Raw genomic sequence first — 67,281 nt, 5'->3', positions numbered from 1 at the left:
AAGTGTCGCGTCTCTCTCGGAGAGTACCTGGTCTTAGATGACTTGAAGGCATTGGTTAGTGGCTTGTGATCTGTAAAGATCACAAACGATCGTCCTTCCAGGAAGAATCTGAAGTGCTTGATGGTAAGGCAAGCCGCGAGGAGTTCACGGCCGAAGGCACTATATCGTTGCTCGGTTGGTGTAAGTTTCTTGGAGAAGAAACCGAGCGGAAGCCACTCGTTGTTGATGCGTTGTTGCAGCACCCCTCCTACTGCGTATCCAGAAGCATCAACCATCACGCTCGTTGGGGCGTCGTGCTCTGGATGGACTAAGAGGGTAGCAGAAGCGAGACGTTTTTTGATGGTAGTGAAAGCGTTGCCTGTAGCGTCGGACCAGTCAACAGGGGCTGTTGTACACTTCGTAGTTTGAAGGAGCGCTTCTAGGGGAAGTAATATTACCGCGCAACCTGGAGTGAACCGCCTGTAGTAATTCACCAGGCCCAGAAAACGGCGGAGCTGGCGGAGCGATTCTGGACGTGGGAAATCGGTGATCGCTTTCACCTTGTCGGGAAGAGGTCGGATTCCATTGGAGTCTACCACGTGGCCCAGGAACTCCAAGGACGGGACGCCGAACGCACATTTTTCTGCGTTAATGATCAGGCCATGTTCAGCGAAACGCTCGAATAGGTCGAGTTTCGACAATATGGTACATCCATTCAGGTTGGTAGTGAAGTCCTGAATGTTGGGGATAGGGTAACGGTCGGGGACTGTAGTCACGTTCAAGCTGCGATAGTCGCCGCAGGGCCGCCAGTCACCTGATTTCTTCGGGACTAGGTGCAGTGCAGAGGACCAACTACTCGAGGATGGGCAAGAATGCCGATCTCAACCATGTGTTGGAACTCTTGCTGAGCGACGCGAAGCTTTTCGGGAGCTAGCCGACGAGACCTCGCGTGTGTAGGTTGACCGCTGGTGATGATGCGGTGGACGACATCATGCCTGACCGGTTTGTTCCAGTCGGGAGCTGCCGTTAACTATGGGAATTCGCTCAGCAAGTCCCCGTAGGGCGACTGTATTGGTTGGCAAAGTGTGAAAGCAAACGGCTGGAGTGTGGAGGTTTTGCCGGTGGTGAAAAGGCCTGTGGTGGAGTCATGAATCTTCTTTTGGGCCATGTCTACTAGGAGAGAGAAGTGGGACAAGAAATCCGCTCCTAGAATAGCGTGACTGACCTTGGCTACAAGAAAAATCCAACGAAACGTCCTTCGCAAGCCAAGGTTGATCAAGATTGACCTTTTCCTGTAGACGGGGATGTTGGAGCTGTTGACCGCTTGCAGGTGGCAGATAGGAGAAAGTATACAGTCAAAAGAATTTGCGGGTAGCACACTCACTTCAGCTCCTGTGTCGACCAGGAACTTCAGTCCACTGGTAGCGTCCGTAATGCAGAACAGGCGACCTTGCTTAATGGGGGGAGCGCTCGTCGCCACTAGCGATCGCTCGTCTTGTTTTCCGACCAGCTGCAAGGCCTGGTGCAGCGTTCCGCAGCAGCTCCAAAGCGTTGGTGATACCAGCAGTGCTGCTGCTCTTGCCGCTGTTGGTTATGCCTGGCTGGTGGTTCGCCTGTGGTGAGGGAGAACGACAGCGGGAGCTACTGGACGGTGAGGATCGCCTAGGGCTGCGAGGTCGTGAAAGGCTCAGTGTGCTTGTGACAAGCTCCTGTAGTTGTTGCACGTCTTCTCGCAGCGCTGCGATTTCATCCCGAGTAACCGCGGCCGCTATGGGTGTGCGAGTCGCTAGAGCGGCGGGCTCGGGGCGCTGTACTGATGAGACGGTAGATGTTGACGGGTGTTGGCTGGCAACCTTCATGATCTTATCGCCGAGGAGAGCCAAGGCAGGCAAGGACAAGTCGGATGCAGTCGCTAGGATCATTTGTACCGACGGTAGAAGTCTCTGCAAGAACAGCTCTTTCAAGAACTGGCTGTCAAACGTCGCGGCACGGTCGCCGAGAAGCGCCTGCATCTGACGCAGAAGATGCGATGGGCGACGGTCGCCCAGTTCTTCTGCTGAGACTAACTGCTGCAGGCGTTTGCGTTCCGAAAGCATTGTGCGTTCTAAAATGGCAGTCTTGAGCGCATCGTACGGGTTCGTCGCAGGCGGTCGTGTGAGGATGTCGTAGACCTCCAGCGCCACTTCGCACAGCAGCGAAGCCTGGACATGGCTGAACCGTACCTTTCGGGATATTATGTTGGCCAGTCGGAAGCTTCCCTCGACTTGAAGAAACCAGACTTCTGGGTGCTGTGCCCAGAATGGAGGCAGGCGAACAGCGTAGGCGGCGACGGTCGCAGCGGAGGTTGCAGGAAGCCCAGCATCAGCTCGGGGAACGTCTTGACGCTCCATGCTGGGACGTCCGGGTCACCAATGTAGAGAAAGACAGACGAAAAGCGACTACGTCTGACGTGTCTGACGCATTCCAAAATCGAACTCATCTCTTGTTTTATTTGCACGTGATCATCTTATTTTCTCAGTGGCTATCGCCACAATTCAAAGAGAAACGTTGACCGATATGTTAAGGTTATCTTCAGCGGTTGTTTAAGGTGTATCCACACGACGGACCAAATTGCTGTTTTGGTCCGCGGGCCGCGCATCACGTGATCTTACGTCACCGCTTTTCGAGGTCCGCCGGCGGTCCGCGGCCCGCGCTTGTGAGAAATGCCAAGCCAGTTTTCTCGCCCGGACCTTGGCGGCGGACCGCGGCGTTTTTAGTATAATTGAAGTGCTAAGTCTGGCAACAAGCTGACTTTTGTTTGGATTGGAATCCAAATCCAAAGTCGTGTTCTTTTGGCGCCAACTGTTGAAGACGAAGACGACAAACCTTTTGTTGTGCGACGATGGCGGCATGGTGCAACGATGCAACTTTTTACTTCATTGCGCTCGTGGAGCGATTTCCCGCTCTGTGGGACAATAGATGCATGCCCTTTCCGGTTCACTTAAGTCCTCCTCGTCTTCAATAGTCAACGCCAAAGCCACCGCGGCCAAAAGTCTCTTTCGTTCAACCTCCATCTTGGCTCCTTACAAATAGCCTCAAAGCAGCTCGTTGCACGCGTTTGGCGGAGCTGTGAGGTCGAGGGTTAGACCGGCCCGTTCACTCTGTCGTCTGCTCTTTTGGTCCGCCGTGTGGATGCTCATTGCAGCCGGGCGGCCCGCGGGCCGCGCATCACGTGATCTATCGGTCCGCGGCCCGGTCCGTCGTGTGGATACACCTTTATCGGACGTAAGGTAGTGAGAAATGTTTATATCCCTAGCACATTTAATAATTTACCGGATTAATTTACAATCTAGTATGATTAAAAGAGGTAAAAAAAAACATTTGTTCCATATACAAATATATATCTTTTTTTTTTCTTTTCTTTGCAGTCTCACAGCGTTGTCTTTCTGTGTCGTGATTTCAGGCATCCAGAAACGTTGAGTGCATATAATATAATATGGTTCCAAAATGCCCTGTAAGCGAAACAAACTGCGAGCAATATATGCTAAAAGTTGAGCCCCTTACTACGCCGACGATGCTTAAAATCGTAGCTTTCATTTCAGCATTCCAAGTCTTCAACATCGTCATTGTAAGGGGTTCTGTTTCTTTCCTTCAACATCGTCCGAATTGTAAGAGGTTCTGTTTTTGTCCTGAGGTATTTCTATGTTCTTGATTTGTGCGTGACATTATATTACCATAACAATGGTTTTGCTGCTGAACACTGGGCTCCTCGATCTATACTAGTCTATACAAAGAGCAGCGCGTCTTTGTGCAGCGCGGGTACAGCGCGGGTCGAACACCAGAATCAAAGCAGAGCAGGCGTTTTGTGGCTATGCAGTTAAAGGTACGGGGCGTGTGCAATAACGCTGAATAAAGCTGCGCACGCGCATTAATCCTCCCGTTGAAAATGCCACAGAAAGTGGAGCACAGGTGTACAAGTGGCGCAGCACGGCTGAATATGTCTTGCAATGAAAGTACGCAAATACATGTCATTATGCGTATTTGAACGCCTCATGTCTTCCGTGATCACGTCCGGGTCACCAGATGATGACATCGCATTACCGCTGCATCACAAAGTAGTCATACGCGACCGCACGCCGCGAGAATATTTATACAGGCTATGCAGATGGCATCGGGCACGGGCAAGATCTCTGCGTTCTACAGCACGAGCTTTCACTCTATGTGCAACTTTCTGCGGCAATGCAGTTAAAGGTGTGGTCGCCCTTGCGCTAGTGGAACTTGGGCACCGATCAAGGTTGGCACCAAACATCTATGACCATTTGCTAGATCGCGCATCCTCCCTTGGTCGCTGTAGCGCAAGTGCGGCATTCCAACGTTCAGAATCGGGCATCTTGGGCCTGTGTAAATCTGCCTGGAGAAGAGCTGCCGAGGCTGGGCGGCTGCGTGTTGAAAGACATTTCGTCGTTTACCCTGAGACTGGGGGGGTTTTTTGAAGAGCAGAAGAAACAGAAAAAACAGACAGGTCTCAAACTCAGCTACATGTTTATTTCAAAAACTTCCTCTTATATAGTTCGTTTTCGTCGTCAACAACCAATCACATACGACTTGTCCTTTGCACCGTGACTTTACAGGTTCCACTATATCACAAAAGAAGCGGACACTCCCGACGTTTCCAAGTGAAAAGGTTCTAGCAGAAGATATGCCTCACAAAGCCCCAAGCAACTCTTTTGTGTCCTCACAATAAACAGGACAACAGCCAACAACATCCCACTCAAAACTGGTCACCTCCAAAATTGTAGAAAACAGACAATACACACCGGTACACACCACAGACAATACACACCAACGAAGCCTTTCAGAATGACTAACTAAAAAAAAAAAAAAAAAAAAAAAGCACTTAAAATTGTAAAAATTGCTTGCAGCGGTTCCCTATTTGCATGGAAGGTTGACTAATGCAATTTCCCAACGATCTAATCCTAATTGTTTCTCTTACCACCCTTTTAACATCGTTCCTTTCCTTAACAACTACATCCGTTCCAGACCAATCCGTTGTGCAGTTTCTACACTCCTCCAGATGCTTAGCCAACGCCGAATTTGCTGCATTATTTTTAACATTCCTTTTGTGTTCTGTTAAACGATCGTTTAAACACCGAGAGGTTTGGCCTACATACTTAAAACCACACGCCAAAGGAACCTCATACACCACGCCTACGCTACACGGCACCGACTTTTCCCTATGCGCCTTCTGACAGCCCCTCTGAGCCGTTTCAAAAGGTGTCAATCTATCTAACCTAAAATCCGTGCTGAATACGACATCCACGCCATATTTTTTTGCACATGCTCTAAGATTGTGGGACACCTCGTGAAAATACGGAACCACAGCGTACCTATTCCTGATTTCTTGCGTCTTCCCCTTTTTCTCCCTGCACTGTAGGGCAATCTGCCTTTTGATGTACTCTTCCCCATATCCTGCCATTACCAGTCTTTCCCACTGGTTTTTTAGTGCCTCCGGTCCGAAATGCATGCATGATCTCACCAAAGCATTACTAATCAAAGATCTGACTACCCCGGCTTTTACATTTTTCGAGTGACAGCTATTCTTTGACAGAACCGGTTTTGGGTTTTCCTTCCCATACTCCCAACAAAGACCTCGTTCCAAATGCAAACGCAGGTCGAGAAATTGCAGGACCTCGCCCCTTGGCCTCTCTAACGTGAATCTCAACTCTGGCGCCGCTGACCTCACTACTTGTTCTAAAACTTGGTCCAATCCTTCCTGAACAGAGCAAACTAAGATATCATCCACAAATCTTTTCACAAAACACTTTGGAGACAACTCCTCTACCTTGTCATACACTTGCTGGTCCACCATGTTTAAGTAAATTTCCGCTAACAAAGGCGCTACAGACGAACCTATACAAACTCCCTCTTTTTGCACAAAATTGCGACCTTCGTATTCCAATACCGTTGACTGTAAATAAAGGTCTAGCACCGAAAGAAAACTATCCACCGCTATTCCTGTTCCTGATTGAAACTTAATAAGGTTCCCTTCCAAGGCGATCCTCACTCTATTCATTAGTCTGCTTTTCTCTAAAGAGTAATATAGGTCCTTGATGTCCATGGAGAATACCGCGCACTTCCTTCCGTGAAACTTTTCCATTACTTCAATCAACTCACTAGAGTTCTTTAAGGCAATTGACTTCTCCAAATTAGCTAACTTCAAACCCCGCTGTAAGAAGCATGAGACCACCTTCTGCCACGTCCCATTCTCGTTAACAACGGTACGAAGGGGCATTTCAATCTTGTGATCCTTCAAAAAGAACTTAAGGGTGAGCGTTGACCGCAACGGTTTCAAAACGCTTTTCGCTACCTCTTCCATGCTTTCCTCCTGAAAAACCTTGCAAATGCTTTTCCTCAGCTTCCCGATATTGCCCTTCATTCATTAAACAATGATCCCAACGCTTCCTCTGACTTCTTCTGAAAGGCCTGTACAGGCAGAACTGCAAACCTTCCTGTTTTATCTGTCTGCAACAGTTTTAACGAACTCCTTTCTAATTCTTGTTTCACCGCTCTCACATCCTTGAAATTCCTCCTATCGATGGGATACGCGTTTCCCATTAATTTTTCCATGCGCCCTACAGCATCTTCGACAAACGCAAACTTCTCCTCACTATCCACAACCCTGGCGATTGACTGTATGTCAGAAAACACGTCGAGTCTAGATGGCTTAACGTTTACACAGTACTTCGGACCTCTACCCAAGAACTCCTCCAATTTCTTTGACACCACTACATTTTCCGGGTTAATTATACAATGCTGTTGTTTACAATTTCCCGTCCCCTGTACACACTTATTTACCTCTGCCCCCCGAGAGTTCCACAACTTGAAACTGTCCAAAACATGCCTCCTTTTGACATACCACGTACGGTCGAAATGTGTCCTCATGACGGCGCTCCAAAGATGGTAGTCTCCATGCCTCCTGAAGTTCTTTCCGAGAAGAAGATTCCAGAGTCTGTCACAGGCGCTGCAGATGTCTTGAACCCGTTGACCTGTTCCAGACCTGTAGGCTTTGATGACCTTCTTCTTGTCCTTCCACGGTATCCCGGAGGCGGCCAGTTGTTTGAAGAATAGCGGGTCCACATACTTTTTCCGCTTTTTCCGCAGACGTTTTTTCTGTTTCTTCTGCTCTTCAAAAAAAACCCCCAGTCTCAGGGTAAACGACGAAATGGTTGACTTCCACCAGCTGGCCTGTACTTTGACTCTTTTCTCGTTGAAAGACATGTTGTTTGCTCGTTCCTTGTGATTCGCCCAAGGTGTTTTTTTTTAAAACCCCGTGTAAACGGTCGTAGCTGCCTTTGACAACCAGTGGAAATTTTAGAGCGCAGCTCTTAGGGGCCCGTTTCCGGCTTGAGCGGCGTCGCCGTCGCCGTCGCCGTCGGCGTCGCCGTCGCCGTCGCCGTCGGCGTAACCGCGCGGTGCATCATGGGAAATGTCCCATAATGCACCGCGCGAGCCCCCCACCGGGGTCACGTGACCTCGTGGGGGGCACGTGACCCCCCCGAGGTCACGTGACCCTCCGAAGTCACGTGACTCCCCGGAGGTCACGTGACCTCTCAAGGTCACGTGACCCCCGAGGTCACGTGACTCCTTGAGGTCACGTGACCCCCGCCGACGTCGCGTGACCTCCCGATGACGTCATCGTCACTGATGACGTCACCGGCATCCACATCGTCATCGTCATCATCACTGATGACGTCATCATCACTGATGACGTCACCGGCATCCACATCGTCATCGTCATCATCACTGATGACGTCACCGGCATCCACATCGTCATCGTCATCATCACTGATGACGTCACCGGCATCCGCATCGTCATCGTCATCATCACTGATGACGTCATCAGTGACGTCACTGACGTCGTCACTGGCATCCACATCATCATCGTCATCATCACTGATGACGTCACCGGCATCCACATCGTCATCGTCATCATCACTGATGACGTCACCGGCATCCACATCGTCATCATCATCATCACTGATGACGTCACCGGCATCCACATCGTCATCATCACTGATGACGTCACCGGCATCCGCATCGCCATCGTCATCATCTCTGATCACGTTACCGACATCCGCATCGTCATCGTCATCATCACTGATGACGTCATTAGTGATGACGTCATCAGTGACGTCACTGATGCCGTCACCGGCATCCGCATCGTCATCGTCATCATCACTGACGACGTCATCAGCGACGTCACTTATGACGTCACCGACATTCGCATCGTCATCATCACTGGTGAAGTCATCAGTGACGTCACTAATGACGTCATCGGTACCCGCATCGTCATCGTCACTGATGACGTCATCAGTGACGTCAGTGATGACACCATCGGCATTGGGGGTCACGTGACCCCCCAAGGTCACGTGACCCCCCCCCCTGGTTAGTTTAACCCCCCCCCCCCAGTGCCCTTCCCTCCTCTTCCTCAAGAGCTGCGCTCTAATTCGGCGTTACAGGGAGTTGTAAGCGGCTTCCACTTTTTTACGACAACGCCGGACCGCAGGAGAACTCGCGGTCAGGTGGCGTGATCAAAGCAGATGCCTCGGCACGACGAAGAGCTGCGTCTTTGTGCCTTCGAACGCTTGGATACAGATCAAGAATCGATGCCGTGTTAACCCTTCGGAATAAATTCGCGAATGCAACGTGTGTAAATCTGTATGTACCTCTGTAGCAGCGTTTTACTTTACTTCAATGACTGTATTCGTAACTCTGGCACTCGCGGGTCAAAAACAAGTTCGATTAAGTGGTCTTCGAAAACCTACCTCTCGTCCAGCGCTGCTCCACTGCGTTGTTTTATCTGTGTTGCGTTGCGACGTGAGTAATTCGGATGCATTCGGGCAGATTACGATTATATCTATGGTTGATAGTGCATAATGGCAGCCACCGATATTGTTTTTTTGTTTTTTTTGTTTTTTTACTAATAACAACTATTGATTAGTGATAGCAACTCGCCAGAACAGTTGGACGATCCAGAACTCCGCGACCGTTATCTATGCAACATGCAGCAAAGTCAGGTACGCGAGACACAACTTCAAACTTTTCCCGGAGGTTAAACACATCCACTCGGCGTCGATTTTTGATCGGAATCCAAGCGTGCGAAGGCACAGAGACGCAGCACTTAGGAGTGCCAAGGCATGCCTGTGTTTTGATCACGCCCCCTGATCCCAACACTTGTGTTAGACGAATTGTGCCTTTTTCCTGCGGTGCTGCGCTTTCGTGAATAGTTTCGCGGGTTCTCGAAGGCAGCTACAACCGTCAACACCGCGTTAAAAAAAAAAATAAAAGGTCGACTGATGATGGACGACCAGAAAACGTGCCTTTCGGGACGCAGCCGCCCAGTCACTTGCAACGCTTCACCCGGTTGATTTACGCAGGTCCAAGATGGCTGATTTGAACCTTCCGGTGGCCGTATTCGACAAGCAGCGAAGCGTGAACCAGAAAGTTGTCACAGAGATCAGTGGTTGTCACTCTGTCATAAACAGTGGCTCTAGTTGTCACCGATCAAAGCTGTGCACGCGCACTCTTCACTTCTTTCAACGTTGACTTCTTTGGAAATGACATTCTGCGGCCACTATTTTGCAGAAGAAGAAGTGGCGAGGGCGAGCGAGGCGTTCCATTGGGGTTCCATTGGCGAGCTGGAGCGTGTTTTGTGGCTACACCGAACACTCTTTACTTACCGATCAGAACGACTGCAGCACTGATTTTATCGGCGTGTCAGCTGTCACCAAAAAGGACGTCGTGTTCCTGCGAGGCCTATACAGTCCTTGCCAAAGATATAGACGGTGAGTATAGCGCCACTTTGAGTGGGTATACCGTACAGCACTGGATATGGCCGGAACGGGGCCTGCTGGCAACGAAGGGAATGGGAACCTGACATAATGTATACCACTGTCTAAATTCGTGGTTCAGGGGAAAGTGAATTGCACCTTGGAAATTCCGAGTGAGAGCTGACTGTCCCGAAGAGCTCTCGCGACTGCGCCAGGAATTCTCTCCCTCCGTTTACACGTATATAAACTGATGGAAATAAGTAAATTAGAGCGGGCACACTTCTAGTTGAAAGATTAGTGGGTATAGGCAAAGGCAGGCTAGCCTTTCTCTCTACCCACTAATCCTTCCAATCTGAGCCGGGCACCCTGACGTCCTCGCTCATATTATCTCATCCTCTCTTTCAATGTTTATTCGTGTATTTTTGTTTCTAACTCTCAAACCGCACTTTAAAAACAAATTATGTTTTAGGACAGTCACATCAAACAATTTCATAGCGCGCTGCTTTTCAGTTTTGTCCTGCGCTTTTAGCTTTGTTCTGTCCTTCGCCGCCATTTTGGAGCACCTTTGTATTTTTCCTGCGTTGGTGTGCTATTAGCATTGTGTAGTAAATAAAAATGTCAGCGCCCTAAAAATAACATTTAGGCGATCTAGTTCATTCTGTCGCACTTGTTTATTGGATGTATAGACTTCCAGCTGAGGTGGTATGAATTGAGTACTCTGCCGTTCAAATACCCGCTGGTGATCAAGACACCCAATACGTGGTCCGCAAACCCACAATATACCCGTGCGTATTTTTTGTTATTTTTTATGTGTACAGACAAAACTAATTCGATGTGTGAAAATAGTGTGCTATGATTGCCATCTAAAAGGTAAAACGATGAAGATGTAATTGAGCTAGCGAACCGTTACATTGCAAGGGCCCCCGATGGAGAAAAATACATGTAGAGACTAGTATAAAAATGGATACACATCATAATCTATATTCTCGCGAAACAGTGCACTTCACCTGTTTGTACTTTACATGGTATTTTCAGAACCTCCATTTGACCAGTCTGACGTTGCATTTTTTCATAACCGACACTGAGGTACCAATGTGCTCACTTTTCTACCTTCACATCTAGTTGTTTCCCTCTTTTTCTCAAGGGACGGGTAACAATTGCCCAAAATCATCTTTTAATTTACTTGACAAGAATTTGTTTCTTAATTGTATTATTGTAGCCACAGTACTGTAGGTGCTGGACTAGGGTGCTACTACTGGGCGTTGATTAAACGTTTAATCGCAATACTTTAATCGATTAATTAATCTATATAAAAGGTCCAAATTATATATATATATATGTTTCTTTTTTTTTAAGCTTTACAGGTTTGTTTTGAAAAATTTGTGAAAGCTACACTTATGCGGTTTGTGCGGGTCAGTTATACGGCCATGGGGACCCAGAATAGAGGGCTAATCGTCATGATCAGTCGGCTAATTCAGTAAAGTTTGTTATTTAACTTTTTAATTATTAAAAATAGTCATATGTTTCCAATTAGAAACTTGCTGAGCGTCGTCAAAAACCACTAAATCAGTAATTTTCAGAAAGATTTCGAGCGCGTGAGAAGCGTAGTAGTGCACTAAAGTTACCGCTCGTGGAGCAGGTACCTGCTCGTTTGTTACCTCTGTTGATAATCTGGTAAACGATGCAATATACTACTCTGATTATGAATAAATCTCGGTCTGTAGTTAAGAAGAGTTCAGACACTCACACTCACAGATACTTACTGCTGCTGCACGAGGCAAAGAGGTTCGTTGATACTCTCCGGCAAGAGCGATCTTCTTTGATTGTTCACAATAGTCTGTGCTGCGCTAAACGGAGACTCGAACGGCGTTGAAGTTGCCGGGACACGTGTAACCTTCTGCACTTGTCTGGAGTTACAGATCTCGCCCCTACAGTTTACATTATTCTACATGTTGACCTAAAGTTTGCCCTTCATACACGAGTACTCGTCCAAGTCTGCGTGGTGAAAGTGTTCAATTTTTTTCTTTCTTTCGGTTTGTAAAAAGTTTACGGATTAACCGGTTAAAACTTGTGATTAAAGCCTTAATCGGTTAATCGGTAGGTTAATCGATGATTGACCAGCCCTACTAAGTACCAGTGACGCGTTATTTGTAATGTGTTACATACAAGTATAGATCCTGTGTGTTTCTCTGATTCCGTCTCGTCTATTTGGCGCTGTTACCTCTTGATTTCCGTTTCCCCGTGTACGAAGACGTCACTGCGGCGGGCTTCTTTTCAACGGAGTCCCCGTCCGTTCTCCCAGGGCCGTGCCCATGCAAAACAATCAGCAGTGGAACGAAACAGGCGGGCAGCGCTGGAACCGCGGCGGGGAAGAGCACCTCCAGTTCGAAGAGGAGGAGGCTCTGCTCAGCGGCTGGCACGAACTCATCATCTGGCTCATCGACTTCTTGCTCGCCGAACCGAGAGACGCGAGTGAGCCTGTGCGGAGAAATACACCTAAGCACTTGTTATGAGTTGTGAATGCGAAAGCATGAATGTCGTTGTTCTGCTCCCTTAGTTCGCCTGCGGTGTACTGGCGTAAACGGCCATGTTTCGCTACTGCCGAGGTTGCGGCCGCCGACGATATACAGGGTGATGATTCAAGGAGACGCCAGGCTCTTTAAATCGACCGCAAAATTCGGCTTCTTAACCTATCGCGCTACGACTTTGTGCAGCGTTTCCCACAGATGGTGCTTTTTTTTTTTTGTAAAGTTTGCAAAGAGCGAGCTTACCTGATGAAAAAGTAAAGAAAAAAAAAAGGCTTAGCTCCTATGGAAGCGCAGCGACGCCACCGGTCTTCAAACAACACAGCGCCGTTTCGCACGGGAGACAAGAGATGGCGCAACGAACGCCGCCAACGAACGAGCATACGGCGTCGAGAGCCGGCGTATTTAGCAGACGATCTTTTCGACTCAAAAGCGGTGCGCGTTCCGCAGGCGGCGGCAGTCGCAGAAACAAAAACAGGCGCGGTAACAACAAGGAACTGCAGTTCCTTGTCCGCTAAAGACCCTGGCTCTCGGCGTCGTATGCTCGTTCGTTGGCGGCAGTTGGCGTCGCGACCACTTGCGCCATCTCTTGCTTCCCGTGCGAAACGGCGCCGTGTTGTTTGCAGACTGGTGGCGTCGCTGCGTTTCCATAGGAGCTAAGCCTTTTTCTTTCTTTACTTTTCCCTCGGGTAAGTTCGCTCTTTGCAAATTTTACAAAACAAATGCAGTATCTGTGGGAAACGCTGCACAAAGTCGTAGCGCGATAGGTTAACAAACCGAATTTTGCGGTCGATTTAAAGAGCCTGGCGTCTCCTTGAATCACCCTGTAGATATATACCTCAGGCGCCGCCATGTCCCTCGGCGCCGAGAGGAGCAGAAACGCCTGACACGAGAGCGGCGGCCGAAAGCGCGGCATCCTCGGTGCCGAGAAGAACAAAAACAACCTTTATTTTGCAAGTAACGAACAACGTTTTTCGCTGCTTTTTTTTTTTTTTTTTTCGGTAACGCCTACAACATTGCAGAAAATGTAATATTGTGTAGTCCCGTTCGTTCAAACACAGGAAAGTTTCGCCAGCAAGGCTGATATATAAACTAGTTAACAACAAAAAAAAAGACAATAACCCAATAATAATAATAATAGCGACTACGTGACCAGCAAGCAAGAGTACAACCTTTTTTCATAACGTCGCTTTGAATAAACTCGGCTTATTGCCCGCCGTAATTCACGACGATGACCTAAATTAACGTCTTGTTCCTGCAAACGTTACCCAAATTGTTTTTACATAAAAATTGAAAGTTTATACTTGGAATCTGACAAAACAGACGTTTTTGTCATCATGGAAGAAGACCTCTTCGGCGTTAAGGTGGGAGCTGTCCTAGATAAGAAATTTGTCTTGCTCAAAAAAAGAACTTCGGGGTCTCTGAGATCCAAGGTTAAAGGGATACTGAACCAAAGAATTTAGTGCCCGTAATAAGTGGCGCACGTTCTTTCCACGAGCCAGCAGCCGCCGGTGTGCGCGAGCACACGCAACGAAAATGACGTCAAAGACCTCCATTCGCGCTTAAGAGGACAGTGAAATGCATGGCATTCGGGCCAAAGGAGAATAAAGCCAGGATCTTCATCTCTACAAGTGAAAGCTACGTGCTTGTTAGACCAATTAATCGCTTACCTTTTACGCCAGACACCACTGTGTAGATGAAAAACTTGTCTTTATTCTCCTTTGGCCCGAAGCCCGTACATTTCACTGTCATCTCAACCGCGAATGGAGGCCTTTGACGTCATTTTTGTTGCGTGTGCTCGCGCACATCAGCGGCTGCTGGCTCGTGGAAAGAACGTGCGCCACTTATTATGGACACTAAATTCCTTGGTTCAGTATCCCTTTAAAGACCTGTGCACGAACCTTGACCTGCCAGCCTTGAGGAACGCGATAGCCGCCCCCTCAAAACAGTACCTGACTGTCTTTTTCTACGCAAAAACTCACAAGCCCGATGTTCCGCTCCGTAGCATCATATCAGAACACGGCTGTTGGCAGAAGCGCCTGGCATCCTTCCTACTTAAGCACCTAACCTCTCTCAATCTCCCTCAACCCTTCCGCATCACCAACTCCTCTGGCCTGATCTCACACCTCACCCCTCTCCACGATTCGCCTGTCCCCCTCGATCTGTTTTCGTTAGATATTGAAGATATGTATTACAATATAGATGTCAATTACCTGCTCGAGTCTGTGAGCAACGCCATAGATGAGCACGGCATGTGCAAGTTTCAAAACGCGTCGGGAGTCTCCGTTAAAGGGTTCCTTTCTCTGCTCGACCTTTACCTCCGCTCGACGCTCGTTGAGTACGAAGGAAAAATTTACATCAAGAAGGCAAACGTCTGCATCCGGTCTTGCCTGGCGCCCATTCTTAGTGAAATCTTCCTAATGTATGTGGATCGGGCTATAAAGGCAAACTGGAGTCGACGGCGCCCGGGTACCAGGTATTCAGGTACGTAGATGATTATCTTGTGCTGCACCCAGGAACAGACCAAACCTGAGACCATTAATGGTCTTTGAGAATTCTCAAAGCCTTCACATCAAGCCCCGCCGGCCTCACGTTCAAAAGAGAGGACCCGGTAGGAGGTACCCTTCAATTTTTAGAACTACAACTTAGTCTCCGACCCGGGGTGTTGTGCTGGGAATTCAAACAAAGATCAGAAAAACCAGTTCTCCCCTTCACCAGCGCCCACTCAAAAACAGACAAGCTAGGCCTGGTTAAGTCCCTCCTGAAGACTGCGCAATCTAGGTCCTGCCCTCATCTAGGCACAAACAGCGTTATCCTCCTAATAGATAGATTGCGGAAAGCCGGATATCTAGAAGTCCTTCTGACAAATACTCTAAAGAGGCTTGTTACCTCCTCCCAACACACCTCCCTCTACACCCTGACGCCGCTGAAAACAATTCGCCGTCATTCCGTACACGCACAGCACTTCACATCGCCTCAAGGCGCTCGCCTCACGTTTCGACGTAGGAGTCGTCTTCAAGTGCAAATTCAAACTGAAGTAGATGTGCCGTCAGGTCAATAATCCTTCCCCTCCAAATCCCTGTCCCAAAAAAACATGAAAAGCAGTTCGTCTCTTGCCGGAGAGAAAGAATCTATTCCATTCCTTTCTCTTGCGGGGGAGAATATATCGGGCAAACATGCCGGTGCCTAAACGACTCCCTGAGGGAGCACTTCCGAGAGATCGCCGATCCCAGCGAGGAAACGGTGCACCCGATTGCAGCACATCGCCGCACATGCAGAAGATGTGAGCCAAGGTTCAAAAAAAAAAAAAACGCGCGTGCTCGGGTGCCATTTTTAGAGATTCGGCGGGGAAGTTATCGAATCTTTTGTGATAAAAAACTCCGGAGTCAATAGAGAGTTTTAGTAGATCGTGTTTTCAGGCCACGCTATTAGTAGCGGGAGCTCGCGCTGCCACCTTGATGCATGCTGTGAAGCGCGCGCCCGCAGCAGTAGCGTGCCTTTGAAAACGATCTACTAAAACTCTCTAATGTCTCTTCCCCCTCGCTAGGCCTCTCTGATAGAGAGATAGATTATCTGAGCCAAGAGCTGTCCGGGGTGATTAGACGACCTCGGTGAGCGGCCCGACCCCAACGGGTCCACGCACCCAGCCGCCTCTCCCACCCGCCCTTCCTTCCTCTTACTTCCCCCCTCTGCCTCTGCCCTTTCCCCCTTTCCCTAAGTCTGCGCAGGGGAACGTGCGTTTGCACTCCATGGAATAAACTTTGTTGTGAGTTGAAAGAATATACTCGTCTGTGTTTCGTCCTCTCTCTGTTTTATACTTTCTGTTATCTAGTACATCTTACCAACACGCTCGTTAGGAATATAGTTTTTCATACTTGGGCAGCCCTTTGGAACGTAAAGTAGACAACTTGCAATCCCCCCTCCCTCCCCCCCCCCCCCCCCACCCACCCCTCAAACGCTTAAATTTCGACACTCCTGAACTAAGGGTTTATTATTGTGAACAGTAGTATATTAACCGGATACAACAGTGTGAAGCTATTTGTTTTATTCTCCGTTTTCAGCTTTCCTCAGGAAATTTCAAGGTGGGCTTGACATGATCGAAAGCCTGGATTTGGTAAGCTTACAATACAAAAGAATTCAAACACGATCACTTTTCAACGGGAGAATTAGCAGGTGACTGGAATTTAGTTATTCCACAGTGTATTAATAGTGCTAATATTGTTATTAGTCTTGCAATTCTTATCATCATTCCACCGCCAAGACTATACGGCATTTTTTGCGCACTGTAATAAAACATATTTTAGTGATTTATTTTTACAATCTCTTGACCTCTCCATAAAAATTGACTCGAATACACGGATTTTTTCTAGCTGTAAGCCTGTAACCATGATGAAAAAGTTATCATTTTTTAATGAAATTAAGACGTGCTAAACACTATATGACTTTGAAAAGCACCCTTGATTACTTTCTTTTTTTTATTCTTACCAATATGATTACTGGTAACACGTACCGAACCGAAATAAACCTTAGTTACCGCTAACATGATCACCGGTAATACGGATTGTGTACTATCCTCCAAACAGGTGTTGAATTGACGTTCTTGAACATACTTGTAAATTCCTGGCGTAATTTTAAAAGGTGTTTTTAGAGCGCAGCTCTTAGGGGCCCGTTTCCGGCTTGAGCGGCGTCGGCATAACCGCGAAGTCACGTGACCCCCCCCTTACCCCCCCCCCTCTCTCTTTCTCTCTCTCCCGAGGTCACGTGACCTCAAGGAGTCACTTATCCCTCAGTGCGCTTCCATCCTCCTCCTCAAGAGCTGCGCTCTAATCAAGGAATTGATTACAAGGAATTGTAAACGGCTTTCATTTTTTTCTTGTGTACCATTTAGTTACAAGCTATTAACTTCGCTGCGACTGTAATGCATTTCATTGCTCTTATTTCTTGCGTAATTGCTCTCAAGTTCATGACCGACACCACTTTTAAGATAGATAACTTATGACACAGATCAACACGGCACAACACTGATGACCGAAACACGACATTGGCTATTTCTCGAATTTTTCAGGGTATCTCACGGCTCTAATTTGTATTGATTGACATAGTGTCCAAACGAGCCCTTTCCGTAGCAGTATATAGTTTTGATTAGAGCATTTAAACGGCGAGAGAAAACATTAAAAAAAAATAATATCACCATCGCTCGTTCGTGCTACCAGTGTGTATTTGATATGAGTTATAAGGGGAAGCCACCAAGGTGGAGAAGATTTATGCAAGAATGAATTGGCTTGCACCTGAAATGGAGCACCGCTCCGCTAGCCTTAAGGGAGGTCCCGGGATCGAATCCGCGGACCAGGCGGACTTTTTCAGCGGCCACCAGTCGCGTAGACTGGTGGCCGCTGGTAGAAGCCAATTTATTCATACGTAACAGTGTGTATGTATACCGTATACATGTAGTATACTCTCCGCGACACTGTTAACGCGAACAAGACATCGTCAATTTTCGTTTTTTTTTTTTTTTTTTTTTTTTGTTATTACTATTGTTGAAGGATTCTTATCAGAACTACAATAGTGATGGAAAGTGCTCAGATGAGAGCACTTACCTGAGTGGTAGATTTTTTTTCCCCTCCGGTGCTCTTTCGAAGAAAAAGGCCGAAAAGCGCCAAAGTCGTGTTGGCGTCAACAGTGTGGCACCGTGTAGTTATTCCACGACGTCCTGTGACTCGGACTTATAGGAGTCGAAATGTGGATCAGTACTTGCAGCACGAGCCCCACCTGTTTCTCGTCAGCCTGATCTGCGTGGTGTACGCAGTCCTGGGGTTCATGGGCAGCGTGGCCTACGTGTTGGCACGGCGGTCGGACTACTGCGGAGGGGACCTCACGCAGGACCTCAACCAGAACATGCGTTGCATCCTGCAGGTCTACACACTCGTCTTCATCATGGTGCTCGCCGCCATACTGTGAGACGCTCTGCTTACTTGTCTAGTCGAGCGCCACATGCGTGGACAGCGGAACGACCGACGCATCGGAACTGAATAGACCGATCCATAGCCTCCTCTATACTCACAAAGCCTGGCAGTTCGACGACGGAGCCATAGAGTGCCTGGTCGCTGATTTGGAGCGCGAGGATCTGGTAGCACAGAGCATTAAAGAGACATTTCTCGGGAAAAATGGACGTCAGCGCACAGCTTTTGCAGCGGCGAGGACCCGAAACACACTTGTTCGCTCGGGAGAAGTGAATTTCGGCGTCTCGCCGCACCGGGGCGCCACTCACGTGGCTCTCCTCTCATCCGTTCTCTGCAGCTCCAGCTTTTCCATTTCGGCTGCCGCTTCTAGTGGCGATCTGCCAGGCTTTGTCCGTACATAGGAGACTATGACCGATCTCACCAGGTGCACGCCGAGAAACTGAAAAGACAAGAGACGCGGGTACACGCAAAGCTAGCTTGTGGGTACACGCAAAGCTAGCTAGCTGCCTTTGTCCCCACTGCGCTCGTCAAATGCGTTCGAATGGAAAAGCTAAACGCCGGACGCCGGCGTTCCACGTTGTAAAACGTTCAAACAGTGCAGTGGAAACAAAAGCTGCCATTGTCTCCAATGCACTCGACGGGCGCGTCGGAACGTTTCAGAACTTGCCATTCCCAGTTTCAGAACTTACCATTGTTTGACTCAAAAGTAATAACTGATTTTCGAAAATTTTCAATGGGAAAATGGCGGTCAACAAGGTCCACGAATACATGGAGGTGAATGGAGTCTGCTACCGAAAACGGGCATCATTTTCTCATTGAACCTTTCCGTAAATCGCATTAAAAAAACTTTGAGTTTCATAACGGCGCGATCAGAAACTTTGGCGTCTTGTCCTAATCACTGTATAGTATACATTTTGGCGAAGACTAAGCCTTCGGGGATTGCGATTTTATATTTGCAGTCAAAAAACACGATTCTTTTTTCTCCCAAACGATTATGCTTCGAGACGTGCATAGGCCAGGTAACGCAATTATGGATTTTTGATTGCCTCGATGGGACACCGAACAGACGCCGCGAATCTCGCGATCCTTAAAACTTCTACGGTGTCGTGACATAATGTTGCCTATCGGTAGTTGTGAATGGCCTCGGTCGTTTTGAAATCAACCCTGTTGTCCTGTTCACCTTTACGCCTTTAAATCAACAAGGTATCAAAGAAGAAAGGCCTTTAGCCCCCGCAAATCAGGGTCGCACGAAAATAGTGGTTCAATTTCTGGGCCATGTCTTACAAATGAACTGTCGCAGCGGCCGAAGCGCTGCCAACAGTGCTGCTCACAGACTACGCACTGTCAAGGCTCTGTTATACTCTGACGTTGAGTGCAGCGAACGCAGCGTAGCGCAGCGGAACGCAGCGTAGTGCAGCGGAACGCAGCGTAGCGCAGCGTAGCGCAGCGTAGCGCAGCGTAGCGCAGAACGTGCGCCCTTCATTGGCCGGCGAGCGGGAGCTCGATGTGTGTCACGTCAAGGTGTCACATGATGTAATGTCATGTGACATCAGCCGCAATGGCCCCGCAGGAAACACACCCAGAGTTCGGCTTCAAAACCTCCCCTAATAAATACTGTCGTCATAAAAACAATAGAAATGCTGCGACCTTTCCCTTCAAAGTTATGTGATGCATAAAATGCACTGCTTAAGAAGTAATCATTTTAATTTGTTTAGAAGATTATATACAATCCTGTATAGTATAGGCAACATTACGTCGTGTCAGGTGACGTCAAGTTTCTTACTAAATTTAGCGGGAAACTACAGCGGTTTTAAGTGACGTCAGGTTGCTTGACATCAATTTCCCCGCCAAATTTAATGCGAAACTGAATTGATGTATAGGTCAGCTGTCACGTCAGGTCACGTGACACTAATTTTCCCGCCAAATTTATCGGAGAAATTAAATTGATATGTAGGTCACGTGACGTCAGGTCGCTTGACACCAATTTTCCCGCCAAATTTAGTCGGGAAATTGAATTGGTGTATAGGTCATGTCACGTCCATTTTCCGCTAAATTTAGCGGGGAAACCACAGTGGTTTTAAGTGACGTCAGGTTACTTGACATCAATTTCCCCGCCAAATTTAGCGCGAAACTGAATTGATGTATAGGTCAGCTGTCACGTCAGGTCACGTGACACCAAGTTTCCCGCCAAATTTAGCGGGTTAATTAAATTGATATAAAGGTCACGTGACGTCGGGTAGCGTGACACCAATTTTCCCGCCAAATTTATCCGGGAAATTGAATTGGTGTATAGGTCATGTGACGTCCATTTTTCCGCTAAATTTAGAGGGGAAACTGAATTGGTCTGTAGGCTGCGTGGCGTCATGTCACGTGACATTAAACCTAGCGGGGAAACTGGATTAGTGTATTGGTCGTGTGACATCAAATTTCCCGCTATATTTTCGCGGGGAAACTGAATTCGCGTATAAGTCACGTGACATCAATTTCCCCGCTAAATTTAGCGGGAAATGCGCGGACGAACGGACGGACGGACGGACGTACAAAGCTTTTGGAATTGGGGGGCAGCATTAAAAAGCATTTTATGCTTTAGTACACCGCTGATCCCAACTGAAGTCACATCCCAACAGGGTGAACGGTCCATAACATAGAGCGTGCACGTTGCTTGTTGGGGTAGCCTTCTACCCACGAATTCTTACATCGCGTCTATCTGAAGTCAGTCGAGGCGTACCTGCAGGCTAGGAACGCTGCTTATGCTGTCCAGCCTGTTCGAGCTCGGCCAGTCGGTCGGCGTCGGAGAGCTTGGCTTCGTCACCCATCTCCAAGAAGTTGAACTCTACATCCAGAACGCTTCCCAGGTGCGGGCCTATACAAACTGACGAAGGGTTTCCAGTTTTTTTCGACACTTATGAAAACAAGTTTACTGCGCCGAACTTCTGGAAATGGTTAACACACCACGATGCAGTACGCATAGTTTATGTAGCTCTTTTATTACTGAGACTTTGTGCGTGAGTGCGATTGGGTCGATAGCTGCGCATGTAGACATCGGCTTATTATTTCCTTGCCGGAAATAAAAAGTTAAAAATAAAGACCCACTGGTCACCGTGAGTTTAAAATGCACGGCGTCTTGTTATCTCTCCGCAGCCAATGACATCGCGGTATCAGGCGAGCCCTGAATAACGAATCATAAAGCAAGATGCGCGAAGATCACGAGGACGCCCTGCATTTCTCAGACTGTCAGTGACACAACTGAACAAAATCTTCTTGTCAGGTTTCTGAAGTGCCGAATTGCAAGAAGTATAAATAAAGTCCCCTTGATTTTTGTTAACGTGCAACGTTCTTTGGCTAGGTGTTCGGTATTTCGTGAAGCCCGGATAAAAGCGTGGCCGCGAGGCTCGACACTGATTGGTTAACGGGTGGGGAAGGAGGAACGAGGGGAAGTGCTAGACGCTCATACACCACACAAAAGAGACGGTGTTCCCCGCAGACATGGGGACAGGAGAATCTGCGGCCACGCATCAAACAAGATCGAAACATGTTTCCTTCATACGTATGTATGTATGCCTTAATCCTGTCCGCAGACAGATTTTGTAAGACCAATGCGACCGTAATACAAGGAAGAAACGCGAATCAGACGGTGTCAGCAGACTGTCTTTTGTATGGTGTATTAGCAGTGGCAACGAGGCTTAAGAGCATACTTTTTCGCATGCCCAACATCCACGTGTCGCTAAAACATTTTCTTTTCCATCTCTCGAGCAGAACACCAAAAGACGAAACGGTGAATTGAAGAACCTATTGGACCAACTTCACACCGTACTTGGTCCTGATAGTACGTAGCTTTCGAAATATCCTTCCGCAATGGGCGCGTTCAGAAATCGTCCATAACTAATGGTGAATTCCACTCGTAGATCTGGAGCGCTTTCCATAATCCGCGAGGGAGGCAAAATTCCGCTCCGTGGGACCCGCTCCGAACCGACGAAGGGAAGATAAACTTGCATTTTTAGAGCGAACTCCCCCACACCCCTTCCCACCCCTTCTCCCTCCGCCGTACAAAATGGCCGCTGCTCGAACTTCACCAGCCCCACCAACGCCTCAGCCGGCTGATCTCTCCGACGACCAGTGACGACTGTCACTGCTTAGCTGCAGAAGTAACACGCGACGCAGACCGGGCGAAATTATACGTACCACGGCGCCCATGTCACAAATAACGAAGACGTCCGCGTTCGGCACCGTCACATACTTTTGGGCCGCCTCGAAGCGGCGGGGCACGGACAGCGATTGCAAGCGGTGGAGTTCAGATTTGTACTACGACTTTAATAAACACAGAGGTAACAAACCATCACTTGCGCGGTCGTTGCCTAACCACTTCTTGCTTTATTTCACGGGAAAACGCCGACGGAATGCAGTGCAAAAGGGTAAACAATCACTGGCTGCAGAATGAATAGGCCTAACCTTGCGTCTGCCTCCGGCTTTTCTGTCGTTCTTCCTCTCGCGATCGCAGAGTCAGCGCTTACGATTTGCCACGCTCCACAATCCCGGCTTTTTATTCCTGGTCTACGCGAAGTAGAAGCGTTGGAGCCGTCACAATCCAGAGTAAACAACCGACGCACCCGAACAGATCCAACTCCACGACCCACCACGACCCGACCGGCCCGCCGATCTCTCCAACCTCGCCGCGCATGCGCACCGCCGATTTAGACGGAAATCACGTGCGCCGCTCTGTCAAGTTCCGGAGAGATCTGTGAAACACCGCAGAGCAAGTTCGGCGGAGTTTGGGGCGCTCCGTGGAGCGGGCGCTGCCAGAGATCTACGAGCGGAAGATGACCAACTCGAGCCAGATCTGCGAGCGGAATATGCGCGCTCCAAATGGAGCGCTTTTGGAGCGCTCGAGATCTGCGAGCGGAATTCACCATTAGACCCCCTTCGAAAGGCTGCGCTCTGTTGGCAGCTATAGAATCCCTGCACAATGGCGGACTGAAGTTTCAACGTCAAGGCACATTTTATGCGGTTGGGTGAACTATACTTCGTTTCAGCTTCGGTCCGAGCGCGGCCGATGTTATGAGCCAAAGGGCCAATCAAACAGCGTAAAGAGCGCAACGTCATGGCGTGCTCTCTGCGCTTGATAGGACTAGCCGGCGGAGGAGCACTGCAGAGAGCACGCCATGACGTTGTGCCTCCTTCGCTGTTTGATTGGCCCTTTGGCTCATAACATCGGCCACGCTCGGACCGAAGCTGAAACGAAGTATAGAAGCTGAAAACGCACCCACAGAAAAAGGCTCTCGCTCCGCGATTGGTTCTTCGGCATTATTATCGGGCGGTGCCCCAGTCTCATTGGCCGTGACGGGATAATTAGATGCTGGAGACTCGCTACGCCCAACGTTTCTTGAGCTGTTTGTTACTGCCGTTCCATGGCCGTTTCTCGAGTAATTTCTCGCGCGGACACTTTAACGCAGGGTTCATGGACGAATACGTCGCCTTCGTGCTCCCTCGCATCAAAGTAGCGACCGAGAACTCCGCCGAACATTTGGGACTCGAGGCGAATTTCGGTAAGTGGTGCCGCTTTCGTACATATGAGGGACGCTCGAGAAGATGTAATGACGCCCAGTATTTCGATCAATTTGAGGCGGTGATTTTCCGTCGCAGCTTGTGCCTGTACTCGCTGACAGCTATAGCTTAAAGAACATATTAGGTCCCGCATCTTTCTTCGTGATTCGTTCATTGGCGTTTTTAAATGCGAATGCCACGATCGTATGTGCTGACGAACGATAATAAGAATTGATGTTCGGGATTGGCCATGCCCTTTGTTTCTTAAAGGGATACTTCAACGAAATTTGAAATATTCCCGTCGCGTTCAAAAATAGGTTGAATATGATCCACAATATCCGCAAATGACAATCGCACGTTTGTATTTTGAGCCTGGTGGCTGTATTTTTCGTTATAAACGGCCCACTCTGGCAAGCGCTCGTGACGTAGGTCGTCTCGGGACAAGCGAAGCTACGGCGAGGCTGACGTCGAGAGGATGGCCTAGTCGTTCCAGCCACCGAAGCGGCTGCTTTTGTATGGATTTCGAGTGACGGGTTAATCTTCTGTAATCTTGTAGAGGGACAATAGCGACTTCTGCGACATACTTGCAACCTCCGTCACTGGCTGTCAAGGTTCCTAGACGGGCACTACAAGCGGGGCGTTAGCGACGTCCACCAGGTTCTCTTTGCTAATCGTTTAATTCGTTTTAAAGTTCCTTTTCGTGACTTTTCGAACAAGGTATTGGTGTGTTCGATGTGATGCTGCTCCTTTGAACACATATGAACCAAAAAATGAGCGCCGAAATTTCGTTGTAGTATTCCTTTAAGCCCTCAGTGACTTCAGACCTTTCCAGCGTCTGGGCGAAAACTGCTGAGTCAGTGGACTGTGGATGTGAGCGCGGCGTCTCACGTTTCGTGAAAAAGAGCTACCGCGCACGCGTAGAACGCTTTCCACAGCCCAGCAGACAAAGATGGCGGCAGCACGCAGAATGCGATTATTCGAAAGGTCTATAGTAACTTTAGAAACAGAATCCACATAAAGTTTGCTTCATGTGGATTTTTTTTTTTTCTGGGGGGGGGGGGGGGGGGGGGGTTTTAAAATGTTTAGGTTTCTTTTTGTCAGTATTTACAATTGAAGTTATGTCTATTTCAATTTTTTTAGAGATCCAGTTTCAAGTTCAAGAGAGTTCGGTATGTGCCGACGTCACCCACCCGGTGTTATTATAGGCTCGTCGCTGTTGGCCAGGCGACGCGATGCACAGTTGCGTTTGAGTGCGTTGCAGCTGCGAGAAACCAGGGCTGGCTTGCTAAAACCGGCGTCTCAAATAAGACTGTCTTATCTGAGACGAAAAAAGCGCTGCTAAAGCTAACGTGCGAGCGGAGTGGCACGTGAAGTCGAGTCTCAAACGCGGGCGCGCCCCAGGCTTGGCAGTGCTTTCTTCGTCTAAGATAAGACCGTCTCATTCGAGGCGCTGCATCTAGCAAGCCGGCCCAGGACATCCCTGCTTCTAATGACGCGTGCCAAGCTGTTCCTTGTATTGAATTCTACGATTCATACGAAGCACAGATGTGCCGGTGGCTCGCTCTCATTTTTTCACGCAACGCAGTCAAACGCACTCAAACGCTCTCAAACGCAACGCGATCGTGTAAAGGCTGGTTCAGACAGTAGCGTTTGACTGCGTTTGACTGCGTTGCGGCAGCGAGAAACCAGGACATCCCTGCTGCTTATATCGCGTGCCAAGGTGATTCCTTGGATTGGATTCCACGCTTCATACGAAGCACAGATGTGCCGGTGACTCGCTTTCGGCTCTCGACGCAACGCAGTCAAACGCACTCAAACGCAAGTGTCTGAACCGGCCTTTATGCTTACATCGAGCATTAAGTGCCATTGTAGCGTTCGATCATACACGAGCCACGGTTGTTTACGTACGTGCGTCAGCATGTGTTCACAAGCAGTAACGGAGCGTCTGAAAGAACGTGAAATAACGAAATAAAAATGCAACTTGCACTGTCTCATCAAAACGATACGAGTGTTTTTGTTGTAACTAACTTTTTTTTTGTTCTTGTTATATTTTGTCTTAAAATGTCTGTCCACCAATGAAATTCTGCCAGCTTATCGTCCTTGAGCAACGTAAAAAACGTGCAATGACGATACACCGAAACGCGACCGATAAATATACAATTTGGCTCACCAGAGGCGCTGTTCAGAATGGAAAGCTACAGGCTTATATGTGATGCGTTATTTTATTGAACATAAGCACATTCTTCAGCTATCTCTTTTCTTTAAATTTTAGCTTAATTCTCTTCCATCATGTGGGCCTCTACTTTGGTACGGGGCTGTATCAAAAATATAAAAATAGCGAATATTCTTTGATTGTTCTTCAGATTAAAAAAAAAAAAAATTATTGGTTTCTTAACTATTCCGAGTAGAACTTTTCAGAAGCTATATTTCACGTGTCTATCCCAATTATGAGGTTTCAAGAAAATAACTTTGTCCCCGTGCAACAACCTCTTCGTGTTTTCGACATCTACCAAATCTTTGGAAATTTGGAAGGCCGTTTGGACTGAAATTGTGTAGTACCGCGATTGCGTGCATTTTATAGTGGGCTCAACACATGTACGTGGCAAAGCGTTGCCCCTGGATAACCACATCAGCTACCTAGCGGAGTTCTAACATCTAGATCTAGGGGTTTTTGATTGGTCTATTATATACTGTATTTCACTTAAATATAATAGAAGACGATGATTAATCAATCAATTCATTAACCATATTTTTTTAATTCTTGTTTTGCTTCCTAACGGCTTGCAGGCCTTCCCTTTAGAGCCTAGGCGCGTACATATACAAATCATTAAACAAGATCCATAAATTCTAATCTCTAAAGCACAGTTCTAGAAAGAAAACAAAAGAGTCGTATTTTTTCGCCCACAATGTGCGAAGAAACAAAAGCGATAGATGTAGCACGGTCGCGGAATGCGAGTGGAATGGTTCCGACACGTACCTGAGGACGGAGGTGCGACGTGGTTACTTCTCATAGCCGTCGTGGTTGGCGTCGTGGACGCCACTGACGACTGCCACCGGTGCTCGGTGATCCGTGAGGTAAGTGGGAAAGCGCGTTGGAAGTTTCTAAAGCCATCCAACATTACCACTGCCAAAGTGGGATTTCGCCAGCGCGAGGAATGTTTGAAAACAAGTCTTTCAAGCAGACAACAGGAAGCCTCTCCCTTCGTCGCGTCGTTACTGGCGGGATGCCAGTGCTCCACTCTCTTCTCTCTCCGCGCTACGCGGCCGACGGGAACGCCCGCCTTCCCGGCCTCGTGCGAAGAGAAGAAAAAAAAGATTCCCTTCCGCGCGCGCGCGGCGTCGACAGCGGACGAGGTCGACATCTCTGCAAAGCGCCCCCGTAAAGCTGTCGCCTTAAAAAAAAATAATAATAAAAATATTGTTAGCAAACCATGTTGAAAAACCTGAGACTGGGGCAGAAGTGAACATATAAGTCGAAGGAACACTCTCCTTCTCTCTGAGACGTCGTCTTGTCCTTTTCTGTTCCTTCGACTTATTTGTTCGCTTCTGCCCAGTCTCAGGTTATTCCACCTGGTTAACAATCACCAGCTCGCCTGCACCCTTACTATATTATCAATGTTAGTAAATTGTTTGTCAATAACATAGTGGATTCGCGAAACCGGCGAAAAGTCGCAATAGAGGTATGGGAAAAACTTCTAGAACTTGTGCTAACAAGGGTGACGAAGTTAATGGAAGCAAGGAACGTAGAACTGTCAATGGAACCGTGATATGTAAAAATGTAACATCTCAAGGAGAGCCTATGTCATATAAAGTACACGGTTCCAGTTTGGCCATATATTCCTAATAACAACCTCGACTAAAATACCTATCGAAGATTTAACTTATTTTCTTCTAGCCTCTTACAAATGCTATAACCGATCTTTATGAAGCTACCGCAGGTGGAGAACAAAACTTCCGAAGAACGAAGCGTTCAAGGCCCGCTCGCAAAGCCAGTCGTAAGTGCAGACGAAAGCTTCTGAACTCGATGGCTTTGCTAGCACGCAATGAACCAAAATTTAGTTGTTTTTTACACATATTTTTTTTTAGGTTCAAGAATATATGGCAAACTATTTGGCTCAAAGAATATACAGCGAGTACAACGACACATTTTTTGGTAAGCATATCGTGTGTCAGTGTAGCGTTCGTATTTCCTACATGTTGAAATAAATATTAGTGACGCCACGCCCACTTTTTGAAAGTCCGGAATTGAAACTTACTTAAAGGGGTGATATTTTTGTACTTTCTATAAATACCTGTTAGAATTAATAAGTTCTTGATATTCGTAACCCATAAAACACGCGTTTGTTTTTGTTTCGTTTTCCCCCAAGCAATGATGGTCGCGGGAAAAAAACAAAATCGAGAAAAACGAGCAGCGTTTAGCCCATCAACTGGCAGCCAGAATAAGCGACCACGTAATCTGGAGACGATTATATGCCGCTCATGTTTATCATAGCCCAGTGCTGGGGTCGCTAAGACGCGGGGCACACGCCGAGTTGAACACATGGCTGAGAGTTTGGCTTTTGCCCGTCATCCCAGTGTTTGGGCACGAGCCGCTACCCGAATGCGCATCGAGGCACTGATTGGTACACGAGCTCAAACGGAATGCTCACACAATGTTCGGGTTCACCGTATGAGCTGCATTTAAAGATCGTCACCACGGGGATCGCGAAGCTTGATGACGCATTTCTGGGGATCGCATTGTTGACCACGCCAACAATCCGAGTCCCACAACTTCGGGGTCTGAGCTTTGCGAAGGACAGGCTGAAAGAAAACGGCCGCTTTTATCCTTGAAAGAACGCGGCGACAAAAGAAGCTTCTTGGTCAGTGCCACTCAGTGGCGGTGCGTGCGAGTATACTTGAGTCCTGCTGGTGACAGTAAGCTCGTGTTAAGTAAGACCATTCCTACCCAATATCGTTGCACGGCCCCTTTCACATTTAACGGCGTTCTTTTAAACGAGATAGTTAGATTAGAAAAAAAAAATAATACGGTTTACTTGACCCGCCGTAATGAATATTGGAAGGTTCCCACATGCAGGTCAAATTATGGGCAGCAAATGCTTCGGTATTTAATTCCAAAGCTTCTAAACAACTTTGAAGAAGAAAATAGATATATAGAAAAGATATCGCCTAAAGAGTTGCGTAATATATTTTTACAAATATACGTGTTCTGTGTCTTGTTTCTGTTATCCCATTTGATAATGTATAATTTTCTGTGGTTTTCTTTTTTAGAGCGCAGCTCTTAGGCGCCCGCTTCCGGCTTGAGCGGCGTCGCCGTCGGCGCAACCAAGGTCGCCCCAAGGTCACGTGACCCCCCCCCCCCCAAAATCACCCAAGGTCACGTGACCCCTCCCAAGGTCACCCCAAGGTCGCGTGACCCCCCAGGTGACCCCCACGTGACCCCCAGGTCACGCGACCCCCCCAAGGTCACGTGAGCCCCCGAGGTCACGTGGCCCCCCCTCCCCGAGGTCACGTGACCCCCCTCCACCCCCGAAGTCACGCGACACCCCCCCCCCCCCCGAGGTCACGTGACCCCCTCCCCCCGAGGTCAGGTGACCCCCCTGAGCATATTGAAGAATGAGGGGAAGAGGAGGAGAAGGAGGAGGAAGGGTCTACCCTCCCCTCAGTTCCTTTCCCTCCTCCTCCTCAAGAGCTGCGCTCCAATCCGGCATTACAGGGAGTTGTAAACGGCTTTCACTTTTTTTTTCTTCTCATTGCACGAAAACTGTTTGTTCACTGGCTGCTGATGGGGCTGAGGGCCAGTCAAGCTTCTTGTTGAAGCTTTTTCCCTTTCGCTCCACCATTTCTTTAAATGGAAATAAAGATTATTATTATTATTATTATGATTTATAAATTCTCCCGCGGCATGTTAGGATGATGAAAGTGCTGGGAAGTGTCGCGTCTCTCTCTCTCTCTCTCTCTCTCTCTCTCTCTATTTTGGTATTTCCCTCTTTCTCTCTATTTTCTTTTTGTTTCTCTTCTTATTCATACATGGGAATCGTCTTAATAATGTTACTGGGGAGGTGTATACAGAACATTTCCTTCCTTCTGAAAACACTTCAATTTTGAATTTATCGAGTGAAACATTCCTTCTCCTATCGTTTTTGAGTGTTCCCCAATAGAAGATAACGCCATCGCAAACGAATATTCTTTCGTACGCCGTATTGTAATCGAATCACATTACGTTCAGCGTAGCAGATACTATCGTTGATTGCTGTTACTTTAACAAAATGCCGAGTTTTGTTTTGTTTTTGTTTTGTTTTTAATTCAAGAAGCCCGGAGCCTTGCCGTTTCTACGTCCACGCTCTTGTTGGATTTCACGAACGCCGTGCTAGAGGACGCCAACAAGGTAAGATAAAGCTTAGCCAAAGTGATGCGCCCGGAGGCGTGTCTAATAATCACCTTCTGAGAGCCGCCATTTTTGTCGCCTGGGCTGTGAAACACGCCTTGATAATGTGTCTTAGCTCTCTCTACGAAATATCTGACGCTTCACATGCGCCCATAGCTCAGTGACTCAGCATTTCTAGCCTTCGTTATAAGTATTAGGAAGAGGTATACTGAGTGACTCAATATATGGCTATCGTTTCCTACCCATGAAATTGTGCTATCAGCCGACAAGACGCCAAAATAAAAAGTCGCGAAGCAAGAAACATTAACGAGTGAACATAACATAAAAGTGCTAGCTACTGCATGCAATAACGTAGCCAGGATTTTTTTTTTTTTTTTTTTGGGGGGGGGGGGGGGTTAAAGTTTGCTAAACATCGATGACTCAATTCATTGTCTTTTTACTCAAATCATGATACCTATATTACCAATCAGCAGCCAATGTACTGTTGCTCACGAAGCCCATCTTGAACTATTGCTCACGATGCCCCATCTTGAAATATTGCTCACGATGCCCCATCTTGAACTATTCCTATCCTGAACTCAAACCCTCGAAACAAAGAATTAAAACTAGGCTATCGTTTACTGTTCTATACGAACAGGTACACAGCTTTTAAAACAACGCTTCGTGTTTTTTTTTTTTTTTTTTTTTTTTGTGCACACATTTTAGAGTATAGAATCAGTGTACAATTTTCGGAAAACGGCAGAGTCAACCAGGAAGCACGTAACAATTATCAGTGTATCAATTTGTTAATGTGCGGATTGGGCAATAAAATGCTAGATAAAAATAATCGCGCGCCGGTGCCAAATACTTACAGACCATCAAAGGCTTCCATTTCCTTCCTGAATCAATCAAGAAAGCCGATCGCCTGGGCATTCTCGAGACGTTGCAGTCTTCCAGGTCAGTGACCCGCATCCGTGTTTGCAGCGCCCCCTGGTTTGGAGTCGTACAGGGAGAACTTTAAACAAAGAATATAAAGGTCGAATAAAGGCCTATATAAAGGCCTATATAAAGGGTATAAAGAATATAAAGGTCGAATAAAGGCCTATATAAAGGTCGAAGAAATATTGCTATAAAATAAGACAATTTGTTATCCCCCCTGATTAGGTTACCACAAAAACCACCTACTCACAGCTGACTAGAAACAAAAACACCTAATCACACAACAGGGCCTTTGGTTCTTTCGTTGTACTTCGTAAATTTGCATATTTGCCTGGGTCCACGTTCCCAATAGTGTATCTTAGGGTATACGTTGCACGATACTACGTCGTGGCCATAGCATGTCACTCTTTTCGTGTGCCGAACATACACTGCGCTGGCACTGAGTGGTGTTGCTCGTGAGTGACTGAAAAACACGTAATATGGGATTTGCGATGTTTCGGAGCATACTATACTCTGTTTCACTTAAAGTCCCGTCGCAGCTCGACGCTACAATCAGGTAGCCAATCAGGCAACGCCAAATGTGCATCGTCACGGCGCTGTTTTTTTTTTTTTTACGCGGAATCTGTTACACGGTTGGCACCTAAGCTTATCCGGTTAGGTGCCAGCCTGTCCGGGTACTCTGCCAACACCATCTAGAATAATAAAGGCCTGTGGACATTAGCCTCTTCCTCTGTGGAACGTATGTCATCACAGGGGGTATGGCGCCAACCCAGCGATTGGTCCCGAACCCGATGCCGAGTGTCACTCGGAGCGTTGATTGGACATGACGAACAGTCAAACGCAGCAATCGTGTCAAATGTGTGCCTTCGTTCGATTTCGCTGTGATGATGTCAAAATTCCAGGCTTTGATTATTCTAGGTTGTGTTGGCTTTGCCTCCACGCTTTTTCTCGTGCGTCTCACACTCCAACAAGCTCCGAGAAAGTCGCATTTACGCTGCAACCGCGGAAGATGGCACCCGCACGACATCCACGGAGCCCTCACGCGCTTGCCTCGCACGACACAGAACCGCTTCGCGCCAGTCAGTCTACACATGTGTACACAGTTTCTCCACACTATATAATTACATTTTGTGTATATAACACTGCCTTTGCCACGCTAGTACGGCAAAGGGGCGAGTTTTTTTTTTTTTTTCTTGTTTTAATGGTATTATGAAAGGTTTTACCTTACCACGCAATAGCTCTGTTCGAGCAATGAATCGTTAAAAGGACACGAGGCTTTTCCTTTCGTGAAAAACAAATCTGGCTCAAAGCTATCACCAACCCCAATTAGACGCGTCCAAGAAATTATTGTTTTGTACTTTAGTTGTTCACATTTGCTTTTTTGTACTGAAATACGCACTATTGTTACTCAAGGTAGAATGATAGCACGCCTCAACAATAAAAGCTCTAAAAATATTTAAAAAAAAACGTTTGCGAGGTTGTTTTTTGGCAGAACTCAATATGCGCAGAGCACGATGTGCGCAGGGACAATGTGCGCAGGAACGATGAGCAAGTGAAACGTCAAGCCATTGACGTTTCGTCAAATCGTATTCTGAACGTTGACATTCGACTGGACCCCAGAATCGTTCGCCGTGATTTCTTGTTTCGTGTTCTACACAAACGTTAACTCACAAACCTTTTCTATTGATATTTTTTTTTTTTTTTGAAATAGGAGTTTTCTTGTTTTTTTTAATGCGTCAGGCATGTATTTTCTTTTTATCGCAGCGTGCTGTATGTGGTGGCTATCATTGCCAGCTTCTCGCTGCTCCTGTTGCTCTACTCGGGGAGCTTCATCATGGGCATGTTCTACTACGACGAAGGCGTGCCGCCCACCAAGCGCAGCTGGTCCTCCAACTACTCTGGGCTCGCCATGCTGCTGTGAGTCGCCTTTCGTGCGCGCCTGCACCGCATACTCTTCTAATAGAGAATTACATTCGAAGCGAGGCTGACTCGGAGTTCTTGCCCGTGTGAAGCGAAACGTAGCGTGCTTGCACACAGAGCACGAAAGAGCACCAAACACGTAAACAAATACAAGGGCCTCGGCGAACGACGAAGCTCGTAACAATTTTACACTCGTCGATTTTTTGTTTTGTGACAATATCCACAGTTTGTTTCAATTGTATTTAGGTGCAACAGGATGAAAGAGGATGAAAGACGTTTACAAATCTCTGTAACGCGAAATTAGAGCGCAGCTCTTGAGGAGGAGGAGGACGGGAGGGTATGCCCCTCCTCCTCCTCCGTAAAATTCAGATTGGTGTTGAGGTGACGTGACGTCAGTTTTCTCACTAAATCTGGCGGAGAAACTGAATTTGTTCGTGGGTGACGTGACACTAAGGTCATGTGACGTGGTTTTCCACGCTACATTTAGCAGGAAAATTGATGTCACGTGACATCAACAGCAATTCAATTTCCCGCAAAATTTAGCGGGACGGCTACACCGACGCCGAAGGCAACGCCGACGCCGCGAAACCCGTAAACGGGCGCCTAAGAGCAGCGCTCTAAAAAAATTATTGATTATAACTATAGGGAGTATTCACTGGCGGGCGCGAATGCTGAGCGCGTGCTGATGCCGAGCTTCCACAGCTCTTTTGCAACGTGCACTCCGCACCATCAAGAGTGCCGGTATTAGCAGCCTATTGATGTGAGCTCGTTCTGAGCATGCGCTCTAAACAGTACCCACAAATATGGCGTCCAGTGTATACTTCCTATAGCATCTTACACCATCAAGATTGCTGTTCTTGGGAGCCTATAAGTGTGAGCTTGTTCTGAGCAAGCCCAGTGAACAGCACGGTCAAATATGGTGTCCCGCCTCCAGCGTGAGCTTCTTCCTTTTTTTGACAACGGCGTGTCACGAGCCACGAGCGTGCACGCGCAGTCCAAGCACGGCGGAGGGCGACGACCGAGTTGCAAGAGGCCAAGAATCCGAGCGAGACGCCTTGGCGTTCTCATTCTTTCAACGACTGTTAGCGCCGAGATGTTTCAGTGGCGCCCGCTTCCGGTTCTTCTCTGTGACGTTAAAACCAGGGGGGCTATGTTGCACGTTTAGGACTCCGAGGAGACTAGGGAGAAGGAAGTGACGTCGACAACGCTCTTTGGATGTTGATTGGTGGAGTCGCTGATGACGCGTTGCGTGGTGCTGCTAAGATACGTTCATTCACACCTACGTCCTTTCCTTCTCCCTAGTCTCCTGGGAGTCCAAAACGTGCAACACAGCCCCCCAGAAACTGCCTCGTCGCGACGTCACGAGCTGTGACCCTGGCTACTTATCATCACCGACAAACCGCAACGTTGGTGGTGTGTGTAATGCCATAGTTGAGTCTGACCGAGGTCAGGCTCAAATTCAGTTAAAGTGGGATATGAATGCACGATGGAAGTTTGGAGTCATCACAGTGCTCGTATTTCCGTCGATAAAAGCGAAGCTCATCACGTTAAGGACGTCATGGTGAGTGTCTGGCCAATTGTGGAAACCGATCGCAGCGACGGATTTTGCTCGCCCACGTCGTATAATTGCGGGTGACGCTGCAGGGCCATCGTGCTTTCGTTCCCCATCTGCGGCCTCCTGATGACCGCCACCCTGGCCATTATGCTGGTAGCCCTGACGCTCACCAACTACGTGTGCAGGCCCTTCGAAAACATTGTCTACGGATCGCTAGACATCGTCCAGGTATCCCTGCTCGACGACGTGAGTAGGGTAGACCCTTTTTTTATGGTAAGCCCGAAGGCTCTGGTTTTCTGCACCACTCTGCCCGTCGCCGGTTGTTCTTCGCCCTAAGTTTCCGTGGTATTGGTGCGTGTACTGTGATGCGTGTGTGTAATTAAAACTATGAATGCGAATATCACGAGTGGTATGGATGTCCATATCCAAGGGCGTCGACGAACTCTGACAGGCAGAGTACAGAAAGGGAGGGGGAAAAAATGATCCATTGGTGGATTTTGAGGAAATCCGTTAGCATGACTCTTGGGAAACGCCACATACGTCTCCCTTCGGGAAATACTAACACTGACCCCGTAACAAGGCTAAAAGGAGGCAGCAAAAAATATGGGAAGCAATAAAAAAGCCAAAAGAAAGAAATGAAGGGTTCAGCGTTATCGTTTCCCAAGGAGGACGCGTGTGGCGTTTCGAAGTGTCATGGTAACGCTTTCCCTAATAATCCACCAATGGATTTTCCTGTAATTTTTTTGTGTGTATGAAAGCGAGTATGTATTATTTTTTATTATTATCTTATGATATTTTTCTACCTCTTGACCCATGTGTTGATTATTCTTGGCATAATGTTGGCGTTTCTTATTGGGCGACCGTTTAGCTTGTATATTATTTCAGTTAACCCGCATAATGTTTTATTTTTATTTTTTTACCTTGATTTTTACTTCTGTACTAGCCTCACGGGCTTACATTATCAATAAATGGATGAATAAATGGAATGAAGGAACAGAGGATGGACTTCACTCTCATATACAGGTGCACGACTAGGCATTCCTATTGTAAGCTGGGTTACCCCCCAACATACGGGCTTACCAAAGTGGTGATAGCGTAGCCATTCCGCCACACGAACGTGCAGCTTCGATTAGCGCTTTGCTGTCGTTTTTGTCGCCTATACTTCGTCTCACCCTACGATGGACTAAAGGCAGAAGCTACGAACCGCCAGATCCAATCACGAGCAACTTAGACATTGTGTGGTATTTCGCTTCGATGCACGTATCGGTGCCCGCGTCTCCGATCACTGATGGGAACGGGCGGACAGTGGTTCGGAGGGAGCAATGAGTGACTCAACAATTTTACATTGCAACGAAAGCCACGACGTACTGGCTCTTTGCAGTGTCGAAACTGCAGAAATGACTCAGCGTTTTTGGATTCGGAGCATTTTTGTCCAATCTCAACCAACATTAAGCATGTCATAGTTTAGCGTGGACCGTGATTGGACCTGGCGGCCTGTGGCTTTTGCCTTTAGTCCATCGTAGGATGAGACGAAGTATAGTGTCTATTGCTACGTTTGTTTTGTTCTGGAGCACGGTGTAAGGTATGCATACATAGGTGTGGACACCGCGCGCGTCGCAGCAGCCAGATAAAGTCCTCTCCTCGCCTTGGTTGCAATCGGCGCAACTAGATGACGCTTCGACATGCGGCTAATGGCAGTCTGTCACGGGCCCGGTTTCCCGTGGTTCTCTATGGCAGACATACTTGCATTACACGTGTACACTTGCTTGCATACATACTTGCACTACACTCGCACTACACGTGTTGCTTAGACACTGCTTCGTCATTTACCTTTGTTTCGTGCCTCAAAACCGGCGACGACAGTTTTATGAACGCGTTGAAGCAGAGAGATCTCTGGCGCGGTGTTTAAGCCAGCGTCCGTCAAGATCGGTAGCAAACGCTCCGGACACGAGAAACTTTTTTCTTTTTTTGCTTAGTCACGCCCAGTTGCGCCGCCTGAATGAAGGGAATACCGTGGGCTGAGGCAACCCGTGCGTGCGACAAGAGGACTTTATTTGGTTTATTCCGTCGCAGAGGTCGCCGCGCTGTATGTCCTCGCCTATCCATATATATTTGCGAGGCGCGCGCTGTTCGTCTTCTTCGCAGTAGCAATATCTTACACCGTGTTCTGGAGATACCCCTTGCAATAAGTGGTATTCACGCGTTGATACATGAGTCCTTTGGTCAGTGAAATGCTAAGAATTTAGTAAAAACTCCGCCTCCAGCACGCGCTCGTCGCCTCCTAGAGAGCTCTGTCTGCGTGTGCGACGAAGTATTATAAAAGGCAGCAAGCTCGCGCTAAAGGCGGAGTACTCTACCCATTTCTTAAGCTGTCACTGACTATAGTAGATATTACGTCTGTATGCACCGAGACAATAAACTTAACGTGCATATTGACAACTAAGATTCAGAAAACTGGGCGTCTCCAAACACTTTTTTTTTTATTTTTTTGCCTTGGCGGAAATTTCTGTTCTATAGAGTCACGCCACGTGCCGTAAAATGCTGCAGCCCGGTGCTGCGCCGGTCTATTCACTGGACAGCTGCATTGGTAGCACAGTTTACCTAGATAGAGTTCCGGATATTTCAAAGAGTGTCCCCCCCCCAATCGTTTTTATGATTTGACATTACTTCCAGCGGTCTCACCCCTTTTCATTTTTTCGCGGTTTCTGTTTGAGTTTGGCGAAGGAAAACAGCCTCGTACTCGCACAGAGGCCGCTCTGATGCAAAGTGAAAAGCAGATAACGTTTATTCGTTATTTGTTTTTCTTACATACACCTTTGCGAGGCCATTATGCATATAACGGAGGGGGAAAAAGGCGTACACGCAGTGCATACAATAATGATAACATAATGATATATAATCATCACGGGGATAAAAACAAACAATCATCAGGGGCCCTATCGACAGAAAGAATCGAATGCTCGCCATTAGAATCAATTTTCCACTTAGGGCGGCTCATTGTGTACACGATGCGATACATCCTATGGTTCATTACCATTCCTAAACTTAGGGTGATAATGTATCTACCGAGGATACAACATATTGGAATATCGTCTTTTACAAAGATTTTCTTTTATATTACCCGTAACCTCCTTATGCGTGTTCAAACTTTAACATTCAAACCCTCTTACTGAATGTTCAGGGTCTATGAATTGACGCTGACACGCACACAAAGTGCAACTTTTGCTGAGCCCATTGTTGTGTCCTGTTTTTTGCTCTTTTTTTTTCTTTTTAGGCAGGCGAGTTAAGGTCATAAAAACAACAGAGTGTTAGCTTTTTATATATGTATTTGTTTGAAGCAGTCAAAATCTTAATTAATGTGGCACCACCTAAAATTCTCATTTAGGCCAGACTACCAATCACCTTGGGGGTCATCCAGAAACTTATACAGAGTTCAAGTTCTCAACTAACCTAAATTTACCGTCTGAACTGCAGAGTAAAGACACATAAAAGTTTTGAGGAAAGCAGTTGACAAGTTCTTGTGGCGTTGAAAACTATAGTACATGATCACCGCGTTGACCTTTCGTCTAAAAGCAGCACAGCAAAGATGTTAACCCTCATCCCTCACAGACCATGAGCGTGATTTGGCCACGGGAGATGCGTGGCAAATGGTTCGGACAGTTCCTGGCGGGCACAACGCTGACGTAAGCGTCTATACCCGCTGACAGCCGGTGTATTTATGAGCTGAAAAGAAATGTAATAACTTAGCTATCAATTATAGGATCTGCAACGGCGGCCGGCTGTTCGACATCCTCAAGGGTGACTATATGGATGCTGTGTATTACATTATCCAATCCACCGTAAGTTATACTTCCCCAGTTACTTTAAGAACGTTTACATTCGTCTAGACAAGAATCTCAGGAAATTAATTTCTGTTTTTTCTGTAAGCAATAGCGTCTTTTGTCCAGGAGTACATGAAGGTAAACAAAAAAAAAGTTTTCAATATCTAAGAAGCGATCGTTTAAATGTGTTGGCAAGACAAGGCATTATATAGTCGTTTCCAAAAGTGGAGATGAACGTGTATTTTTCTTAAATAAATTTTCCGGCTAAATTTTGCGGAAAACTGACGTGAGGTTGATTCCCGTACTAAATTTAGCGGGAAAACTAAATTGGTGTATAGATCTCGCGATGTCAAACCACGTGACGTTAATTTTTCCGCTAAATTTAACGGGAAATGCACGGACGGATGGACGAATGGACAAAATTTTAGAATTAAAAAGTTCCGTTAAAAAAAAAAAAACTTTCAGCCTTTCTACTAAGGTGAAGAAGGAAGACCAGCGAAGCTGTACTATGGTGGGAATGAAGTAATGGCCGGCCGCAAGTCGGCAAGCCAGAGTAGAAAGGCTGGAAAGGTTACGCCATCTATGAGCGACGGCGGCAACCAGACAACCGGCAATCCGCTTGTCTGGTTGCCACCCTCGCTCATAGATGGCGGTAGATGTGCAGAGTTTCGGGTCGTCATTTGTTTGCTGACGGACACGATACTGGAGGAACTAGCCCTTAACAGCTCTGCTGTAAAAACATATTTTATGTTTTAAAACGGTTCGCGGATACCCAATGGTTAAATAGAGCTCTAGTACTTGTGCATTTGGTGAGCAGGTGCGACCTGCTACTCATCTCTTTGGTTTATCTCCGTGAATTACCGGCACTGTGACACAGGCGTAGTCGCTTGTCGGCGCAATGATCACAAGTCCGTTTGTAATGACATTCTCTCTGTCAGGACAACTTCAAACATCTGCTCTTATCGCTGACTGTGGATCCACGCCGTATTTTCAACGTACGATGTCTTGTCTTTCTTCGTTATTGAACCTATCGCCTCGCAATGGTGAAGATCCTCGAGACAGTTGTTTCTAACCAGCGACCCTGCGTCAATTCTTACTCTTCTTCAGGACGTGCCTGCAAACAAGCCGGCGACGTATTTCGATTCCATGAAACGTGACATCTGGAATCAGGTGGACAAGGTACACTTTTTTTTCTTCGACCATGTTGTTCGCATTTGTATGCTTCAAGTTGTGGTTATTCTCACCGAAGGTTTAGAAATGCTTATTCTCTGTAGCTACGATATCGCTTAGTCTAAAAGCATGATTTATCATGGCGAAGTGAGCTCACTCATGATGATATTCTGACTGCATTCAAAAACGTTAATCTTCTAAATCCCGTCTTCTTTTATTTATTTTTTTTATGCATGCTCATGGCTCTAGTTTCTGGGTCGGGTCATTTTTACTCGTGGATAAAAACATAATGTGTACGCGAGGCTCCAGAATAGAGGATTGGAAGCAAGGCCACTGTCCGACGTCATGTCTCGGCCCGTGCTGAAAAGCCCGTGCTATATCAAGCTTGCCAAAGTTATGTTCACGCACAAGCTGCACATGCTTGCACCCAGTTGGGGCGCCATGCTCGCAATTGTCTATAAGCATTACCAGACACGGTGCATCTGCTCAGCTGGCGCGGTCGCGGCATCGTCTAAGTAGCACCAGAAGTGAATGAATGACGTTTTCGTTAGCTTCAGTCTACATAGTTCGTGGACGAACTGTGGTATAACCGAAGGTCTACTGTGACAGGTGATTGCCTTTGTCCCGTTTGCACTAATTAAAAATTCAAATTTCAAGGTAAATATTTGGAAAAAGTGAGGTCAGTCTGGCCATTTTATGATGACTATTTCACACTGTGGATGAGAAATTTAGTCAGTGTTGTGCGACCGTTAGGCTGGGATCTCTAACGGGCATCACGCGGGTGTGGTTACACGAGCGCACGCCTGTACCACATACGGGTACGATCCTCATCCAGATCGACATGGGCAAGGGTGGAGGAGGTTGACTCCCGGACCTCTGGGTTCTGAGGCGCGAGCTTTCACCACGCGTGCTCCCAGCTGCGGCGCTTTAACGCACTTGTCCCTTGACCATTACGCATATGTCGCTTTATTTAATGATGCACCTGCGCAAGTCTATGGAAAGATATTTCGTTGTGAATTATGATCGTCACACTAAGTGAAATATGTCCCAATAAGCAAACAGAATATCTAATGCGTACATGTTGTTAAGAGGTCATCGAATCAAAGGGAAGTACAGCACCTGGACCGTCCCGATTTTGACTTAGAGGTGCACTAAATATCAGAGAGAGCTTCCTAATGAACGCTGATATCAAACTAAAACTTGAATGCTGATTACAAAATTTACTTCTGTTTTTTTATACTACAATTATGAGAAGCAACTGATGCGATGAGAAGCAACTGATGCGAGCAAAGTGCTACGTTTTATATCTTTTTCTTCATTTACACTTCTGCACGTGCGAGTCTTTTCGCAACGAGGTACCATATATCTGCGGGTTTCGCCTGTTTTCCAGATGAACGAATACTTCATAAACGACATGCTGACTGAGCTACAGGCGATGCATGACAGGCACTTTCACATCGTAAGTCTTGTGTAACCGTCGACACGCAATGAATCTTATACGCATTTGTAATAAAGAGTCATATTTTACATATCTATATTGTTGCAAACGACCGGAAATGATTCCTGGGGATCGCACTACAAACTTGAAGGATCACCCAACTCGAAACGTTGCCACATACCCTATGCCACGAGGTATCACACTGGCGCCATCTATTATGTAGCCTTGGAACACTTGGGTGTTCCGTATGTGGCCTAGTTTTTACACGCATCATTTGTTTCTACTTTAAAAAAAGTTTTTTTTTAATGTTATAAACGGTAATTTATTATCGATATGCACTTAAATTTGATTTCCTAGATACTGCTAAACATTATCTCTGGGAAAATGCAGTTCGAGGGTCACCTCACAGAAGGCGCCAGCGAACCACCGTGATCTCTCGTAAGAGGTCGCAAGAACTCGGTCGTAAATTCGCAAGCGCAAGTGTGTGAACCGGCCTTTATTCTGGCTGATATAATCTTTCCTGCCGCACATGTATGGTCTCCAAGCTCGGTGTAGATCTGTTTTCATAGAATGTTTGCAACAAACAGGCACGAGATTTGTGACATTATGCTCACCTGAAACAAAACCGTCATTCGAGCCTAAAAAGTAAAAATAAAGATTAGTAAAAGAAAATTGATTGGGGGTAAATGCAGTAACAACTGCGAATAAAGGCTGGTGATGTTCGGATGTCTGCGGATATATGTCGGATATTGCTACAATCCACGCAGGGCTCTAGATATAACAAAATAAATCATGCTCGATCCATTTCCTCGTTAAGTTTGCACGCTGTACGCATGCCAATGGTGCCTAATTTAATGGTTGTTTTTTTTCTTTTTAGGTTAACCCGCCCTGCTTTGCAGCTTACAAGGGCTACGAGCGCTCCTTGGCATTCCTTTGCAAAGGAATCATACGCAACGCAGTAAGTCTCCAGAAACGACCATCCCGTGTCACGATGAAAACGATTGCTCTAATGCGCAGCATCGTAATAATACAATGTAAAATTGCGCATAAAAATTTATAATATAAATACGCCCGCACGAAAACCTTGCAGCAGAGCACAAACAGTTCAGCTCAACACCATGAGCCGAGAAACAGAGAAAGAGAGAGAGAGAGGAGACGAGAGCACGTGGGGGCGGCAGAACACCGAGCTAACGCGTTCGACGAGTGCAGTGGAGGCAAAGGCAGCTATAGCTTTAGGTCTACCCACTAATCGGTCCAATCAGAACTCGGCGTTCTCACTTTCCCGCGCGCTCTCGTCTCTTCCACGCATAGACAACGGCGCCTAGAAGACAAGACCGTAGTGCTGACATTTTTGCGTCGCCAGTGAAGGCCAACGCAGGACACAGATTGGAAACGACTGCCGCGTCAGGGCGCTCGCCTACGAGTCGAGTTTGAGCCGAACGTTGACGCAATCGTCGCGTCCAATCGGCGTCGAGCGTTGGCCTTCGGGGATGACATCTCTATCAGCACTATACGGCTTTGTTATCTCATAGACCAGCGTAAAAGGGTTTGTTAGAAGCGGAGCGCCATGTGGTGACGTCGTCACTTACGGAGGGGTCAATTGAGTCTAACGGCGTAAATATTAGGCGAAAAAATATTTCGTGGAAAAATTATTTAAAAAAGTACGTGTCTCAAATAAGTCTAATGCAATTTTGTTTTCTTGTAGCGTTTTTTTCTTAGAACCTTTTAAAATCTTTTACGACGAGAGCGGACTCTGGTGCCATCTATCGGGTAGCCGTGGAAAACTTGGAACAGGGTGGTTTTTTTTTGTGTGTGTGTTTTCTTAAGCTTTACATATTAGTTTTAAAAATAGCCATGAAAGTTACACTTCAGCGGCTTGTGTAAGTGAGTCATACGTCCAGGAGGACATTATGTGGGTGGCTAATCTTTGCGATAAGTAGGCTAATTAATTAAAATTGTTAATTAACTATTTAATTGGTGAAAATAGACATATGGTTCCAATTAGAAACTTACTGAGCGTCATTGAAAATTACTAAATCAACTCTTTTTAGAACAACTTGAAACTCGTGGGAAACTCGGGGGCGCGCCAAAGTTACCACTTGTGAAAAGGGTATTCACTTGGGCTAGTTGGTTGTACATTTCAGAATTAAAAGCGCTAAAAAACGAGGTCCTCGTTTTTTAGCGCTTTTAATCCTGAAATACTACTCGTGAAGCAGGCGCAAAGCTAGCAGTGGCGGTACGCGATAATGACCTTATAACGTGCCTTCTCTCGGCACACAGCTCGCACAAAAGCACCTTGACGTGGCTGGCCTCTATTGCTGCCGGGGAACGCATTTTTATTGCGAAAGCATTAACTGTCTCATGGAGCGAGCTGACGTCATCAGTCTGAAGCGCGAAAACGGCAGATAATTTCCTTCGATTCCACTGGCTGGCGCGCGTCGACGGGGCTCCCTTTGGCCGCTGCGCTCGTCAGTTTCCACGACCGCTCACCTTATGGCGCTGCGTGTCCATCAGCGCGGAGCGTCCAAGGTCACCAGGGGAGCACTCGCGCCGACCGGCAACGAAAAATACGCAGCAGACAAAAAGGGGAGCGGACGAGCGGCTTGCATGCTTTCACATTCACAACTCATAAGGAATGCTTAGGTGTACCTCGATTTTTTTTAATTGAATTGAATTGTTGTTGAGGTCACGTGACGTCAATTTTACCGCTAAATTTAGCGCGGTTACGCCGACGCCGACGCCGCGAAACCCGGAAGCGGGCGCTTAAGATCTGCGCTCTAAATGAAACAAAGGTAAGTTACGCTGAAAGGTGCGACATTTCTTGATATTCTTCAGAATGCCTTCTGGTCTTCCCTCAAATTCTGCCTGTGGCTCTTTCTGGCGCTGGGTGTGGTGTCGCACCTACTTTCCAAGTACTTTCTGCGCATGGTGAATTACACCTACGATGGCTCCGAAGTGGAGTCGTTCACCGCGTAAGTGCTGATTGTTGTACATAGCTTTGACATGACACCGTACACTCTGTTTTAACGTAACTAAACCACCGCACTGAGCCAGTTTTGCTATGAAAGCTTTTCTGCCCGGTACTGGCACCTGACCGTTGAGAGTTGCATTGAAAATTGCGCAGTAAATTAATAACAGCGATTATGCAGTTCTTATCAACAGTCGCGAACGGCTTCTTTGCTTATATCGTTCAAGGTCCTCATCGGCAAGTGAAACCAAGCATCCGACAGCGGCGGAAGCGGAAGCGCCAGCTGCGGGCCCGGCCATAGCGGGAACGGATGCGAACGCCCGTGAGATGCCCGAAGAAAGGCAAGCACAGAACCATTCAGTTTTTGTCCGTGTGTCTCTAATTCTGTTCACATGATTCTCAGCGTGACCAGAAAGCAGATATACACGAAATACAGAAGAATAAAAGAGGAAACATGATTTCGTTTGTACTTGCAATCTATAGGTAAACACATAAATTGACAGAAATATAGCATCATTACTATTTGTGTTCTAAATTACCTATGAGAACAAAACAGGGGTACTCATGGATGGCACAGCGTTGGTGCTTGCGTCAAGACTTGGCGGTGTGGGCAGCTTGTAAGGTTTCCATGCCATACGCCCGTCGCACTTCGGGCCCTGACACCGCGTCCCCTGGCAGTGCTGCTGTGAAATCGGGTTTAGATCGCTTCGCAAAGAAAAACTTTCAGCCTTTTTATACTCTGCTGAAGAAGGAAGACCAGCGAAGCTGTACTATGTTGGGACGATTTCAAGGACGACTTGGACGACCTCAGGGACAATCTCTCGGACAACCTCAAGGACGACATCTAGGACGACCTCGAGGACGACATTTAGGATGACGCCTAGAGAAATTCAGCCTTTCCACTCTGGGAAAAACCAGAGTGGAAAGGCTGGAAAGATTGCCGCCATCTATGAGCGTGGCCGGCAAGCCGGTTGTCTGGTTGCCGCCGTCGCTCTTAGATGGCGGTAGCTGTCCAGAGTTTTGTGTCGACATTTGTTTGGTACCGGACACGATCCTAGGGAACCTAACCATTAACAGGTCCGCTGTAAAAAAAAAAAAAAAAAAAAAAAAAAAATTACGAATACGATTAATTAATCTCACCGGCATTTCTCGCAGAGCTTCTAACTGCGAAAGGGCACGCAGAAGGAGCCTTTTCCAATCTACTTCCGAATGGATCGCGCGTCGATGTTTGAAACACGTGTCAGCAAAAACAGCGTCCCGTCACGATAGCAACCACCGCTCACGCTATGATGTTGCCGAATGCCGCGCCGCCACGTCAAAGCGTCAGCGGCCGTTGCTATGGGTACGCCGCTCAGCGACGTGACGCGGTTTTCGCTAACACGTGTTTTACGCTCAACGCAACCGATCAGAAAAGAGAAAACTTACGACTTATCCTTTTTGGTGAACCTTCATAACCTTAAAAACAAATAAGACGAAAAAGACGTGGATAAAAAAAATGGAAGACGTTTTCAATTTTTTTGTAATGCGAAATTAGAGCGCAGCTCTTGAGGAGGTGGAGACCGAAATGAATTACGTCGTCTTTAACCAAATGCGGCGGTGAGCACGGTAGCCGCTACCAGAATGGCAACGACGGGGCGTAGCTTTCGAAGGCCTGACCTCCATGAGTGCACTCCCTTGCTTTCCGCCGTGCTTCTGTTGCACGCTCGAGACGCCGAATCGCTGTCGAAGGTAGGAAGGTCGCGCTGACGCCTGGAGCTCCCCCTTATCGTTCTCGCTTTGTCAGTGACTAGAATGGTACGCAAAAAGTTGGATGGCTGCCACGAAACTCGGTTTCATTTACGAGCTGATCGCATATGTGCGATGCCTCCTACCGGAGTAAGTTTCCTTCTCTTCCCTTTTTTGCAGCTCGGACAAAATTCCTAAATGGTAAGAATTTTTTTTTCTTTATCAAAAAGTAAACAGTTTTTTATCACCAAAGCAAAACAGAAGCAGTTTGTTTCAGCACTGTGCACCGCAAACTTTACGTTTTTTGTCTTTTTTTTACCATTTAGGATTTCGAGAAGCAGAAGGTAAGCAGTTCCAGTGTTGTTGTTTTCTTTCTTTTTCTCGTTTATTGTTTACGAAACACGACTTCTCGTCGCGTTGCGACGGGTTCTCAGGAACTCCAAGCCTTCTAAGCACGGAACGAGCGGGTTGGTAGGGATAATTAAACCTATTGTTTCAGCTTTAACCAGCTAAAAGCAAATAGCGTAATGGACCTGATTTCCCCTCTAGCAAGAAATAGGCTGGGTGCGATTGGTTGCAGCGAACATAGCACGGAGGTGAGCAACAGGCCCATCAAGTTTCATGCGCTAACATGGCTGCATTTTTTGGTCCAAGCGAAAAAGAAGGCGAGAGACGGAAGAAGGCGGCGAACGCGCTATTTGAAGCTCCGTCGTGTTACGTAACTCATACGCTTTAAATTTATCCTTGGGCTTTTTTCTAGAGTTCTTGTTCATTGAATAAATCAGCATTGCATTTAGGCCCAGCACACCAGGTCCTTGATTTTTTACATTTCTAATATCCGTGCTATCTTACCACCTGCCATGCTTCATCGAGGTGAGATGCACAACGAAGCACTGTGCGTGTATTTTAAGAAATTCCCTTAGCAAGTATGTTAGCACACCTTATCAGAGAAAGATGAGAGGCTAGCTTTTTTCAGAAAACGAGCATCAAGTGACTGTACGTCCACGTGTGAATATATTAGCAACCAATAAAAAAAGAAAAATCGACCCTCGTTCCACGAAGTGAACCCGTATTTCGCGTGTGCGTACTGTCTCTCATTTCTGCTTTTTTTTTTTTCTTTTTTTTTGTGCGTTTAAAATCAAAAATAGCGCGTTGCTATCAATGTAAGGAACAAATGTCCCACAAATACCAAATGCGGTTCTTGTGTGTACGGAATGCCGCCGACAGCGGCCGAACCGCCGGCCTTGCAGCGCGCTCGCGGACGGTCGCCCTGCAAGCCAACCGAGTGTCGACAGCAGCGCCCCCGCTGCTAGCATGATCCGCCGCTACACTCCGCAGCAACCAATGCTGCCACCTCCCCTTCTAGCCACATACGATGGCCGTCAATATTATCACATTAGCTCAGTTACGGAACTGCTCAGGGACGCTCTGCTTGGCACAAGCAGTATCCCCCCCTCACTCACCACGACTCCCCTCCCGTCGTTCGACGCGCCGGACGGCTGCTATCGTAACTGCAGTGTATTCTATGCAGGGATGGGCAAAATACGTGCAAGTATGTATCGAAATACAAATACAAAATACTTCGTCAGAAATGTATTTAATTACAAATCTAATTACATTTCCAAAAAAGCATATAAGTACAAGATACAAATACAACCAAATGTATTTGGTCTCCTCCAAATACGTTTCCAAATACATTCCTCAAAATTTGCGTCGGCTACTTCAGGGCACCTGCAACGGGTTTCTGGGTATCTTATTTTAATTTTGCATCGCACACTCGGGAGTTAGTGCGCGAGGCTCTAGTAGCGTACCAGAAATATAATCACAACAAAATGTAATGAGCTTGGACGTAATAGGTGAAAAAAGTACAGAGCTTCAAGCAGCTTTTTTTTTTTTTTTCGATTACATTTTGGTATAGACCAACAAAGAACCGAGACGACCAAGACGCGCAGCACTAGCTAGAGAATTTTTTATTGTTGCAACCCGCACCAGTTACGAAAATCTGGACGACCCCCGCATTTAGAGAGTTCCAGGCAAAAATATGCATGGAAATCAGGCTGGAAAGCATCACAAGTTGTCACATGCACTTAAAAGTTACTAAACGCTTGTGCTTGATTGAGAGACACTGCATTCGTTGCAGAACTTAGTTTTCTTCCTGTTCTGAACAGTGACAATAAATTTGAGGCATGTATTTTCGCTCACAAAATTGTATTTATTTACATTTGTATTTAAAATACCCACGTTTTAGTATTTAAATACACACGTCAAATACATTACCCAATTTGTAATTAAATACAAATGCAAAATACACAAAGTATTTGAAATACGTATTTCAAATACTTGTATTTGAAATACTGCCCATCCTTGATTCTATGGGATACGCACGTTTCGAAGCACAGCGTCTAGATGGTGTTCCGCCGTTCTCTACGGCAGGAGAGTAGCCAGGGGGGAGCTTATGGAGCTTCAGCACCCCCCCCCCCTCCCCCCGATTATGCATTTTAACCCCCCTCCGCGTCTCCATACCCCAAGTCATGAACGTCCCAGCGTTCGTTGGCAGCAGTTGGCCGCGACGCCAACTGCTGCCAAGAACGAGCATACGACGCCGAAAGCCAGCATCTTTAGCCGACAAGTAACTGCAGTTCCTTGTTTTTACCGCGCCTGTTTTTGTTTCTGCGACTGTCGCCGCCTGCGGAACGCGCGCCACTTTTGAGTCGAAAAGATCGTCTGCTAAAGACGCCGACTCTCGGCGCCAAATGCTCGTTCGTTGGCGGCGTTCGTTGCGCCATCTCTTGTCTCCCGTGCGGAACGGCGCCGTGTTGTTTAAAGACCGGTGGCGTCGCTGCGTTTCCATAGGAGCTAAGCCTTTTTCTTTCTTTACTTTTTGCTCAGGTAAATTCGCTCTTTACAAATTTTATTAAAAAAAAAAATGCACCATCTGTGGGCAACGCTGCACAAAGTCGTAGCGCGATAGGTTAAGAAACCGAATTTGGCGGTCGATTTAAAGAGCCTGGCCTCTCCTTGAATCGCCCTGTACTAACGCTGATGGCCATGCTATCGCCCAATATGCCATAGCATGTACCAGCCCGCCGCAGAAGGTGAAATGGGCATTTCCACTCGTCTTTGACCAATGGTAGACGTGAGTTACTCCTCTCTTTTGCAGGAAAAGCCAGGTTGGGTAAGGCTATTTCAATTATGTTAATTTTTTATTTTTTTTTAATTAAACGCGCGAGCTGGATTATGTTCTTCTGGCGGGCGTCAGAATGATAGGCGACCTTTCGCGCCTCAAGGAAGATAGTTATCTAAAGCGACACCCCGACAGTTTTCAACGATTTTATATGCATTAGTACTTCGAGTTTCTCCTACTGGTCTGCTATTTCGTTATAAAATTTTAATCCGACAAATAAACACGAAAGGACATGATGGGGCCCTTTCCCGAGAAGGCAGTCAAGCAGAATACTGTCCTGTCCGGTCTCTGCAGTTTCGTTTGTGTCTGCGATTTACTTTTGATGAAATGAGGACCCACTGAGGTTAGCAGTCAAACTGCTCCACTAATTGTTCCAGTTTTTAGGGTGTTTTGTCACGGGACGGGGGATTAGTCGGTGACAGGTCAAGAACAAAGTGGAAGTTTCTCTCACCCCTTGCCACTTCAACGGAGCGAACGGTGAAGAGGAGGTCGCCTCCTCTCCAGCGTTCGCTCTACTAAAGTGGAAAGGGGTGGGAGGAGCTTCCACTCCGTTCTTGACCTGTCACCGACTATTTATTTATTTATTTATTTATTTATAGACGTATCAAAGATGACAGCGACCGGACGTATATGACAGAACGTCAGAGTCAAAACGCTGTCACATCACCGCCGCAGATAGCGGGAAGGCCCATAAGATACCGTTCACGCAGTGATGACGTTTCACCAAAAACACCCATGAACTTTTTTTTTCATGCTGTATTGCTTTTTTAAGCGCGTGTGTTTGTTTTACTAAATACTAATTACAACCCAATGAACGTGTAGGTTGGGAATTACCCTCAGCAAACCTGTGCGTCTGGAGCTTAGTGACGAGTAAGTAAAACAAGCTGCTTCGCCGGCTGAGAGCAATGTTCTAGCGCGACAGTATCTTTACATCGTTCTCTCTGTTCAATAATACTCGGGTCCTCGTCCATATGGCCAAAAGGAAGCACAAACCTTGACGGTCGCCGAATTCCCCCTTCTCCTCTTCTTCGCACCTCACAATAAACGCTCCCATCTTTCTCGCTTTCTTTTCGTTCTAATTTCTGCTGTTGAAGTTTCAGCACTCCCCGTGGAAAAATTGTCCCGAAACATACAAACTTCATAATCTGGCATAGAGCTTTCACGGCGTTCCATGAGCCATTCCACAAAGTGGAATGGCTCATGATTTTCTCTTTATTCTTGCACTTATTTTACGGGTATCATAACCAGGATTTCTGACAATATACGCTATTGGCTATTCCGTACCCCAGAGAGGAGGCCGGAAGGTAAGCACACACAAGCTCCGCTGCGGCGGTCTCTGGCTTGGACTCTGCTGCGCATGCGCAGTGGCCGTCATCGCGTATACTGCAGTTAAAGGGACCATGAAATGAATGAACAAGATGATCCTCCCCTTTTCAAGATGACGTCATTATGACCTCATGCTGACTTCCTTGTTTTTCATATAAGCCTACATTTGGTTATTCATTTAAGAAACTCTAGAACTACATATTGTTATTAAAGTAAAACGGTCTTGTGGTCCCTTTAGCAAGCAGCGCTCTTCACCTTTCACAGCGCATCTCCTATTAATTTCAGCACTGAAAAGCGTAAGCTTCCTTTTTTCTCTTTTTATGTTTGGCATGGTGTGAAATGATGAGCCGTTTTTGCTTGCCATTTTTTCAGTAAATCCGTCCTAGGTGCCACCTGGTGAAATCTCTGCAGAAAAACCAAGGCTCCCCACATATTTTTTTTTTAATTTATTGATTTTTTTTAGGTTGATCTCGCAATATTCATACTTTAAAGCAGCATTTTGTTGATATTAACCCCAGAAATTCATTCATCACCCGACAGACAATAAATAGTACTTGATATATTTACCACTGCTGATGTTCTCGATGTGAGCGGCACAAATATCATAGAAGTGCTTTCTAACTAATTATCAATATGGGATATTGCATTTGGTGGATACAAATCCGGATTATTTTCGTTTCGGATCCCACTAAGTGACCCAGCAGCCAAATGAAGCAACAGACACACGGAAGACATGCTCAAACCTGCTCCTTTAATGACGGATGCCAGCAACACGCTACACAGTGAAGCGCTCTGCTGCACAACATTTTTGTCTTTATTTTGTTTACTACAAGGGAGAGGCCAAGTATCAAAAATATGATGGTAGGATGCTGTTCCAGCCAGTCGCATTGAAGGTGAACAACACAGGGTCCTGTACTCTCGCGGCAGTCAACGGAACGTCTAGAAAACCCAAATGACAGCACCTGTGCATTGCCACACTTTTTTTTTTCTTCCCTAGTTCCGTTTTCGTTTGTAGCCCGAAGAGAAAGAACTGACTGGTGAAAAAAAGAAGGGGACCAGATCAAATCGGAAGCGTGAGATCGGCATATCACAGGCAAAACATGTACAAACATGGAAATGTATTTTGCTAGGAAATCGAAAAAGTGGCCAATCTCCAAAGGAAGCGAAGCAGCATTGTTTTAACTATAGACATTCCGTAATATCTCGAACAACATGGCTCGACAAAAAATGCCTCATCTCAGATATTTACACTATACGCACACCAGGCTGAAAACTTTTAATGCACAGCACTTGACTTAACTGCAACAAGGGGACTCGAACGATGCCGAAATGTAGAATTTTAAGTTTGTTTCAGCTAAAAGAAACAAAAAAAAAAAAATGCTTTGCCCATGTCACCAACAATCGACTTGCCCCCCTCGAGTGGCAACTTGCCAGCTATGAAACAAAGTACTTAACTCAAATACCGCTTCTTTAGACAGCAAGAGTTGGAGCATTAGGTATAATAATGCCATAAACAGGTACGGTATATATATTAAACACATTTACAATTGGCTCAAAGAATAAAATGGAAATAAAATTGTGGGGCTGGCAACGCTCGTACCACCTAGTAAAAATGGATCAGACCCCTCTTCTGCATCCAAAGACAAGATCGCCGAGCTTACTTCGGCAATCCTGGGACTTGTGTGACTTAGATGGGCAATGCTGGCAGTCTTTCACAATGGTTGAACGCATTGCATGGCTTATCTTTTGCGCAGAGACAAAGGGGGGCAGGAGAGGGCCACATAAACAGACCTTTCAAAAATGATGCTACTATACAAAATGTACAAAACTGGCGATGAACAACAACTGCAGGCAGCCTGTGCCTGCAAAGTCTCGATGAGTAAAATCGGTGTCCTGTTAAAAATATTTTGCAGTTAGCGCATAACCTCAACTTTTCTCTTTGCTCCTACGAGAGCCCATAGTATGCTACCCATCCTCTTTACCGTGAGTTGTGGATGGGATGAGGAAGTTCAGTGGTCCAACGTCTATCTCTTCCCTGCAGAGGCACATGTATGTATAAATAGAGTTGACACCGGCAGCCAGCTGTTTCTGGCTGCAAAGTGCCAAAATCACCCTGCTTCCGAACCAAAATGAGAAAGTAGAACTTTTTCCTTTGTTTACAGTCCGCCCCGACGAGAAAGAAGGGAGCGGGCACAGTCTCTTCCTGCTGCGGTTCCTAAACGTCTCGCGGCGGAATGTTCCGCCGTTCTTCCGCACACATAAATTACGCGCCTCACTCATCCACACGCACGCACACGAGACACACCCTCACAGTTTGCACGCTGCTCCGCAGTAGGCTGGGAGAGCCGTCCTGCGCACGCACACACACACCGCCTGTAGTCTGGCTGGCACCCTTGCTGGTGGTCCGTTCCCGCTTTGCATAGTGCGGCTGCGCGCACAACACGTCAGTCTGTTCCGCGTTTGTGACTGGGTGCACGGCAGCTGTCCCCGGGGATGGTACCGACGACACAGGAGCAACGTCAACACATGGAAGTCTGTTCTCCTTCGAGTGTGCACGCCACGTTGAGTAACTTGTGCGAGAAGTGCAGATTCCGACAGTGCATGTCATTCTCTAATCCGGTCAAGACCTGCCAAAAGAGAGAGGACAAAGCTTCAGATTTCGGGTTTACTCGCAAAGTGTGAATCGGCCAGTCTGGATTAGGCCGGCTCACACAAGTGGGGCTGCGACTCCTTAGCGTGTGGTTTTTTTGTAAAGTAATGGCCTCCAGCCATCGCCTAAACATCTCCATGCATGGGTGGTCAGTTTGTTTCTCATAAATAATGCATTTATCAGAACGTTCCTTCCTCAGTCAGATGTACTTGGGAAGAGTGCAATATATGTTATAGTTTTCTCATATATCTTCTGTGCACAATAAAGAATGACAAATAAAAGTGCTAAAAAAGTCCTTATACATCCAGTATCATCCTTGCAGCAATCCAAAATTTGACCCAAGATGTGCTCAGTGATGACAACTCGATGGGTAGTGAGGCATAGTCTATGGTATATTCATAAAACCATTCTCACCTGCTCTCTGTATTTAGCGGCGTAGACATACAGCTCTTTTACAGCTCCTGATGGCTCGAACTCTGAGGAATGGGCCTGCAGAGAGATTAGAGAGGGTCTTAACACAAATCCATTCTTAGAACTCCAGGTCTGCCACAGATTTTTCTGAAGCCTTGCCCCTTAAAAACAATATCAACCCTTGCCAAAACAACAGTAGAACTTCTAGAAGAACCACATACTTTGGCTTTGAAGAAAGAGAATGCAGTATTCAGGAAAGGCGGGCCAAATACATTGTATTTTTATTTATAAACAGAACTAATGTATGCTTCCCACAAAAAAAAAAAAAAGATTATTTCTTTTGATTGATGTGCATGAAGCAAAACAAGAAATTGCAGCCCAGGCAATGTTGCACTAGAAAAAAAGAAAAGAAACTGCAGGAATATAACCAAACTCTAGCAAATGTTTCTCAGTAGTACTACTTCTGTCCTCAAAAAGATGTTTCTGGAATAAATGTAAAACAGACTTCCTACAATGCCCAATATGAATTTCTAAATTTAAACTAGAAGAAAAGTAAAAGCGCCTTCCCTACAACACTACTTCCAAGTGTTCACTTGGGCTCATAAAATAATAGGAGGCTCCACTAGATGTAGACTCCTGTAGAGATGTTCAGGTTCTTCTACTTGAGCCATAACACAAAAACTTTCTAACAACAATTTGGCTATCGTCCCATTTCATGGGCTGGAAAACTAGAAAAAGATATGTCACCACAATAACTCAGCATTTAGATTGGACAACCACTAACGGAGGAATAACTACTGTATTTTCCAGTGTATAAGTTGCGGTTTTTTTCAGACATTTTTCTTGGTGTGTCTTATACGACAATGTGACTTATATGCATTTTTTCTTTTTAATTCACGGTGCGACACCCTTTATTTTATGCACCGCACGCCATCTTTCGTTCAGCACCGTAACTATGTAGCCACATGGGCGGTGTTTCCCCCTCAAGGAGGCACTGCTGTCGCAGCACTCTCCTAAACTTTTCATAACTGACTTGGAAAGCGAGAAATGTTAGGGTTTCCCCAAAGCGGTTCAATGTGGATAGGCAAGACTGTGAGAATAAAGCTTTTACAGCATGTTATAGACGTTGCCTAATTCAGCCATGGTTCCATATTTTGCTTCAGTCTAGTAACACTGAAAGGTAAGTGGGCTGGTATACATGCATTGCAGAATATTTTCTCATGTCTTTCTTAATTTCCGTTTGATGAGCAGTTTTTTTTTTCTGGCATGTCCCAGCCGTGTTGCTACATGTAAAAGGAAAGATTGTGCCTAGCTCATCTTTTAGAAGTACCGAAAAAAAAGTATGTCAAGGTTTATCCCTTTGCCTGCGCATCGATGCTCGCGTCGTCTCCGGGCCTAGGCTAGGCCTAGTGGTCCAAAGCTTGGTTCACGAGTGTCTAGCTCGTTAAATTTTCGTTGGCTCGGCATGTGTTCGCTCGAATAAAGCCGACTACCCTTTTATTTTTTGCGCGTTTTACGTCCTTTTGCTGCGAAACACTCGATTGCCCCCACCAGACAGCGCCATGCTATGGGCATTTCTCGCGAGTTGAAACATCAAAGTTGTGCTTAAAACGGTATGTGTGATCAAGCCGATTGTGCGAAGCTCCAATTTTGTAATATCGATGCACACAAATCATTGTGTGAACCGTGCAAAGAGGTGCGACTTATATGCCAACTTTTCCAAGAAGAAGGCTCACTATACGGATGTGCGACCTATACAAGGGTGCAATTTATAGTCCAGAAAATACGGTACATTTAGAGCCATATTATGCTCCTATCAGTGAGCTCAGTCTTATAAATTCCCCTGAGCCAAATATCTGCATTTAGCCTGACAAATGAACAAACCATTCGAGGTCCGTGGTCTCAGATGTTTAATTTGAACACCGAAGCTTCCTCTAGCGCAGGGTTCTAAAATATTTCAATCTTGATGATTGGTTATCTTTCTTGATTGATAGCTGAGGAATTCTTCCTGGTCTCAGCATCGAAGCAATAAAGCAGTGCAAAAGTACATAGACTTTCTGAACATTAGTGCACAGACCAGGGAGTGCTTGGCTCATGGTTACTATCTGTCAATGGATGGCTCAAATCTGCTAAGATAGTGCTTATTTGGAAGAACTTTACTTTGAAACAGGGACACCCGGTCGAAGGAATTCATGGGCTCGGGGACTTGAGAGTATCCTGGGAAGCTCTTGAGGGTACCCTGGAGAGCTTTTGAGTGTGCACTGGGGAACTTTTCAGGGTACTCTGGAAACCCCTTGAGGGTGCCCTGGGGAACCCTTGAAATTACCCCAGGGAAACCTTGAAGGTATCCTGGGGAACCCTCGAGGGTACACTGGGGAGCTCTTGAGGGTACTCTGGGAGCTCTTGAGGGTACTCTGGGAACCCTTGAGGGTATGCTGGGGAACCCCTGGGTTCCTAGGAACCCAGTTCGAGAATTCAGGCTCTAGAGGCACTCTAAGGGAGACCATCGCAAGGAACTCACGAGGGAGAGTGCCTGCATGGCCGCACACATCTCCTGGTCAGTGACCTTGGGCTGGAGGGCGATGCTCTGGTAGAACTCGAGCACCTTGCGGCGGTATTTGGGAATGTCCTTGGCAAAGAGCAACTTGTTCGAGGGCGAGTCCTTGCCCAGCCGGTGCTCGCACGTAGAGCAGGCGTCCATCAGGGTCTGGGCGATCACTGAGAGGCACGAGTCCACGATGGGCGTCTTCTGCACGTCCAGGATGAAGTCCGGGTTCTTGATGAAGTTCACCCAAAACCGCAGGGGCAGGCTGAAGAGAGCAAGAAAAATTTAAAAGTGAGAGGGGACCATGAGTGAACATTCAACCTATAGGCCAACGTGCTGTTTTCAAACAAGACCACATTTGCCCACACCAGGTGTGGGCACTGCTTGTGCGCAGAAACTAGATTCGCCTGTGACGACAGCGCCACTGCAGCGGTGTGACATCCAAGCTGCATGCTGGTGTATATGATAACAGAATTGGACATTGCAACTCTTGCTTATATGCCTACTGTACAAAAGTTGAATCTATCGACCATTTCTTTCTGTCTTGTTGAAGGTTTATCGACGGATACCAGTTCCTGTTGGAGCGGATCCTCTTGGGGATTGGCATTCCCCTACTTTCTTTTGAGGCAATTACTTAGGGCTATGCTCACAGTGGGGTATGTAACGCTGTGCACAAATTTATTACAGTCTTTAAACGATTACTTAGTGAAGCCTTTCTGAAATCACCAATTACCCGAAGCAAAAGGCTCGCGATAATTCAAACTCGGATATTTCATAGCTCTGATTAATTCAAACAAATTTCAAAATTCCGGTTGTTCCACTATGTTTTGGATGCATTCATAAGCCGCTTAATTCAACAGGCGTTTTCGTGTAATTCATTATTTGTTCTCGCGACCCCGTTGAGCGTGCTTCTTTCCGTGCACCGGTGCACTGAGGAGAAGCAATATCTGTTGAGCTCGATTCCACGGGTGTTGCTTCTCCGTGGTGCACCGGTGCTCAGTACAAAGCGCGCTCAACGGGGCTAATAGTCGAAAATAGAAAACACTTTTGCTGGGTGAACAAACTTAAATCTGTTGCGAGGCGCCATGCGATGTCTAAACAGTCCACGACAGACAACGTTTTTGAGGGATGAATAATCTTATCATACATTTCACCAATGTTTCATGTGTAACATACCAGCTTATGATTTCATCTTGCATCGTATTTAGATGAATTTTTGATAATTCAAACTTCCGATAATTCAAACAAAAGTTGTGGCTCCCTGGGGTTTGAATTAATGAGTTTACTAACAAAGAATAACACACAATCTAACTCTTCGAATCCTTGGCTAATATTTTCCTTGGACAAGTGTTGCGAAGACTTTCGAAAACAATAACGACACACGAGTCCTATATTTCATTTTAGTTTAAGTCCAGATGCAGCCGATGCTACAAGCGTGAAAATGTGGCCCTGAACAGTGCTTGCACTGCACGAGCAAGCGTTCTAGGCAGAGACACTGAAAGTCCGGAGCTCCCCTTGTAGCTTCTGCTTTGCTCACACTTAAAAAGTGAAACGGAGCATAGTGCCACGGAAGGAGCAATGCTTTGGAGTAACAACACTTCTGCCACCTTGGTATACTTCAAATCACTGTTGCCAGTTTTCTCATGTTTTATCTGAAATCGCACAAAAAAGCTTTCAATCTTTCGGATATTTTAAAACAATTCACAACAGAGCAAAATAACATTGCTTGGACTCCCTGGCACTGTATCGCAATATTGGGAAGTTTTATTTTCAAACTGTGACAAACGCCAATCATGCCCGCACTTGCGCTGAGCATCAAAGTGGCGGTGCCCAGAAGAAAATCAAGGAATGGGCACTGGCACTCTAAGCATAGCTTATCTAGTGGCCCTAACTTGCCCACGACCTCTTCAATAATGGCAAGGTTAATAGTAGGAAAATTGAAACCTGGACAGAGGGTCCTCATTCCTCTGCCACGAATATTATATAGTATGTTGCGATTTAATTATAAACTGTCAAGTCTTGACTGACTGCTCTTCCCCCGAGAGGGTTATATCACATTATTTTGTAGCGTACAATCCCTTTTGCATTACTCGTACTGAGGAATACCACTAATTTTCCAATGCCGATCCACCATTGCATGAATGTGCTAATCGAAAGCTGGTCTAACCAGGCTTCCACAAAAAAACTCCCATCGAAACGTTGTAGTACTAATCAATCAGCTTATCAATTTCCACTATCCAAGACTGCATTTATTGAACGACTGCTCATGCTAAACAAGACTTAAAAAGGACATCTTTGCAACTATGCTTTAGGTGCGACTTTGCCTGATGTGTAGAAAAATTCAGTAGACTTGTCGCAGCAAAAAAGGGGCCTTGATGTCACTCACCAGTTGCTCTTCCAGGCATGGGGCACTTCAGGATCAACAATGCCATAGCGGTGGGCTGCCTCGTCGAGCAAGTCGAAGAGCCACTTGATGGCTGGTGGAAGGGCCTCGTTCACCGTGAGGATTGTCTTGAGGAAGTCCTCGACAAACTTTTCCACAGTGCCCTGAAAGTAATGAATGGTGGATTAACAAACTGTCACACAACAACAATTACAAACACCACTGACATTGTAACATTATATGTCTAATGGTCTGAGCCCCCATTGTAAAGGTAGATCAATCGGCAAAAAGAAGCTTGAGAACTGCCATATGTGATAGACTTCCTCTGGGACTCTGAAGTGAGCATGCTTTGATTTCTTCCACTGATACAAACGAGCATATGTGTTTATGAGGTCAAGCCCTTATGCTTCAAAAAAAAAGAAGGAATTAAATCTCAAAGAACATCTACACCTACAAAGTGAAGATCCTTCAAAATCCTTAGCAAGCGCCTTGCCTTCAATAATGCAAATTAAAGAGGAAACTTGGGACATATACTAAGCAGGCGGTTACACCACGTATCTAAAGTTCAGCATCTCTGGTAGGAATATTATTGACCTGAACAGCATGGGCAGGGTATCAAAGGTCTAATTGAAGAAACTTACTTGCAAGGATTCTGTTCTTAAAAATTGTGAAACAAGACAGAAATGTTGCAGGGACTGGTCTTGGGGACTGGAGATGTTTGTGCAAGATAAAAGTTTTGCCTGGACATCTGGCATCTTTAAGCACTTCCAGTGAACCCAAACATTTCCTTCCCTGTTCTGACGTCTGAATAGCAGCCTGTTTGGCAGAAGTGCCCCGTACCTTGGTGGAAAGCAGCCTGGTGAGGAAAATCTCGGGGATGGCCTTGTAGTGCATGTCCTTGGGCTGCCCAATGGTCTCATCCTCCGGCTTGACTAGATGCCAGTACTTGATGCCTTGCTCCAGGTCACAGTGGGACACAATCGGGGACATGGAGTTCAACGAAACATTGCCTGGAAAAAAGCCACACCATCAAGGTCACGTCTCAGAAAGGAAGGGTCTCTTGACTTCTGAGCCCACAATATCAAAAGGGTGGAGTAGAAAGTGGTAACTTTTACATTAAAAAAAAAAAGTCAAGTGCAGGCAAGCTGGTGCAAGTTTATCATGATGGCATGACCTGAGATCCGTTTTTCTGCCTCTTGTGTTGTTTTTCTTTTTCCATCCTAGACATTTGTCATAATGGTCTTACCATTATGATAAATTTTTAGATATTGAATATATTTGCACATTCACTGTCACATTTGATAATGATCTGAAAATATGTTGCAAAGGACATGTATTACATGCAGAAGCATCTAAGAATATATAAAAAAATAAAAACCATGCTTTCTCAGAAATATATTATTAATGATTGTGAATTGCAGTAAAAAAGGTGGATGCAGCATTCTTTTCCCCTTTTAGCAGATTCATCAACTTTATCATGATAGACTTAAATGCTGATGCTATCTAAATTTTAACACTTGTTGTTCAAAGCTTTTGCAGCTATTACAACAAAAATTATAAGGTTGTACATGGCAGTGGCATGATGAGGCACTGTCATGTACTACCTCATTATGACTTCATATCATGTAGCACACTTTTGCAGTGCTGGCCGCTTTGCAGGAAAGTGCACTCAATGGCTACTACCAAAATGAAACCTAGAAAGTGGATCACACGTGATATAGGGACCCACACTCTTAGCTTAACCCGATATATTAACCACGCAACTATACTTACAGTTAGAACTGAAGCTGTCATTCTGCTTCATAACGAGGCTCATCACAGCAGAGTCCTTGACGCCGTAGTGCCGCAGTGTGTTGATCTGCCGCCAACCGCTGACTGTTTTTGTCGTCAAATCCTCGTCTGCCAAGATCAGGTGACCCCCTCGTCCATGGCGCCATTCTGTAAAGGAAGGCAATGTCTCTATTAGCATTACTAAAAAACAAACTGCACCGAAATTTAGCAAAAAATGATGACAATACAGAAGGCTGACCTACCGAGGTCTACGTCGTAGATCGACGGCCTCAAGGAGAATGGGGTGTTCTTGTACAGGGTGTCCAGGATCTTGCTCTTCACCTGGCTGATGGTGTCGCAGTCATTCACTCTGCAGTGCACCTTCTCATCTTGGTCCTCTTGGATCACTTGGATTGTCTAAATGAAAAGGAAGGATCACACTAAACCCAGAGTCTTTGAACAAATAATCATACCATTTTTGGACCATCGCCACTAAACATAACGGAAGGTGCCTCGTTCTCTGGCTATGCTTTCATGACACATTACCCTTTATTTATTGACCTATACATGCCATAAAAAGCACCGATAACAAAAAATTCAGACTACAGCTATATTAGTCAGGACATGTCGGCTGGCGTTACGTTCTCACACCCCTGTACCTTTGATAACACTCTGCACGACTTGAGAAGTCGAGTAATAAACATTTTTATAAAAGTACCGAAAGGAGGCGCTGTTGCCTTCTGCGTCCCCACGAACTGCCGGTCAAATGAGGGGACACATAATCACCACCACTGCAGCGCTTCTTGCAATGTTCATGAAATACTTTATCAGCTAAAAGACCGGTTAGCGAGAGGTATGTTGGAGATTTCTTAATACTGCCACAAGACGCTTATATGTTGAATAGCGCAGCATAAGAACCTCACTAGATCCCCAACTTCGTGATTTCTGTAGAACTTCATTGCGCCAAGAACCTTGACACCAACAGACCCGGAAGGCCAGCCGAAACGAAGTGACCGGATGTCTCTTGGAAGGCAAGAAATGGCTTGTATTTTTAGACGCGAAAAGGGTCCATAGGAATCACTTGTTCTGTCCCAATTGAACCAGATGCCTGTAACTGCTGCTTCGCCTTCCCGTCTGCTTATAAATTCTCTTTACCATTCCTGTTCGGCATGTCCCGTGGCCTGAATCAGACGGTCCAACAAAGAAGTGCACACCACAAGCTCGCTTGTGCTTGATTCGATCCGGTTGCACTCACCACGAGCTCGTAGTCGACCTGTTCGCGCAGCAGCCTGGCCTCGAAAAGGGAGTAGCGGGCATCGTAGGTGATGGTGTCCACAGGCCCCTTCTCCACCTGGTGCTTGATGGCGCTGAAGAGCAGGAACAGGGAGCTGCCTGCATAGTCTCGCAGGTAGTCGTACATGCTCAGGGCCAGCCAGTTTGTCAGCATCTTCTCCACCACGGACTCGGTCCGGCGCAGCATTAGCTGCGGGTGCTTGGTGTTCACCGACTTCTCGATCAGCTGGAGTAGCAGGGTCCTCAGGACGCTGCACAAGTGAGGGAGCAGAAACGCGTAGATGACGCGACGTTCCGCAGTTTACTCGGAATAGGAGACAAAGGACCTCGAATTATGCTACTCAGTAGCAGAGGTGGATGGTGAGGGAGATAGGGAACAAACTAAACAGTTACATGTCCCTGTTCCCAAAGTTACCATCTTTAAAAATAACCCCTCAGTAACACATTACACTACTAGTTTCGAGGTGAATAAACTTGATCGTCAACATTCGTAAAATCTCTATGAAACTATCTGCACTGTACCATTTGTCTCAAACAACCAAAACGAATGGTCATAGCTGGCACAGCATAAAATTATAGAAATTGAAAAAAGGAGAGAATGTAGACGAAATCACTAATCCAATTCACTTGTGTCTAGACGGGCGACTTTTAGTCCACACTACTTACTCAGTTCCATACTCCAGCCTCCCCATGAAAATGATCATCAGCAAGGAGGCCACGTTGACCCTGTCACGAATGGTGAAGGACTTCTGGCTCTCCAGGGTGTTGATGAAGGTTACGAGGAAGCTCTTGTTTAGGATCAACTGTTGGAACTGGGACATTGCCACTTCATAGTTGCTGTAGATGCCGTTGTTCTTCAACTGGAAGGGGATGGAGAAGAATTCAAATCCCCGTCGGTCTGCCGTAAACCCATTTACAGCGAGCTATCAACCGGGAAGCTTCTGAAGTACCTTGTTGTCTTGCAACAGTGGGTGGTCGTACACACCAGGGAAGAAAACCTTCATCACGTAGGTCCGGTGGTCTAATGTTGGGATGCCTACGGACTGCAAGTCATTGGTCAGGTCGGTGACAACTGTCTGGAGCTCTGCAAATGCTAGAACAAACAACAAACAGTTAAGAAAACAGACAAAAATGCTTCTTGGTGCTAAGATTATCGCAATGAAAACTGTTCAGCCCTTTTCTGTCCCCAAATTGTGCCAGTTGCCCTTACCACCCAACTTTCATGTGCAGAACAACAGTATGATGTATATTTTTCACCCCATAAATATTAATAAATGCTTTAAGTGCTACTAAATTATGAACTCCAACAAAACAGAATCCCACAAGTTAAATTTACAATTGTCTACTGCCACACTGATACTGAGACAACTTCAACCTGACCATCCTATGAACAGTGTGCATAGTGAATAAAGTAGAGAAGGTGCAGAGCACTGGCTAATGCCTGGTAAGATGGATCACACATGAAAAAGAAAGAAAACATTTTGAATGTTTGGTGCGACCAATTTCATTTTTTGTTTCATCATTCGTTTTATCTTACGATGGACTGCAGTGGAGGCTACAAGCCATCCCAGCTACCTCAGCGCTGTGAACACATCATGCGGCTACGTGTCCCACGTGACTCGGCACATTTCTTGAAGCTCACTGATACTCACACTATCGCGAGATGAAACGGAGAGTAGTAGGTAATGGTAAAAGCAGATCACCCTGTTTGCATTCGATGCGGACACTCTTCTCAAGGTCGTCCATCTGCAGCTGAATTCTCTTGTACTCTCTCTCGGCCTGGGAGCTCTTGTGCTTCAGCACGGCCAGGATGACCACGCTGAGCAGAACCAGAGCCACCGCGCTGGCTGCAAGCCCTCCAATGGCCTCCGGAGGAAAGCCATACTTCTTGGCCACTTCGTAGCGCAGGTAGCCCACCTCAAAGCGAAGGTTCCCTCCAATGCGCACCTGTTGAAATGAGCAAGGAGAACCCATGTCTAGCACGTAGTATTTTCTTACACTGGTTCCTAAATCTCGGGAAACTTGCGAACCCTAACAGAAGCGGACAAGCAGAAGGGGACACGCACATGTCTCTCTGATTAGCACAACAAGCCTCGTTAAACTCATTCGTCATAGACACCTCTCCAGTAACAGCCCCGGTGGAGAGACTGGAAGTACTTGCATGGTGGAACTTTATTTGTAGGCTTCTCAGGGGGATTGCAGTAAAAAAAGAATGTATGACCAAGGAAAACATAATGACCGATAATGCTTTTGGAAGTCCACGGATGAGGCAATAAGCAACTCTCGTGCGGCAATTTACTTTACATGGGCTTTCGCAGCTGTAGAGGACTGCCATTATCATTCAAATACTAATCGACTACTTTCTTCAGACTGCTGTTTAAAATTAAGGATTGATCTATAATTGTAACCAAAGAATGTCAACTTGCAAGAGTGAGCAATATTTCTGAGCTCCATGAGGCTAATTCGGATGTTCCCCTGCATCAGCTGCTCCTCCTAGCACGCCGGTGCAAAGTGGTGAAACTCGACATGTGCACCGATGCAAAATGTTGATGCTTGGCACGCGTACACATCATTTACAATTTCAAACTCTATTTAAAATTAGACTAAAAGAACCGAGCACAGCATAAGTGTGCATGCATGTACCAAGAAAGAAGACAGAAAGATGAACAAACCCTTGTGAAAGCCTCAACATGGACTGGGAGCAGAGAAAAAAGATAGCAAAACCTCAGCTCTCTTCTTTCTGGCTGTTCCAAGTTGGAGACTGCCAATGCATTCTTCCACCCAAGTTAGTGTCTCAGCAACAATTCCTGCTTAAAATTTGACCACTAGCTAAGATCTCCAGAGTTAAAAAATTCTGAATTTTCTAGTAAAGAGCACTAAAGAACTGATCTGCCAGGTAAAATTATCGTTGAAACTGTTTAACAGCACAACGAAGCATAGCATTAGAGCTATAAGATTTGAGTGTATGCAGCTGCTAGCAAATTTGTTACCCTTAGCCCCATGCTATCCTTGCTACAGATTGATTTCATACTTACAAGATACAAGGTTTTTCATTATTTTCAAATGATGCAGTTAAGAGCAGAAAAAACTCACCACAACCATGGGAAGCCCATTGTCGGTCCAGCGTCCTACTTCATCGGTGCCCGAAGGCTGAACTTCGGGAGGCAAGCAGACTAGTTGATTCATGGCCAGTGAAGTGATGTTGCACAGCCGGGTGCCTATCGTCACATTGACCTCCGATTCTGTACTGGCGAGTCTCAAGTTTTCCCCCTGCAAATGATGAAAGGCCTTTTGTAGATGCAACACATAAATCGAAAGGATATGTACAGGTTAGAGCACTAATCTTCGAGACAAGACTGCATGTCCGTCTCAGCTCTGCTTGTTCCAGTTTAGCAAATAAAGGGAAGCACAGCAATAGGTATGCATAACTCCTGGCCATCGGAACGCATACAATTAGCAGCACCCTTGAAGTGCGTATTCAGAAAAAGAAACTAGCACCGTGTTTTCAAACTGTCCATTGATAACATATAAAACTGTTGCAAGCCTGCTGTGGCTCAAATCTATGAAGCCTATAAATTGTTGGAACCCCAGTGCAGCTCAAATCTATGAAGCTCAACGATTGACCAAGCCAAGTTACCTTTCATTAACATTGGACGTTAGAGAGTATGAACCAAGACATAAATCCAACATTCTGAGAGATAAATCACATCTTAGAAGTACCACAGAAGGCCACCGAGAGCTACCAGAGCACGACACTCCTGCTTACCTCAATCACCAGCGACTCCCCCTTGTAGAGCTTCACACCGTTGCCGTCAAAAGGGAAGAGCTGAGGGTTGGGCACATAGACGAGGTCCGAGTGCAATGCCGGGAAGTTGCGGGGCAGTTCCCAGACGCTGTCCACGTCGTCCATGGCGAAACCGATGCGAAAGCGCCACTCCTCTCGAGCGCTGTTGCTGCCGACATCCTGGTCGTTGTTGTAGCTGCCGCGAGTCGCAGAGTTGCCGAACTGGTGCTCCTTGCTGGACCCCTTCTGCTTGGCATTGCTGGGCGGTTGCCGATAGGCCTCGGCGTTGATCGGAGGGGACGGGCAGGACATGAAGGACGGGGAGATGACCTCGCAGACCTGAAAGAGAGTAACCCAGGTTCTCCCCACTCTGGCTACGACCGAGAAAATTGGCACTCCGTGTGCCACGACCAACATGCCACGGAGAAACACCGGAACTTCTGTATGTCTGAATAATCCACCTGCTGCTTGTCTAGGGCAGCTCTCTCTGAGAGCCAGTCTTCTGGAGAGCAAGCCACATTTCCCATCACCATTGTTTCTATTACACAAGCGGTGAGGTAACTTTTGTGTGCATTAATCAAAACTAAACAAGGCTCCGCTCGAGACTAAAACAGTGGTGTCGACTTCACATGTACGAGTCATTGCTTGGACATTTTGCCTACAATTAGAAAGCGTGGAAAGACAGCAACCTTGACAGCATAACAATTCTCGCTATTTTAATATGAATGCATTTTCGAGATAACAACCCTTATCATTCTACAAGTCCAATGAAAGAACTGACACAACAGGATCATACCGTTTCATTGAGGACTTGGTCCTCGAAGAACACTGCCATCCTTGGCTGCTGCACAGCATGCAGGTTGCTACCAATCACCATCACGCTGCGACCTCCGCTGCAATTCATGGACCATGGTTAGCCACTCCCACGAACACACAATTTTTCCAAAGCAACTACAAGAAAAACAGAACACAAATAGGTTTGCGTACCTGATGAAACTCTTCAACGGAGATATCCTCAGGATGGTTGGATCTTCTGCATACGCGAAGGGGTTCGGTATAGACTGGGACGCATTGTCGATCTTGAGAACAAGCTGGGAGACGTTGTAGCTCGGTATTGTAGACTTGCTCGTTTTGCAGGAAATCTGACTGTTGCTCGCAAGGGTCCTAAAATACAGAGGGTCAGGGAAAAAGATGAGAATAAATATAGACCCTCGCCTCGTCTCGTCTATCCTCTGCCGAACTCTTAACAGTATATATTCGAGAAGCAATAAAAAATATCTGATTCAACAGAGCTGATGCTCAGCAAAACAAAACCTAACCTGTGCGGAGCGCAAGTTTGTCTGCTTGTTTTGCAGGGGTTGTTGTGACAACAGAACGCCGAGCTCCGATTGGTTCTGATTGAAGGATAGTGGGTAGACCTGGATGCTAGCTGCCTCCAGGCCTACCCAATATCCTCGCAATCAGAGCCAATCAGAGGTTGGCGTTCTGATGTCACCATAATCCCTGCAAACGAAGCAGGCAAATTTGCGCTCCGCATAGGACCCCAAAAAACCTAGTAAGCCTCGCAAAGAGGTTTAGCTCCTTCACAATGAAGTTCATCCGAGGTCTAGCATGCCTTCAAGAAAGAAACCCTTGCCGCTGCATCGTGGCATGTTTAAAGTCTACTGAGACATAGGAGAGCAACAAAGGAGCTCACTTGTCCACGGTGCAGGGTAGAGAGTCGAGGAAAACTTCGAGACGGCTCCCAACGTTCAGGTTAGAGCCACTGATGTAGAGACGTGTGCCCCCGGACTGAGGACCCGTGCGTGGCTGCAGGTCCTTCACAAGAACCTGCTTGTACTGGAACTTCTCCTTGGCTTGGGTGATGCCCGCGCGATTTCCCACAACCACATCAGCCGTCATCGGTGTCTCGCTTGAGCCCGTCGTGCAGACCACGCTGTATAGACAAGCAAATGCAACATGTCTGTCATTGTAGATGGATGAAGGCATTGTCGATAGTTTCTTGTGGCAATATTGCCCCGTGCGTTGTCCAGTAGTCTGCGCACATGGCTACCACACAGACGTCTGGTGTTCGAATCCTGTCCATGGTTAATATTTGATTTTTAGTAGATCCTCTAGAATTTCTCGCATAATCGGGAAATGCTGATAGGTACTTGTAGAGAAATGCACAACAGATGTTGTTGCTATAAAAGCGGCCCTGCATGGCTGCAGCAAGTTGATC

General features: G+C 46.5%; 3 protein-coding genes across 3 annotated transcripts in view; 2 read left to right on the top strand and 1 right to left on the bottom strand.

Moving 5' to 3' along the window:
• Positions 1-9,736: 9,736 nt before the first annotated feature.
• Positions 9,737-18,271, top strand: LOC115333138. Its single transcript, XM_029995717.2, has 4 exons — positions 9,737-9,803; positions 12,091-12,260; positions 16,375-16,427; positions 18,062-18,271. The coding sequence occupies exons 2-4, from the start codon at positions 12,101-12,103 to the stop codon at positions 18,269-18,271; spliced, it is 423 nt and encodes a 140-aa protein (XP_029851577.1). The 5' UTR covers positions 9,737-9,803; positions 12,091-12,100.
• A 3,761-nt stretch (positions 18,272-22,032) lies between these two features.
• LOC115333139 lies at positions 22,033-44,385 on the top strand. Its single transcript, XM_040207950.3, has 16 exons — positions 22,033-22,099; positions 23,724-23,816; positions 24,955-24,983; positions 27,744-27,809; positions 27,901-27,967; positions 30,123-30,199; positions 31,053-31,135; positions 32,882-33,034; positions 34,682-34,838; positions 38,202-38,275; positions 38,353-38,431; positions 39,521-39,592; positions 40,974-41,042; positions 41,899-41,979; positions 43,857-43,993; positions 44,217-44,385. The coding sequence occupies exons 2-16, from the start codon at positions 23,729-23,731 to the stop codon at positions 44,383-44,385; spliced, it is 1,401 nt and encodes a 466-aa protein (XP_040063884.3). The 5' UTR covers positions 22,033-22,099; positions 23,724-23,728.
• A 6,569-nt stretch (positions 44,386-50,954) lies between these two features.
• Positions 50,955-67,281, bottom strand: part of LOC8036364 (plexin-B) — a 138,748-nt gene continuing 122,421 nt past the window's right edge. Inside the window, exons 16-31 of the mRNA XM_042291695.1 lie at positions 66,757-66,996; positions 66,048-66,224; positions 65,857-65,953; positions 65,043-65,399; positions 64,370-64,546; positions 62,980-63,223; positions 62,227-62,369; positions 61,943-62,136; positions 61,239-61,527; positions 60,247-60,400; positions 59,987-60,151; positions 59,054-59,223; positions 58,217-58,377; positions 55,807-56,095; positions 53,289-53,363; positions 50,955-52,851 (exon numbers count right to left, since the gene is read on the bottom strand). Of these exons, the coding sequence (XP_042147629.1) occupies positions 52,744-52,851; positions 53,289-53,363; positions 55,807-56,095; positions 58,217-58,377; positions 59,054-59,223; positions 59,987-60,151; positions 60,247-60,400; positions 61,239-61,527; positions 61,943-62,136; positions 62,227-62,369; positions 62,980-63,223; positions 64,370-64,546; positions 65,043-65,399; positions 65,857-65,953; positions 66,048-66,224; positions 66,757-66,996 (3,040 nt within the window). The 3' untranslated portion in view covers positions 50,955-52,743. The remainder of the gene's footprint in view (positions 52,852-53,288; positions 53,364-55,806; positions 56,096-58,216; positions 58,378-59,053; positions 59,224-59,986; positions 60,152-60,246; positions 60,401-61,238; positions 61,528-61,942; positions 62,137-62,226; positions 62,370-62,979; positions 63,224-64,369; positions 64,547-65,042; positions 65,400-65,856; positions 65,954-66,047; positions 66,225-66,756; positions 66,997-67,281) is intronic.

The sequence above is a fragment of the Ixodes scapularis genome, unplaced genomic scaffold, assembly GCF_016920785.2.
Source record: "Ixodes scapularis isolate PalLabHiFi unplaced genomic scaffold, ASM1692078v2 PGA_scaffold2__306_contigs__length_199485367, whole genome shotgun sequence".
Classification (NCBI taxonomy): Eukaryota; Metazoa; Arthropoda; class Arachnida; order Ixodida; family Ixodidae; genus Ixodes; species Ixodes scapularis.
This window is presented reverse-complemented; position numbering and strand designations above follow the sequence as displayed.

Coding starts and splice junctions, on each gene's coding strand:
- LOC115333139 (XM_040207950.3), top strand. CDS start 23,729: ATGGACGAATACGTCGCCTTCGTGCTCCCTCGCATCAAAGTAGCGACC. Junction 24,984..27,743: donor TTCAAGTTCAAGAGAGTTCG/GTATGTGCCGAC, acceptor ATCTTTATGAAG/CTACCGCAGGTGGAGAACAA. Junction 38,432..39,520: donor ATTACATTATCCAATCCACC/GTAAGTTATACT, acceptor ACTCTTCTTCAG/GACGTGCCTGCAAACAAGCC.
- LOC115333138 (XM_029995717.2), top strand. CDS start 12,101: ATGCAAAACAATCAGCAGTGGAACGAAACAGGCGGGCAGCGCTGGAAC. Junction 12,261..16,374: donor CGCCGAACCGAGAGACGCGA/GTGAGCCTGTGC, acceptor CTCCGTTTTCAG/CTTTCCTCAGGAAATTTCAA. Junction 16,428..18,061: donor TGATCGAAAGCCTGGATTTG/GTAAGCTTACAA, acceptor AATGTGGATCAG/TACTTGCAGCACGAGCCCCA.